Raw genomic sequence first — 72,089 nt, forward strand, 5'->3', positions numbered from 1 at the left:
GGTTTTTAAAAATTGAATATTGTCAAAAAACGAATTTTGAAATTTAGCATATCTGTAAATACAGACTTTGAAACTTTTCATTTCCTATTCTGTTTTCGGACATTAAAATGTATCTTTTACTTATTACATTTCAAAATTTAAATTATATGTAACGATTTGATAATATGACGATAATTGGATATGATGCTATAACATTTGATAATATGACAGAACATGATAATTCGTTTATACTAGCATGTTTTCTTGTTTTATTAATTCAGATACGATAAACACTTTTTTCACTGACAATTTTTTGCTGCGGGCCCAGGTAAACATTTCCGAGAATTAAACGAGGACTGGAGGAGTTCTGTCCCAGTTTTGATGGAGAGACGGATTCGAGGGTCTCCAACCCTTCTTCACCTAACATGAACGTAAGGAGAGGAGTTTTGGTTCGACTGTATTTCAAATCTCTTGTGTCGCAAAGACACAACAAGCTCACAAACATCCATGCCTTCTTTAAGATTTAAACCAGGACCGAGGTTGTTTACCACCATGCGGAGAGTATGGTGTCATTACTTCGTTGACACTTAGACAGAGATGTCATAAACACGAACGTTTTTGGAAAATATTCTGCCTAATCAGAAAATGCATAATTTTAAAAAAATTACAGCATATCTTTCCGAACTTAGATTTATAAACATAATTACTAACTTAATTTATGAGAATTTTAACAACGGAGAAATATCTCTACCAAATGAAATATTGGTGAGAAACACTGGCTGTCCACAAAGTACTCTTACTTCTTCCGAGCACTAACTTCAAGTATTATTTGATCGAACTTATGGTCATGCAAAGCAGAGTGTACTATGCGTCTGAAAGCGTAATTTGAATGAACTTCATCTTGAATGTAGATTCGACCAGAAGTCTTATTCTACAACTCAGTTAATATCGGAAACAATAGTGTCGGAGACAGTAGTACAGGAAAACAACAGTACAAAAAGATAATAGCATAGTGAAAAGTATTAAAAATAATAGTGTACGAAAATATGAGTAGAAAACACTCTCCAGATCTAATTGAAAATTAATATAATTTTGTAATGGTACGTGGCGTAACTTTATTAAATTTAAACGTAAATAAAATTATAAAATATTATATTAACTGTCAAGAATTGCAAGATATCTTAGTTCAAAAAACACTAATTCGAATCACACATAACATCAAAATACATGAACACTACAAATCAGGTTTCTAAACTGCCAAGTTTATTCAAGTCTAACACACATTCAACTGGCGGATGCCAGATCCAAGAACAAGAAGTATATATACATCATGAAAAATTTACACCCTCTTTGGCGATTAAAATATATTTCCACATAAAATTTATTACACACTGGGCCCGGCTGAACTGTAGTTCAGAACAATCAAGATTATCAGTGTTACATGAACATTTTCAAGAATTATTTTCAAGAATCATCATGCATTTCAATACAAATTCAAGTTTTGTAATAAAGAAATGTCACATAAATATCAAGAACATGTAAAACTTACCATATGTTTCAAGAATATCAAGTAAATTTTCAAGTAAATTTCATCAAGAATTATTGTCATAACATTCCTGTGCAACCATCAGGATTTAAATCGAGAATTTATATAACTCAAGATAATATTAAACAAATGACTTCAAAATCGAGATTATCATGATTCAACTGAAATACTGTAATTATTACAAGAAACCTGTCTTTTTTTTCAGAATTAAATTAAAATTTTAAATACACTTATACATTTTTACAACCTTAAAATTTTCTAATATATACATTTCTTTAAATATTAAATATACAGTACTTTAAACAGCAATTAAATAAAATAGATACAACGTTAGTAGCATAACGATTACATTTTCAATAAGAAATATACTATCATACAATATTAATACTCTTAGCACTCTAAATTTATAGAGAGGTAATGGTGCTATGACTTGTCGCATCGGTCAGGAATTATAACGCTGACACAGTGCACAGTTTCTTATAACACGTTTCACATTTTGTCTGGATCTAATTATCCAGTACTTTTCACGAAGGAACATGAGAGTACTAGCTACACCCGTATGAAGAACTCGTTCATGTGCATCATGTACTAGAAGATCTGTAAAATGAGTTTTTGAAGGAATAATTATAGGATGCTTTTCATGAAAACTTAAAGTTGATTTTTGTAGTCTTCCTCTTACTAACAAAACTCTTTCCCCACTTAGAAAAGGATTTAGTTCATAAATGTTTGAGCTTTTTGAAATCAACTGTCCCGACTTTAAACTATTAATTTCATCTGAAAAATGTTCATATTGAACTTCTTTTATCAAATATAATTCTGCGGCAAAAAGTTCTTCCGCTATCAAGGGTCCGGTTTTCTTGTCAGTTTTATTTTTCAGATTGTGAATAAACCTAAATATCCATGCAGTTACTCTAATAACTCTAATTAATTTACTATAATTTTCAAGATTCAACAGAGAATTAGATTTTTCTGCAATAGAAGGTAGTATTGTCGTATCATTTATACACTTTTTCCGCTCTAATTCAGCATCAGAAAACTCCGTTGTCAGATAAATTTACTAGGCCAAGCACTCACTGATTCAACTAACCAGTCTGGCCCAGACTGCCATAATCATGAAGACAACAAATATTCGGCTGAACATCCTCGAGATAAAATGTCAGTTGGATTGGACTTCCCATTACAGTGTCTCCAGTTATTTAGGCAAGTTAATGATTGTATTTCAGATACTCGATTTTTTACAAACATTTTCCATCGTTCAGGAGCACTATGAATCTAGTGAACCACTATCATACTGTCAGTCCACAGATAAACATTTTCTTCATGAATTGAAAACAGCTCTTTTAAATGTTTAGTAAGTCTTGCTGATGTTAATGCTCCTATCAACTCTAACCTTGGAAGTGTGAGTTTTTGTTTTATTGGCGCAATTCTAGATTTTGTCTTAATAAATGCTACCTGTTCTTCTTCAACTGACCTAAAATATGCAACTGAACCATACGCTTTAATAGATGCATCACAAAATAAATGAAGTTCGATATCCGATTTGATTCAATTTGCCGGGGAAATATTCTCGAGAAATTTCAAATTTCTTTAACTTTTCAATTTCACCGCTCCACTCGGACCACAACTGCTTACATTCAGTTGTAACTTCATCGTCAAATTCTAAACCCAACTGCCAAAGGTTTTGCATTATCAATTTTGCACGTAATATAAATGGCGCCAAGAAACCTACTGGATCGAAAAATAGTAGCAGTCACCTTTAATATATTTCTTTTTGTGGTTTTTCTACAACTATTTAATGTTTCGCACAAGTTGTCTATGTTCAAGGAAATTACATCTTTACTCGTACACCAGTTAAGCCCTAATACTTTTAAAGAACTATTTAGTTCATTTTCTGATTTAATTATTCCACAATCATCCCAAAGTTTCTTTAGTTTCTCGGAATTTTTATTAAACTGACGCAAATTCATTCCGGCATCTTTAAGCACGCAATAGGCTCCAGTACTTAACTTAAAAGCCTGTTCCACAGAATCTGCACCATAAAAAACATCATCTACGTAGATCGAACAGTTCAACATCTCAAACATATCTGGATTTTCTAACTCTATTTTCTTTATATGCTTTTTTATAGTGCACGCCAGAATGAAAGGGCTACATGATACACCGAAAGGAACGCGAGTCATTCTATAATGTTTCAAATTGTAATTATTATCAAAGTATAAAAACCGTAATACATCTCTATCAATTTCAGAGATTCCAATCTGGAGAAAGGCCTTTTCAATGTCTGCTGAGAACGCATGTTTGTATTATCTGAACCGCAATATCAAGTCCAAAACAGAAGGATTCAAATTTGGGCCAGGCATCAAACAATTGTTTAGAGATACCCCATTACACTTCGAAGATGCGTCAAACACGATACGGACTTTAGTTTTTGATACATTTTTTCTTAAAACTGGAGAATGTGGCACGTAATACATTTTCCTACTATCACAACTTTCAATTTCGCACTCTTCAATTATTTCATTTTTTAACTGTTCGTTTATTATGCTATCATAATTCGCCCTAAGCCATTCATCACTTTTTAGTTTATTAACCAAAGATACTAGGCTTCCCTTGGCATTTTCTAAATTATTACCCAAGTTTCCATGATGTGATTTCCATAACAAACGAGCTACATATCTACCATTAGTAAAATGCAATTCTTTTTCAAATTTCTCAATGACTGATTTATCGTCAGGATTCTCGTTCTCCTCTAATCCCAAATGGTCCAGAGTCCAAAACCTTCGCAAACAGTCATTAACTGAATTATTATCTTCCTTCAAGCAATGAGAAGCACCAGTTGTAAAAATACAGGTACTATACTGATCACCATCTAAAGATCCAACTAAGGACCAACCAAATATAGAAGACAGCGCAAATAATTTATTAGTTACTCTTTTCTTTTCACCTGTTTGCACTTCCCAACATGAATCAGATCCTAACAATATTTTTATTTCAGCTACTTCACCATTATCGGCTAATTTTAGATTTTCTGATTTTAATATTTCTAAAATGTTTTTGGAGGGAATTTTTATGATCGTTCCAGAAATTGTATCTGTAACAAGAGCTTCAATAGTGCTAAAGCTAAAATTATCTAATTATCTATTAGATAATTAGATAATTAATCAATAGTTCAAAAGCTAAAATTATCTAATTATCTATTACAGTTAATGTTGATGATTGCGTTGTTCCTTAATCTTCGAATTGGATCCGGCTTATTATTTTTTTCAGACTGTAAGAGCAATTTTATAAAAGTAAGCTTGAACTTTCGATTATGTCAAATAGAATTTCCGATGCTGGAGCTCCCAAAGGATCTACAAAACGAAAGTATGTTTTGATGTCCATCAAACAAAAAGTGGAATTGCTACAAAAAATGGATAAAGGCATATCCTTTGTTTATCTAACCGTTCCGAAATCTGTTTATCAATTTCACGCTGCTCTGCGCGGGGGGGGGACGTCGCGACGAGCGATGAACTGGAAGTTGATCTGTCAGCACTATCGTTATCTTCAGGGCAGATGTTTTTATTTTAGTCGGCTTATAATTCCTTACTAAATGTTGTATTTCATCTCGATCTACTCGGTCTTTGATATGATTTAAATCAAATTCCTCCTCATTATAAATATCACGAATACAAATCAAATAGTTTTCTGGTTGCAATTTTCTAATTTCGACTATGCCTAATGTATGCTTTACGCATGCGCGCGTTGAAAGAAATGTTTAATAAAGTAAACAAATAAATATTAAGCTTCTTTTTTTGTAAATTTTGATACCCTTTAGATCATTATTGCTCATTATTTTATAAATTACTGTTTCATATTTTTAATTTTATGATTTCTGCATGCGATCGTACCAGATTTAAACTGATGATCTATAATGCGGAAAAATCGATAATCCGGAATCGCCAAAGTCCCGACGAGTCCGGATTAAAGACTTTTGACTGTATACATCTTTATCAGCAGTTTCAGAAACAGTCTCAGAGTTAAACGACAGGGATGCAACTACATTCTGCTTAGAATCTGATACTGTAACTACTTTCTGTTTAACATCTGAAACTGCTTCTACTTTAGGAAGAATATTTTTACAAAATAGCTTATTATGATTTAAACCATTACACAACTCACAAGGTTGAAGTTTCATTTTACATCTGGAAGCTACATGACCTCTCTTAAAATATCTGTAACAACGTCCATGGTATTTTAATATCGCTCTATTTTGCTCATTAGTTTTCTCACATTTTCCTACATCATGTGTATTTTGATTACAATAGAAACAATACGGCTTAGTCACTGTAGCTAACGCCGAAGCAGTAGGAACGCTTGCCCCTTTTAAGTAACTATTTTTATTCTGCTTAACACCGTAATTTGTGTCTCTTTTCTTTGAGTTTATTATTAAATTAGAAGCTTCCCGACTCTCAACTTCCAATCTAATGAATTCGAGAAGTTCTGTTAGGCTATATTGCTATTTAGAGTTTCTTTTTCTATTAAACTCCAGATTCATATCGTCTGGTAAAAGTTTTAAAATAACAGGTCCTAAAAGGGTTCCGTAAGCTTCCGACACAATACCCAATGCATTTAAGCTTCTTATATTGATTTCACAGGAATCGTATAGTGTTCTTAGTGCTTTCACATTGGACGAACTTCTAACCGGTTCAAGATTCAAGAGTTTATTCATGTGCGAAGATATTACCAAATCTGTTCGTCCAAATCTTTCTTTAATTAAACTTATAGAAGTGTCATAATTTTCATTAGATAGTGCAAACCCGAATACTGCACTTAAAGCAGGTCCTGCGAGTAAGGATTTAAGATAGGTAAACTTCTCGACCTTTGTTAACTCATTATTATTACCAATAGCATTTTCGAAGGAATTATAAAATTCCAAAAATAAACTAGGATCACCATAATATTTAGGAATTGAAATTTTAGGTAATCGAATGTTAGTTTTGTTTTCGACCTTTACGGCAGCAGTATGGTTACCAGACGATTCACTTTCAATGCTCACTATCTGAGAATTTAAATTAAGTGTCTTTTTAGCCCTAAAAATACATAAAGTTATTTTTTCATCATACACTAACACAGTATTACATTCTTTCTCAATTTCAGACTCATCCCCTTTAAAACAATCCAATATTTTTTCATTAATTTCTTTCAACGCAGACTGTTTAGAAGTAAATAAAATCACATTTTCTTCTACCATATTCTTATCCAAAACGTCTTTTTTAATTTCAGGTTCTGCAACATTTATTATTTTAGAAATAGCTTGTCTCAGGACTTTTCTAGCAGATTTCAATTTAATAATATCGTCTGCCATAATAACAACAAAAGTAATTTTATTCTCTTACCTGGTGTAGGCTTCAAAGGTATAATACAAATTTAGGAACTCACTTTCCTGGTGAAGCACTTTCAAAAGTATTCTGAACGTTAATCCTGCCACGTTCAGTGCAAAGGAATAATTTTTCAATAACACGAAAAACACCGCATTCTGAATAAAAAATAAATTGTTCGTGCGCAACTGTTGGGCGCCAAAAATATAAAATATTATATTAACTGTCAACAATTGCAAGATATCTTAGTTCAAAAAACACTAATTCGAATCGCACATAACATCAAAATACATGAACACTACAAATCAGGTTTCTAAACTGCCAAGTTTATTGAAGTCTAACACACATTCAACTGGCGGATGCCAGATCCAAAAACAAGAAGTATATATACATCATGAAAGATTTACGCCCTCTTTGGCGATTAAAATATATTTCTACATAAAATTTCTTACAAAAATAATGTTTCAAAGATATTGTAAATGTGATTCGGTTTCTTGTTTCCTTATTAAAACATGTACTTCAGATTTCATGAAGCTAGTACGATTCTTAAATTTAGTTCAACCATTAATTTACATATATTTTTTGCAAAAAAACTTTCTGTCTTATAATACAAATAAAACATCTGATGTGTACACCACGACTTTCTTCTACGGAGTATTAAAATATACCCATTTTTTTCTTGCATTTCGTTTAAACTTATTGGATTGAATTAAATCTACTTCGCCGACAGCACATAAACTACAATAGAATAAATGCATTCTTTAAAATTCACTCTATTTGTTTACCATAGCGACACTCTGGCGCTAGGTTCACTTAACAGTATTATATTTCGTTCATATTATAACTCACAATGCACAAAATTGATATCATTTAAAGAATTATCTAATCGTTGCCATATGTTCTATTCAAATATTATAATAAATCTAGAATGATGTATAAAAGAAATAGAAAACAAAACAAAAAAGAAACAGATTTTCACAGACGATTGAGTATATCTCATTCAATTAATTCAGTTCTCACTTCGCGAGAAGGCAAAAATACATAAAAACTCAAAATATCTATATTAAAAATTACGAAGTAAATTTTAAACACTTATTTCCTCGAAAAAATTCTAGAAAAGATTAAGCATGATTTAATTGGCAATAATAAAAGGCGTTATCTTTGTTGTTGCGAAGCTAAGTTTCTCTAGATTGGCAACAAATCCACTAGTCTGCTGTTTCAAATGTAAACAATCAATGGCTGCCATAAAAAAAAAGGTTTAGCGGCACTTAAACAACTTTAAAGTTAGTGATAATTCTAAAAATATTGCATACAGATTTACTAAAGGCATAAAACCCTTAACCGGAAGATAAAAACAACATAATTCAATCATTTTAAAGCAAAAAATATACAATTTACAAACATATAAGAGTAAAGAAACTGAGATCACTGAGCCGGGTAACAGAGTGGATATATATATAAATATATTTATGTACGTTTGGCGCGGCCGATTGCAACCAAAATACGAGGCGCTCATCTACATGCTATAGTAGTTCTATATACAAAATTTCAACGTTCTGATGCTACTCTTTTTTGAGTTATGCGAGATACGTGAACTTACGTGAACTTTTCGCGATTACAATACTTACTTTTTATTTCGTACAAGGAAGTAAAAATATGTACAAGTCAATCAGTGTGCATAGTTTTTTTTGTGCTTAATTCTTAACTTCTATGCTTGTTAGATCATTTTATGAATTATGAATTACGTAACACAATTCACATCATACAAAATATCTCAAAAACAAAGGGAAACATTGCTCCATCTGAAACACTAAACATGATTAAATTTTTTGCATATACGTACATTTATAGTAAGATATAATTTTTTTGAAAATTTCGAATTACAAATGTTTGTGGAAGCGATATATGTTATTACTATTTTCGATGCAGTTATTTTTATTTAAACAGCAAATCTTCACTGTAACTTCCACGTAAAATTTCGACTATTATACTGAGAGAAAAGTTGAAATAACCATTAATTATAAATAGGTAAATTATATAGGTCGTTAAAGTTCATTTATATATAATTAGTTATATTAATTAGTTAGACAGCAGATTGGCTATTTGAACATGACAAAGCTACAAGGGCTATCTCCCTAAAAAAGGGGATGTCTTCGCGGAAGGCTTTCGGAAGGAAAATTCGATAGTTGGATTTCCCTTTGAATAACATGAATGCGTTTCGTATTCATGTTATTCATGGGAAATCCAACCACGAAATCAGCTCGCTCGTCTGGAATCGACCCCCAAACCATATCAAACAACCAGTATTCAGCGGCCACAGCAGTACACTCGGCCACTGGTGAGGTAACAACAGCAGAAATGCAGAAAATTTCTGCATTGATCTAAGATTACCGAGAGTTTTAAATATTAACCAACCAGCCATTTTAATTGTTAAATATGAGACATTTCACGAAAATCCTGATCATCTGACCGAAATCAATTATTAGTCATCGTATGTAAATTAATAAAACCGATCCTTAAAATTTTCCACCTACATTTGAAGAATGAAGTTTGACATTACAGTTGTTTTAGTTTTAATACCTTCGCATTTTTGCGTTTTTAGAATAACAGATACCCCTTTTTATAATTTAATTACTCTTAAAGAAAAAACATATTTAAGGAAAAGAATCATTAGGTCAGAAAAATGACATTATAATTAGTACAACATGAAACTTATATTACAGAAAATAAAGATGAAAAAGTTCCGGATTACTAAAATGTGTATTTATATTAATATTAATTTCTTCGAATGTAAGACATCGTCGATTGTAAAAAAACATCCTTCATTTCCAGTCCCGTCAACAACTGAAAAGAGTGATTTTAAGCAGATAAAATCAAATGCTCAGATATATTAATAAATATTTTTATGATGGATTTTTATTAACAACAAAAGTTTCTTTCTTAATTAATAATTTGAAAAAATTATTATGCTGGAATGATTAGTAATTTGCAAAAATCGACGATTCAGAGATACACCGATTCCAAGGTAAAATCCGTATCTAGCGATAATCGTGGAAAAGAAATGTGCCTTTTAAATTCGTAGAAATACGTATCAATAATGCTAATATTAAGCAATTGAAATGTTTATTTTAGCGAACACGCTATTTTTGTGCTAATTTAAAAAAATTTTTCCTTCCACTATCATCATAATGCAAAATAGGTTGAGTGCAAATAGCGTAGTTTAGAGGAGTGTTGTGGCAACCAGCCATTTTAATTGTTTGCCTTAAGATGGCCACGAAGCCGGTCTGCATATTTGGTCAATGAATTTTTGTTTTTGTTCGCGCGTGTGATAAGATGCCCCATTTTTTGAATTTATTTGATAAGTTTGAGTTTCTAGTTGACAGTTTTAATTGCATGAGTTCCTGAAATCCCGCAAGCAATGATAGTTAATAATTGTTTAGTTTTACTATAAGTTGCAATTTTATTAAAATTTACATTTAAAGTTTGGTCTGCTCATTGAAGGTTGGTCAGATATTTTACGTCATAAAAAACTAAAGTTCGTCAGAGAAAAGAAGTGTTAAGCAATGCAAATAAATATCTAATTATGTTTAACCACACATAGCAACTGCACATAAAGCTGGTTCTACATGACGCGGTTTTTTTTAGTCCTAAGAGCATGCTATATTTGCTATGACTCGTTATACTTTTGTTACATTTGAATCGCTGAAGTTATCTTCAGCAACGAATTAACTTGTTATGTTCAGCTTAAAATAGGTAATAATTGAACGATTTGAATCGTCGAATAGTTTGTATTGAACAACTTGAATTTTTCTAGCGAACGACTGAATATCTCCCAACTACTAAAGTGGGAGGCAGTTTTTATTTGATATTTTATACAATTATAATTTCTAACAAATTTGCTTGAACCTAGAGCAAATATTAGCAGTGTTGCAGTGCCTAGGTTTCATCCGATAACTAATAGAATAAACAGGCTTCCTAGAATATGCAGTACTATAGAACATTAATTATGCTCTGACCTGGAACTGAACTCAAGTCTACCAGCTGAAGATGTATTGATTGTTGTGGGACAAGAGCACACGATAACAATGGTATTTAATTCATTAACATTCCAAATTGTATACTATATAATAATGCGACTATCATCAAGAAAGATGTGCATAATGCGACTGTCATCAAGAAAGATGTCTCGTGATTGCAACTCTATTGGAAAGTAGTTAACGAGGTTTTCTGATAAGCCAGATTCGCACGTTGCTCGTAAATCTTCTAGTTTACTCTCCATGCAACCTGTTAGAATTCTAATATTTCAGGCACCTAAATTTAGTTCTTTTTAGAATTCTTATCTTCAGAATGGTTTCCAGAAAGAGGTTTTATCTACTGATATTTACAAAGAGCCTTGTCTACCGATCGATTATATCAATTACATTACAATTAATGAGATGTGCTAGCACATTTGAGACAGACATCATACCAAGCGTTTTCCACAGAAAGCTCTGAAAGAAATTTTCCAGCTCTAAAAGCAATATTTAGCTCGTCCAGTTTTGCAAGTTTTGAGTAGAAAATAGCACTGTTTGTAATAACATTGGATGAAGTAGTAACACATACTTCCAAACAGCTAATCTGGCAGACGAAACCGATAGGCTTCCCTTGAGAGTCACCTTGGTGAAACCTCCATATAGAATACAAATTACGTAAAAGAAATCATTTACCAATAAGGTGACTAAGCTTCATGAAGCGTCCAGAAAATTTTCTCTCTCGAAAGAGAACATTCTAGCAAGTGGTAAGAATGTGGTATTTGCATGAGATGAAATGTACGCAAACTAAACGTATCATTATTATGCTCATTCTTTAACTGCCTTTTGAGGAAACAATGTCTTGATAGGCTTGCTTGTTTTAAACATATTCATCGTTTCTTATCTTCCAGCGCACGATCTTTCAAAAGAAGAAGACAGAAAGTTTAAATTGCAATACAAAGCTACTAATGAAAACTATAAATCATTCAAAGCGACTAAGACGAACTTCAAGCCGTTCTCTGAAAATGAAATATAAATTAAATTTTCAGTTATAATTAAATTGTCAAACAATAAAGAGGATAATATATAGTTAAACCCTTTTTTTATTATATGTTCTTCATTACACTGTTATATAAATACTAGGATATTACAATATAATGTTTAGATAAAACCTTGAAGTATTTATTGTGGTTGCTTATTTTATCAAACAGCGTTCCGTTTTAAAAAACCTCAAACTTCAAAATTTTACCGTTATTAATTTAAATTTTTGGTCAGTTGAAAGCATACAATTTATACAGTTAACAGGTACTCGAATTCGTAGAAAAATTTATTTATTGTATTCAAAGAAATTATTTCGCCTGATCATATTTTTCAGACCACTAGTGCTCTAGAATATAGTTCTATAACTTTGATAGCCATAAAACAGCATATATTATAATAATTACCTTCATTAGTAACAGGCCCACCAGCGGCCGAGCGGTAAAATCGCTGAATATTTTTAGTTCGGTCCAAGGTTCGAATCCCGCGAACAGGCTGGCTGCATAGGCGTTTTCATGGTTTTCTCCATGTGTAATATGTATACAAGTCAGTTTCCCTTAAAAGGTACTCCACGAGCGCATCTCTTCTCTTAGGCAGACAGCCCTAGTGTGCTTTGCCGTATTCTCAATAAACCAAACCAATCATTAGAAAAAACTTGATATATTTCATTTTATTCCGTTCAAATTAAATACTGACAGTTTAAAAGGTGAAAGCTTTAGGAAAAATATATTTGCATATAATAGTTATAAGGTATTTCTCCTACTTTCCTAGCGTGGTATAGTAGTTCTGCACGCTGGTCCGGTATTCCAGAGGTGCGTGGTTCGATTCCCGGCGAATGCTGTTGCTAATTTTTCATCTGTCCGGCTTTTCCAATTAACCTAATGTCTCTACATAGTTAAAACACCTTTGTATTTAATATTACAGTGCTTTGATATTATCGGTTTAATGTTCTTTATTCGCGCTTATACGATATTTGTTGGAAAATGTGCAACTTGGATTTTGAGACAGCATTTTTAATCCAGAAGTTAATTGTCGCACATGTTTTTAATATTTTTAAAGCAATTTTTAAGCTTTAAGGAAATGATTGATATGTGTTATTAAGATATGTCTAGTGCGTATGCTACTTAACTCATTTCAAGTAATATTATTGCTTAATTTTATGAAGTTGTAGTTTAATGCAAGTTTTGAGTTTCCATTGAAAATTTATCTCATCATTATTTTGGATAGTAATAAAACATTTCTTAGCCCAAACGTAGTCTTTTTAAGCGTTCACGCTGTATTGTTTTAATCTTATACTAATAATTATTATTTAGTATTTTATCATAGAAACTAAAACCGTATTTTCATATTTATTATGCCTATTATTAAACCCAAACTCAGAGATAGAAAATAATTTTTGTTATTGAAGTTCATTTCGACAATTTGTTGTCGGTGAAATTCAACAGAATGTACGTAAAAAAAAAAAATTAAAACTTTATGATTTACATTATGGAAAATTAAAACATTTATGATACTCCTTTTTAGAATTTTCTTTCCCAATTTCATGAGGGCCCACAAGCGGCCGAGCGGTAAAGACGGTGAACACTGGTAGTTCGGTCTGAGGTTCGAATCGCGCGAACGGGCTGGCTGCATGGGCGTTTTCGTGGTTTTCCCCATGTGTAACTTGTATACGAGCCAGTTTTCCTTAGAAGGTCCTCCATGAAGGCATCCCTCCCTTTAGCCAGATAGCCCTCGTGTGCTTTGCCATTATTGAATAATCCAATCTAATTCATCCCAATTTCATGATGTAAAATTTATACAATCCAAGCAGTGTTAGTCTTTCACGGAAAAGGATGTAAATAAATTTTATAGTATAAGAGCAAACGGTTTTAAACTTAACAAGATAATGAAATTTTTTGTTGTAATAAATGTAGATTATTTTACGAATTCTAACATTAGAAAGTATTGCTATCGAGTATATATGGTAAGTGAAATTGGAAATGTGATTTAATAATGGAGCATAATTCTATACATGCTGATAAAGAAATTCATTATCTGATTGTCAAAATATAAAGTAAAATAATCCGAAAGCAAAATAACAACTAATACCTCACAATACTCGCTGTAAGATGCTAAAATGCTCGTAGTTTAGAAAAATGACCTTTATTATTTTCCATAAAAATAAATGAACAAAAATAGTAAAGATATACAAATTTTCAATTCAGAAAGGTGTATGACACCAGTAATTATAATAAAGAGATAACCAGCCGAAATGCGGAACATTCATGTTCCTACATTTTTGTAAAAACAAAAAGCATTAAATTTTGTTTCGCATATTTTGCTTTTCAGTGCTTAGCAGCGTTACTGTCTTATTTTTTCTTCTTGTTATTGATAAAGAAGTTTGTCGAGATTTCGCCATTTTTTTAAATTTATGTCATATTTGAGGATTTTAACTTTGTTTTCCTTATTGCTCGTTCTCGATCATTTTTATTCATTTAATCTACACGAACCGAGAAAAATTTCGCTTAATTTCACTTCGCTTCGAGTCTGTTTTCGGTAAAGTTTCATTAGACACAAAATCAATCACCTGAGACTTGAGATGTGAAAATTAATTCTGTAATGTTCCAACCTAGAATTTACAGCTAAATGTGTGGAACCTTGAGAACTGGTCAGCAAATAATCGCTTTAGTTCAGTAGACAGATACGTAAACTTAAGAAAGGTTAATTACCCTTTATTACTCAAAATAAAGTTCACAGATGGCCCTTTCTCAAGACGTACATAAAAGCCTCCACTTGGGATTGAACTCAAGAATACTAAGAAATGAAACTTAACTAATGCTTAACTAAAACGATATAGCCGAAGCTATCAAATTCTACAGGAGTTGACCCCTTAAACACTTACTAAACAACGAAGCTATCAAGGGCTTGAATTACGGCCGAGCGTAATAATAGCTAGAGAGAGTGTAGCCAAAAGGCGAACGCTCGCTAGTCAGAATCTCTGGCTCTCTAGCGAAGTGAGTGGAACGAATTTAAATACTGTTCTTCCTTCATTTGCATTTAACTGCGATTCTGAAAACATATTCTGACAGGAAATTCGTAAGCTAAAATTAGAAGCGACAGGAAAGAAGCTTTAACTAAAACGTTAACTGTTAGAAACTTAGGATAAACCTAAGGAATCTCTGGCTCTCTAGCGAAGTGAGTGGAACGAATTTAAATACTGTTCTTCCTTCATTTGCATTTAACTGCGATTCTGAAAACATATTCTGACAGGAAATTCGTAACCTAAAATTAGAAGCGACAGGAAAGAAGCTTTAACTAAAACGTTAACTGTTAGAAACTTAGGATAAACCTTACAATTCAAATAAAACAAAGAGCAATCCGGCAGAATATCGTCTGACAAAACAGTTATGTTCTTATTACAGGATACTTACAGTTAGGAGTGGTGGTAACATGAAAATGCATGGCAAGTGCATAGAACGACAGAAATGCAAATTATTGTAAAAGAACCTTGTGGTTTGAAGAGCATAGCATGAAAAACCTTGTGGGTATTGTAGGACCATCGAATGTTAAAGCAATAGCATTCATAGCAATCAAAAAATTAATTATCTCTAGAATTATATCTGGATTCTTAAAATTAATTAAATGGATTTTTAAAATAAAACCATTGCGAAAAAATCCCGTATTTTAAAATAACACCAAGGCAAGAAAGCTGAAATGTTCTTCAACATAGAGGTGCTGATATACTTATAAGAATTTATATATTTTGTAATCAGGTACCAGTTCTTTCGTTATTGAAATGCACTTGTTAATTTAATGCTTTAATTTGCTTACCTGACTAATTTATCAGAGATACAGAGGAAAAACTACCTCTTTATAGAAAAGTATATTGCCCGCGATATAGTGCAGATTATTCAATGGATTTTACTTTGCATATTCGTTCCTCTTAACGCAGAAACAGGCTGGTTTGCTGTGCCGTCACTGTTATGCAAATTAAGTTGATATTTTCGTTTTACAACGCTATTACGTAATGCTCGTTTTGCATAATGATGACCATAATTAAAACAAAACAGAGTAATGTTGCAAGTTGTGTATCTTAGATTTAGATACAAGTATTGCAACAACTATTACGCTTATAAAATATTACATTAACAAATGAGGTGCTATACAGATACTTACCTATACTTAAAATACGTAACTAATGTTTTCCTTATGTGTTTATTTTCTTAGCTCCTAATACATACAGAGTGCATGCTTTGCATCTTAATTAAATGTCTCATTGCTTTCCTAGGAGTATAAATTATGAAAATACTTTGGAAACATTTTATTTCAAAGATTTCTAGAACATTTCAGGAGAAAGAAGACGGGTACGCTTTAGTATATTTCTGATTTATGAATTTAGTCATAAACATATAAACAGGAGTAGTCAACTCTTTAGGAATGCCAGTGATAAATAAGAAGACCGCAAAATTTTAATTTCATTTATGCCTATAAATCTACTCGGCAAAAAATTTATAAATGCAGAGTATTGGCATTTCAAAAGACATACACGCACAGGAACAAACTAACAGTAACTAATATGCCATTCATATGCACTGCTGGCCGTCCAAAATACATCACCAGAAAGAATTCTGTAAGTTTGGAATTCGCACCATGCGTAGGTAGGACTACGGTAGGACAAGCAAATAGTTAGTAGTATAGTGTATATGCAAATCATGTAAGCTAGTAATGCACCTAGAAGCTCTATAAAAAAGGAGAACAATAAGGGGTTTTAAGTGCTGAAATTGAGTGTTTTTGCTGTATGTTTGCGTGGATATCTTCCATATGCTTCGTCTAGAAAAACAGTTATTCGAGAAAGCTTCCAAATTTGGTGGAGAAGAACATGGTGCGGATTATGATAACGAAATATCAATGGTATAATGAACAAAATCAGGCCACAGTGATGTGATTACGATATCAATGGATTACGAGACTGACGCGCTACCTACTAGGCTACCGAGGCACACGAAATCAATGGATTCAGAAGAGACGGACTGACAACAGGAATGGTTGCAACAGCTTCGCCACATCACCAAACAAGAGAACAGGCATGTTGTGTAAATAGCAATGACGGAGGTACAGCAATATCATGCACCCTAGCGCAAAAATGACGGTCTGTTGCGGAACAATATGTGTCAACACATACAATTAGAAGCAACGTTGCTTGCAGAGGGGATAAACCTTTGCTAGGAATCTGTTGCTGAGCTTACTGCTGAATCTATATCGCAGGTATATGCGGTTGCAGCATTGGTGCGCTGAAAGCCAAAATGGTAGTGTAGCAATATTTCCAGTGTAGCAAATATTTCTAGAACCCATTAAAGTTTTTTTATCCGATTTAAAAGTTCTAAGATTTGAATCAGTTATGAAAATTTTATTAGCAAATAACATCATTGGGTTGATAATACATATAAATTTCTCGAACTAAATAAGCGTTTAAATACATTAATGGTTATATTCTAGCTTTACATTTTGAAACATTCTCTTTCCCTGAACGCATTTTAATTTTTAAAACATTTACTTTGAAACCATATAGTAAAATATTGTAATGAATATTTTGAATTAACTATCTTATTAATTTAAACAGCAACATAAAACATCTTTCTAGCTTAAATATCTTCAGATTCAGAAATATAACATAAGTTTTTACACTATAAATATTTTACATTTATCATTCGATCAGCCTATAAATCCAGGATGTCTTCAAATGAGTGTTTCACAAGTACTTTTTAAATTCTAATTTTATAAAGTACATCTCTAATTTTAACGCTTGTTTTCAAAACGCTTGTTTGGCTTGCTACCAAAACTGTAAGATTTCAGGTTTAAGATATTTTTAAAAGTTTCATTGCCTAACGTCGTTAAAAAGTAATTCTATATATAGATGTAAAAACAATGCAAAGCAAAATATATTTTATACATTACGGTAAACGAAGATGAGAGTGAGAGGAAGAAATATTCAGGTAAAACTCAATTTGTTGTGAAGCCAACATCTGCCTAATATTTTCTAATTTTAGATTTGCACTGTCAGACCAACTTTCGTGCGGCGTTCAACTACAGCAAGGAAACATGTTTTTATAACCACTTTTTTGTTTCTAACTTTGCCCTCTTTCCGTTATTTTAATATCCTTTTTTCTTAAAAATTAAGTTACCGCAGAATATGAAAAACAAGAAAAGGAGGTGGTTTTAATGGTAGATGCACGCAAGATGAAAGTTTTTTCTTTCGTTTTTCTTCCTTGAACGCATCGAAGATTTGACAATTTCTTCTTGCCATGCAATGTTTTGAGCAAGAGCTGCGTTTGATGATTAATCGACGACGTTCAAAACATCTGGAAGGGGTTTATGCGAGCTAAAGAGCTTTTATGGTAACCGGAGAATATTTTGTTTGATTTCGTAAGATTGTTGGTTACATGATATTGATGAAAAACGCGAACTTTATTTTAAAGCAGTCGGATTAAAAGCAATCCAATTTCTGAATATTTATTATTTATTCCCGCGATAAATTGCAAATAGCGCATAAAAATTTGTAAAATCAAAAGTATTGTTTAATATTTATTTTATTTTTACTTTTAAAAAAACAATAGAGATTATTCCATATTATCCGGTATTGTTATTGATTTTCAAAGTCTTCTATTTTTTTTCCAATGGCCGGCTCTAGCCGTTAATAGGCATTGGCGACTACTACGGCGACGGTCTCTTTATTATGGAGGCACCAAATTGAAAGCCGCGGTTGCTTTCTATGAAGGGACGAACCAATTACATCCCTTTCTTCTCCGGAATTCGAACCCGGGCCCTGCGGTACGGCAGTCAGATTCACTAACCACTTTCCCGTCTGGGCGGTTTGCTACAATTTTTAAAGGCTGAAAATGAAATATGAAGTATTTTAAAAATTACTCTTAAAAAATAAATGACGTCTGACTACTTTTATGGGGTTTTGCGATCGTTACGTGGCAACTTAAATTTGACTTTTAATATAGTGTTAAGGAGTACTGTGCAGACGAAGAAAAAGTTTTCAAAATCAAATTCAAATTCTAATTCAGATTTCAAAAATCGATGCATAAGTAATGTAAATAGTTTCCGAAAAAACTGTTACGTACATTACTTAAATCACCGTTCCAAATCATTTTTAATTTGATTTCATAATTAAATAAATCATTTTTAATTAGATTCAATTTTACAATTTAATTAGTGTTATTATTATTATAAGGTATATGTTATAACCAATTCTTATGAATTGAACTTCTTCTTTCCGTAGTCCTCACAAGAAAGCAAATTCATTGTTTGAATAGTTATGCTGGATATGAAATTATGTTTGGATATGAATGTGCAGATTAAAGCTTCCGGCAGGCTGGCTTTCTTGCCAGTATCGCCAGTTCTGCTTATTTCTGGCTTCAGCATCTTCCTACCTGACACTGCTATTTATTCGCCTTTAACTATCGTTAGATAACTTAAGTAGTTTATTTTGGGTTTTAGTCTCAGACTACGTTACCTTGGAAGGTGTATATTATGTTTGCTAATATTTATGTTAAGTTGTTGGCCTTTCTGTCATCTCTTGCTTCTCTCGCGTTTCCTCGACAAGATGTAAATGAGCTAGGGTGAGCGAGAGTGCATTTAACCTGAAGAAGCGAAAAGGTTAGTTAAAGCGGGTTTAGCTATCGAGTGCGTACGTTGTTATTTCTACCAGTTGTTTGAATTCTGAATATTGGCTTCTCATTCTTGCCGCTGAAGTTTAATATCACGCCAGTGTAGCTTTTCGAGCCAACCTGTGTCTTGAGCTACTAGCTTATCTTTAAATTTAGTTTAGTTTGCCGATACCTTTAGATTTATCGTCACAAGTGGATGGTGGATTTGTAAGCACAAAGACTGTGCCGTCTGTAAATAACTGAGTTCAATAAAAGGGTCTTTTACACTTTTCACCTCTTGTATTCATTTTTAGTCTTAGCGATAAGTCGCTGTCTAGTTGCAGTTTATACTATCCAAGAAAACTAGATCTTATATTTGAATTTATTTTATATTAACTATCTTTGAATAGATAATACTTTTTTCCAGAAAATATGTTAAAACAATCCTCGCATGCTAAATTTAAATATAAAAAACACATAATATCATTTGTAAATATGTCATAGAGTGTATGTACGTATTCATTTTATTAAAAATAATCAGTGATCTTTTAAATGCCTATGAGGTACGTTATCATATTTAATAAGTAATGAAAGAGCTGATGTAGCTTTATCACTTCATTGAATGAAACATGAGCAATATTCAGTAACAAGCAAGTTTCCTTTCTCCGGATTATCCACTATACCACAATAGTAAACCATATATGGTGATAATGCTAATAATTGCTAGTACGATAAAATATAACCTACATGAATTATATGTATGCTAAATTACATCGGTTAGGTTATAACGTATTTTCTCCCTCCTTTCCGTATGCTTTTGTGGTATAATTGTAAGCATACTCGACGGCGTATTTGAGAGGTCCACGGTTTGGAAAATTAAAAATAACAAGTCTTGAGAAATGATTTCTGAGACTTAGCAGTTTGCCAAGGGGGGTGCATAATAAATGTCCTCGTACCGCAACGTTATATAGCATGTTGCAAAACTGGCAATATTTAAGCTTTCTAACGCCAACAGACAATCTTCTTTCTTTCTACCCAAAGCTTACTGATATCCTATTCCTTACTAATAGCCACCTCACCTAAGAATTATTACTTAAAGCATTTGATAAGCATCAGCTGAAATACAGGCAAATTCCTTTATTGGTAGTTCTTGTGTTTCATTTTTTATACAATATTTACACCACTTGTCTTCTAAGTCTTCGGAAATCGTTCTTTTGCTACAAGCTATCATTCAGGTACCTCTTTTGCCGTCGTAATTGGTGGTGGGTGTGTCAGCCGTCGTACATTTTCCTATATTAGAGAAGTAAAGTAATATGTTTCATCCCCATAGCCGAGCTATAAAAAGAATCGTAGTCTTCTCCGAACAATTTTATGACCATTAAGGTGAAGGCAAAAGATCGAAATAGCCCATTCTTAAGGATCGAAGAATATGGAAGTGAACCATGATTTTTTTTCGACATTTTATTTGAAGGAATTACTTTGAGAAAAGGTAGTTAGATAATGACCTTTTTATAAATTTTTCTGGCATCAATTTTCAACGTCTGTGACATTTACTGAAAATGAATGTTTAAGACCCAACTGCGTTTAACTTCACTTATTCCATGTAGCTAACATTAAATATTTAAAGCTTTCAAATTTGTCAACTGAGGGAAATATGCGGCTCTAACAAAGAGTATAATGATGAGTAAAGAATGAATAGGTTCATACGTGTAAATTATAGCTCTCTCACTTTACAAAAATAACATAATATAAAACAAAAATGACCTACTTAATTAAAAAAAATTGTTCTTTCTTAAAAAAATAACTCTTTACATTTTTGAAACCTTAAAATAAATACTTTTTAACATAAAATTAAACATAATTTCTAAAGATTCTAAGCAACTAGCATGATAGGGATTCATTTTATATCCATATCGGATTCATGCAATCAGTAAGAATTTGGCATCAGAGAAATAATGCCCACAAGCAGAGAAATTACAGTTTTGAGAAAACTTAACTTTAAAAATTATTACATTGAAATCTTTTAAATCTACATTATTTTCTCAGTAAACAAACATAAAAATATATTTTATAAGTATGTATAATTCTATGTTTAATTAGCATTAAATACTTAATCCTCATAATTTTAAGACAATGAAAAGTGAGGAGTCGAAAATATCACATGCTTCTAAATTTAATTATAGTTTAATGATAATAATTAGGCCTTTTATATAGATGTAGTGTTTCCACAATTAAACAAAATTTCTTGAAGTTTTAGTTAGCTAGTTTACGGAAATCATGCATGCAAGTAGTAAAACGGCATTTTTATAAAATCTGAATTGAAAAACGAAATTACCTTGGTATCTTCTAACTACGCTATTCTCATTAGATTAATAAATATATAAATAGATATGCTAATATGTTAATCTTTTAAATGATGCATATTTTTCATTTACGCGTTTTTATCTCTGTTCTCAGCCACATTTCAAATGGAAAGCTATATAAATTACACTTACGGAAAACAAATCCAAACACCAAGAATTACTGTAGACTAATGAAATTTCGACAATACATTTGTTTAGGTAATATATCTAATTAATTTAATTTTCAATATCACAGGTTAATGCAAGCGTAAGAAGAGCCATTTCAAATGTGAAATACTGGTACATTAATAACCGGTGTAACCGCCAAAAGTTTGAATGCAAGCATGCAAACGTGCATCCATTGTGTCGTACAGGTGCCAGATGTCAGTTTGTGGGATGAAGTTCCTTGCCTGTTGCACTAGGTCGGTCAATACAGAGGCAGTTAATGCTGATTGTGGATGATGCTGGAATTTTCGTCCAGTGATGTCATATACGTGCTTGAATGGAGAACAATCTGGTGATCTAACAGGCAAAAGCAACTTGTTGTCACTCTGTAGAGCATGTTGGGTTGCAACAGAGAGAGGGTTATCCTGTTGGAAAACACTTTGAATGCTGTTCATGAATGGTAGCAGAACAAGTTGAATCACATGACTCACGTACTAATTTGCAGACAGAGTGCGTGGAATAACCACGAGACTGCTCCTGCTGTCATACGAAATTGCTGCTCAGACCATAACTCTAGGTGTAGGTCCAGTGTGTCTAAGCCGCTGACAGGTTGGTTGCAGACGCTCACATGGCATCCTTCTAACCAACACACGTAACAAGGCAGAACCGTCTTTCATCAGAAAACATAACAGATATCCACTTCGTCTTCCAACGAACTCTAGCTTGACTATACTGACGTCTCAAATGGCAAACGAAATCCCATTTATCTTTCACTCCAAACGAGTGCGAGGTAGATGGGCTTTCGTAAAATCTCCAGAAATACTGATTTCCATCCTTCTTCCACTCCAGTTGTTATTGGTGCACGTTACAGGGCGTCTGACTCGAAGCTGTCCTTAAGATAACCGATTGGTAAGAGTTTATTGTATAACTGGGATGTCAAATGCAGCTCGAAATTCTGCCGCAGACGCAGTACGATGCACCACAGCCATAGGCGGAATACGGCGGTCTAACCTCTCAGTTGTGCCTCATAGCCGTCCGGAACCCGGTCTTCTTGAGCCAGTACCTTTCCATGACTACTGCTGCCAACAATCATGCATAGTGAATATATTTTTGACAAGTCCTTCTGCAATATAGCCGGAAGAAAATCCACCTTCTCGTAGCCCTATTACATGACCTCGTTGAAACTCACTGAACTGTTAATAATAGCTTCTTCGTCTTCTTAAAGGCATTCTTGACTAGCATCAACTCACTACGTCAGATCTTAACGATAAATAACGCTCACAAATTTTACAAAGCGTATTTAAAGCAAACCTGATTTGCATGTTCATAGTGGCGCTCCTAGCGCCACACTTATACGCCTAGAGCTCCGTTTTAAATATTATGGATTTAATTATTTCTACTATAATTTAATAATTTTTTCTGCTTTTATAATATAACCATATAAAAAATTCTCATTTAACGAATATTTTATCTCCAACTAAAAATTATCAAAGACTTCCAAATTTCCCTAATTTAGAATTTAAAAGAAAGAAGCTCTAAACGAGTAGGCTAGTTTATACATAAGAATTACCGCATTCTCTTATACCAGCTCTTATGTTGTAAGTGACTAATATATGCGCCTAGCAAACTGGAAGACCAGACGTTCGGGTCTTGACGCGGATGCATTGAATTTTCCCATTTTTTGTACAAAAACGACTCTACGATTAATCATGTTTTATAACGCATTTCTCCCGTTTTCTAAGCGTGCCTTCGTGGTGTAGTGGTCTGCATGCTGGACGCGTATTCCAGAGGTCCGTGGTTGGATGCGCGGCGAAGGCGTTGCTCATTTTTCATCTTCCCTGCTTCCAAAAAAATACTAATGTCTCTACAGTGGCGCCCGACTAAAAGGGTGTTGGACGATGATTCTCCACACCCAGGATTTGGCGGTTGGGTCCACTAAAAACCCCAGTCGCCCTTTAAAAGGGGAACTATATAAGGTATTTCTCCCGCGTTCTTAGCATGCCTTCGTGGTGTGGTGGTCTGCACACTAAACGTGTATTCCAGAGGTCCGAGGTTCAATTCCCGGCGAAGGCATTGCTCATTTATCACTTCTCCTACTTCCAAATAATACCTAATGTCTCTACAGTTGAAATAATAGGAGAAATTTTCACATGCAAATAGAAACTACTTTCTTTTCAAATACAAGGATAGGAAAACATTTTCCTTTCCACCAAACATTATTTGTTTAAGCTAGAGCTTCGGATTATTGGAATAATTTGAACAACAGGAAGATATTAATAAGACTAATACATAGTATATCGGCGTGAGAGATCTCAAAGCCGATAATAGTTACATTTAATTAGAGCTAGCAGAATCTAACCACGCTGCGCGCATGTTCCAAACACTCTCTCTCAAGATCCAAAAACCTTAGCTTGAATGCACAACCAAACTAATTTGCATTCTGGTGAGTAATACGGAAAGGAAAATAATGTTAAAGTAAAGAACCAAATCATAGTAACTGGTTAGTTTAAAATAAGAATTTTACAAATTAAACTCAATATTCTGGATATGACAGATTTTGGGAGAAATTTAGGGAACAAGTTGACATGAAGCATATCAAGTTAATGTTGGATTTTTGTTACAGTTTAGAAAGAAATGCTGTCAAAGGATGGAAGTTTAGAAAGACGGACATAAAATTTCATATTCCATCCAGTTTCTAAATTATACTTAATGTTAATTTATCCTAAGTATTGCGACTATCAAAAGTAATCAAAAAATTAAAATCTAACATTTGGCGTTCTTCTAAGTATAGGGCCGACGTAGTGTAGTTTTCCAGTTTGAAGAAACTAGAGACATCAAACTGGATCAAATAAACAGACATATTCTTCACTACAAAATAACTCTAAGCCTCTAATATTTCGTTGTTCTGCAAGATTCAAAGCAAAATTTTATGCGCTATTGCTAGCATAAGTCCCAGTAGGGAATCCATGCGAACGGAACCCTAAACGGCGATCCAATGTTGGAGAAATGCAGGCGGGGCGGGGGAAATAAATAAAATGTGGATCAGGCCTCGTGAATAAATCAACTCTTGCCTGTCAGGAGTAGAATGTTTCCTCTGAGAGAACTGAAGTTCTCTAAACAACTAGGATTGAAAGCGGCAAAACTGGTGATGCATGCAGCATATATTCTAGACCTGAAAGAAAACTGATATGCTCTCTGACCAATCAGGTAAGTGAAACTCATGAGTGTGCAAGACTTTTATTTGCACTTACTTATATACAGTATTCAAATCGTTTACCTCGGCCGCTTACAAAATACAAAAGCTCAGAATCTTTAACTTCTCCTCTAAACATATCTGTTAAAGGTGGAAAACACGCAGATTTTAGCAGAAAGAGCACAACATTATTATAACGTAATAAATGATAATTCCATGTTGACAGTGAGGATGTAAGAGAACTAATCCCATTCGAAATGCTTTTCCTGAGCGAGAAACTGAAAAAAAAAATTTTAATATAAAAGGAATGAAATAAAATCTGAAAGCTCTCAGATTTTATATTACGCCAAAACTGGCTTTTTAATTTACAGACACATACACACTTCGAGAGCACACATTGGGCTAAATGTATTCAAAAGCAGTATATCTTTAAAATTTTCGATAGACAACCTCATGCGCTGGAAAAAAAAAACTGTTTTATCGTTTTGAAACTCGTTTTGAAACTGTTGAATTTTTTAATCAAAAATTTGTTCAAGTTTTACAAAATATGAAATAGACAATAAAATAAATTCCAGATTCCAAATTCGTACTTTCAGGTGTCCATGTTCCGATGGAGGTATATATTATATAAAATTTGATGACTCTACCGCTTTTTTTTCACGATGCGAGGAACATACAAACGTTCATATAGATTCTTCATTATTTAATTTCTCTAAACATATACAGGGCGATAATATTTGGTGGCAACAATTTGACAAGTGATTCGACGCAGAATGTTCTTTTGAGACTAGTAGCCCATCTGGGCTAACGCCCATTTGGGCTAATAAGGGATATATTTTTAATGCTTTCTAAAATATTCCTGAAGAAATGTGGTTTAGGAAATATTTAAAACAAAAGACAATATTAATACACGATTTCCGTTCTTAAACGATATTTCATTAAATAAAACAAACGTTATGAATTCTCATCGCTATGCTTTGCTTATAAAACAGTTCTCGTTTACGCACTTAAATGACTTCTTAATATTGACGTAAGTGCAAAATATCGTAATGACTCCTAGACTATTTGCATGCTTATTTCAGTATTTCGCAATTCAGCGAAGTTTAGCGCCAGTTTCGAATAATTATTTCCAAATAATTAACTGTAATTTAATCTAAATTCGAATATAATTAAAAGAGTTTCAACTGAATTCTAGTAAAGCTCCTTACTAGAAGACACGGTATCTTAAAGTCACTTCGCTAAATCAAAGTAAAACATAATCTTGCAATATACAAAATCTTTAGACATACATAAATATTAAGTAGAATTGCACTTACTGTAGAAAACTCTTAAGCTTTCAAATTGAGTTGTCAAGCTAAATTTGATTTTAGCCTGGCTTAGCTCGATTAATGGAACTAATCTGATTTATACGACATCAGATTCAGATTTCGATTCATATGTATTGAATATTCATGTGACTAATATTTTTCTGCATTTAATTTTAAAGTCAAATTACTCAAAGCTCTTGTGTTGAGGTGTACTAAGTCAGAAAATGGAGAAATGAGGAGACTGTGTAATTCGTAATTGAATTACCCTGAATTTGAATCTCAAACTCTTCTGTTGCTTTCTCATTAAATATCTTATTCATGCCTCATTTAAAACTTTATACGCACATTATGAAGCTATATGTAAATATTTATGACAGAATTAAACTTCAGAATTTGAAATATTAACGACCTCATTTAATTCTTATCTTTGTGACGAAAGCAGCAGGTTATATTTCCGCAACAAAAAGTAAGGTTTTGTCTACACGTAATGCGAGTAAAATCATCAACTCAGGAGGTCATTTAAATACAGAAATGGACTTGAAAACAGCCAAAATAAACGTTTGAACGATGAACAAACACTGAACAATGAAAATTTTTGTACAGTGAACAGATCTTTATAGATGAGCTTTATTACATATTACACACAACGAAACGGCCACTAGAAAAATTTTAGTTGATTTCATCACTTTATAAAGAATAAGGCGGAGAGAAGTACGAATACTGTGTCTTACGTATTTAATACTACTTCTATCATCGTGTCACATAGTCAGCATTCCGAGCTAGAGATACCTAAAATGTTGATAAACGTTTACGAAGAAAACCTTCCAGTTAGTCTACTTTATGTTCACATAGGCTATAAGAAACCAGACCCGACAGCAGAAGCGACTGCAAATATAATATATAAGAGTGCGGAGCAACATATATCGCGGTTTTATTGTGAACGAACAACTCCATAAAGGTGGACTGTTCTGTTTGCTCTAGGTCAATAAGCTATATCTTAAGGCTTTTATATTGGTATCGTACAAGAACTGGACCATAGGCAACCGGGATAAAGTACATTTTTCTAACTGAACGGATTTAATTTCATTAGTTTAGACTTCAAATAATATCTCAAGAAATGCGAAAACAATATCACTCTGCAAATATCACTGAAATACATCGATATGTTTACCATACTCGCCCGAGAAGGCAAAATGATGAATTGACTTATTGGAAGCCGATACTCTAAGCAATAAAATATAATGTAATGAGATATTGCAAGCTGGTGTATTAACAATGTTCCGCACGGTACGGATTCGTAATGGATTGAATGCACCATAACACCTTGATGAAATTTATTTTTTGAAAACAAAAATTCACAGGTCTGGAATTTTTCAAACAAAAGTATTCGTACAGCAGCTCTCGTAATCTGTGCAGCACAATCAATAATTAGCAGCTCAGACTAAACACAACGCAATTCTGGAAGCCTCAAATGCGTAAGCTCGCACGGTGGTCTCTCAGTTCTCTCAAAACTCTGAGCTAAACTCTGAACTCATCTCTGAACTGAACTGAAAATTTATGCTCTCTCCGGTCTTATATTTAATTTATATTATATATTCTGAAAATTTATGCTGTTAGTATTTATTTAACAGCATAAATTTATTATAAGTTATTAACAGCATAAATAAGTTATTTAACAGCATAAATTTTTTTTTTAGTTATTAACAGCATAAATAAGTTATTTAACAGCATAATACTGTTAAGTTATTTTATAATTTTTAATTTTTAATTTATCTGAAAATTTATGCTCTTTATTATATATTATTTACTATAGATTAGTATTTATTATACATTCTGAAAATTTAAGCTTTTTCCGGTCACTCCGTTCGTCCAGAAATTTCTAGTACTTTCGATTTCTCGAAATTGATGGATGACGTAAATAGTTACAATTACGCAGTTACAGTTACATATAGATAGGATCAATTACAGTTACACAGACAGCACCAAAATGTCGCCAATGGGTCGTCAAGCGTGACGACTTTTTGCGATTTTCCCCCAATTTAGTAGCACAAATTAGTCTCCAAAACCCTCGGTAGCTTGGCCCTATCTTGCCAGTTTGGGGAGACAGTTATTTACCGTAATGATAAGTGGACTTACCTTTGTAACTTGATTTTTCAGACGAAGCTTCGCATCCTGAGGCTTTTAATGTTACATTATACATGAGACGCTACAGTTTACATGTATTTCTTTAAAACTATTCACAGATATACAAAATTCGTAACAATAATAAAGTTTCGGAGTGCATTTGGCCCCAGGTTTATTTCTTATGGATGATAACATGGCATCCAGTCGCACTGCAGTTATTAATATGCTGTAATAAAGTAGGGGCAATTTTCAATTTTATTGACTTGACCGTTTCCATAGCCTAAATTACAATAAATACATCTAAAAATTTCCCGGCAGTTGTCTAATGACATATGGGCACTCTTTAACGACTGTTCAGCCTGAATGAGTAGCTGTCAGAAGAGTAAGTAAGAATATTACATAACAGTGTTGACAATTTTACTCGATATGCAGGCCATATATGCATCTCCGCTTCAAGTTATCATGTCTGGTTACTGCAGATCATCGCTTCCTTTTATTTAATGTCTGAAAATGATTTGTCCGTAATCAGTTTTGTACTTGTTATTGTCACTATGCTGTTTTATTCCCGGTTCAAAATTAATTAGGTTAATCAATTTTGAACTAGTTACAGCAACATGAGTGAGTCCATCAAACAAGCAAGGCAAAACAATTAAAAAAATTTCTATTCGTTATGCTTTCTCATCAGTGTAGTTACAATGAGATCTGTATGTAGAAATGCATAAATACGCATCAAACAGACTGTGTTACAAATCTTTTACTATGATGCATGTGTTTGAAATACCTCTTTAAAAGAACTAGCCTTCTAAAAATATTAACTCAGTTAAAAATTCCGAAATGTTAACATACATTGGTTTAAAATTATGCAAATTATTACAAAATTATCTTTTTCTCTAATGCATGACCTAATACTTTAAGTTTTATTGTTAATATTTCTACTGCTGCAGACGCTCGCACATTAAGCTTTCTGTATTTTTAACAAACTTAACTAAACACAACATTATTATTATAACGAAAGAATTAAAAATATACAGTTATGGTATTTGACGGGTTATATCAAAAGTGGATAATAATAAAATCTTTACATTACGCTCTTCTTTATGTAAAATTAAATTCGCAAATCATTTTGATTTTAAAATGCTAGTCAATCGCATTTTATAATGCACTGTATTAGACAGAAAAAACCGGTAGGTTGTCAGTAGCAGGAGATATGTGAAACTGTGGAGGATGTTCTGCTGATATATTTGCTGAAAACTACACAGCCTTTCTAGATCTCTACTCATATTTCTATTTTTTACTGTCTGTTAATTTCTGACTTCATATGACATTTCTGGCTTTGACATCTTAATATCAGAAGGAAATTTTTGTTTTCCCCTGACTTGGAAATATGAACAGATATGAAGTTTCAGACAAAGGCTTTGTCGGAAAAAAAGAAATATATTGATTAAACTCCGAACTTGTTTATCTAAATTAAAAACTGAAAAGTGTAATTAGACAGCTTATTTTTTATCTGAAGCGATATTTAACTCCATAGCTTGGTCCAAGACTGCATACAAATGTATCCTTAGTGCATTAAATTTTAATACTTTAGGGAGATATGTTTTTATCATAAAAAAGAACTGAGCTATTTCAAATATTAAAATAGTATTATGATTTATTTTGCAATTCAAAAATATTACATCGAGAAAAAAGTTCCATCGAAGTTGAATTGCTAAATTTTCTTTATTAAAAATAAGAATGAGATCAGATTAGCAACTGAAAGTTATTATAATATTTGTTAGAAGAAACTGAAAGAATTGGGAAATAACCATGTTTCTTAAATAAAATTTCTGTATTCATCATAATTTTTTTAAATTTTCAGTTTGTGTCTTTTAGTTTTTAGCCCAAAGCGACGTTAGCCCAGAAGGTCTTTTTGTTTCGAAACAACATTTTGCGTCGAGTCACTATAAACAGCTGTATCACTTTTTAAATTGTTGCTATCAAATATTATCACCCTGTATTATATTTAAAGAAATTAAATAATGGAGAATCTGCATGATTGCATGTATATTTTTCACATTATGAAAATGCAATGATACCTAGAGACATCAAATTTTGAGTAACGTAATTTTCCATAGAATATGGCCATGTGGAAACCCTAATTTGAATTTGAAATTTGTTTTATTATCGATTGCAGATGTGTGGCACCTGGAAGCCCGAACCTTGAATTTCGAATCTGTATTATTATTTATTACATATTTATTTCAATTTAACGAATTTTTGATAATGTCCAACGAATTGAATGCAAACAGTGGCAACACAGCACGGAATAAAATACGTTTATTTTCAACGCGCAGGGGACTGTTTCTTCGAAATTCTGAAGATATACTGTTTTCAAATATTTTAGCTCAAAAGAGCGTTAGCCCAAATGACCTAGAAATGTATGATTGTATAAATGAAAAAAAAAGCCCCTTTGGGCATATTATAACTCTGAAAGCTTTCAGATTTTTTTATTAAAATTTAAAGGCATTGTACTAGTAACTATACACTTGCACATCAGCATTTTTGATTTTAAGAATGATTACTTAACATAAAACAGCTATTTTCATACTTGTTCTATTGCATTAAAACAAAAGATTAGTTTTTATGGATTATGTAAGCATGTTGATAATCCCACCATAAGTTCTGTGATATTCTGTGTGTGTAAAAGTTACATGCATGTTGTAAGAAATGATATATAATTATATTTCTTGTACTAAATGCGAAATATTTTAGTAGAATGTTTTTGCAGATATTGCGTTGTGCCTATTTCATGTCTGTAGCTAAATATCTTCCAGCTCGAAATATTTTTAAAGTTCTGAAGAACATATTAACAGCTGATTTCATCATTGTCTTATATATTAAAACTTTTTTTTTTAAATTTTGAAGCCGCAAAATATTACGACTTAATATATAGTTAATTATGTTAATTTATAATAGTTTCGTTTCATTTAACTTATACGCACGCACAAAATAAATACTTTGCGTGAAAAATTTTACTTTAATTCCAAGAGTCAAATCATTTTCCGGTGAAATTCTATTATTAAATGCATTTTCTAATTCCGATCATAATCTGATAATATTTCATGCTTAATGCTTTCTGAGTTTTGAATTTCAGGCAATCAACAATTTCACCAGGTAATATTATCAAAGGAGACTAAAATTTAGTTATGCAATAAATCTCGACTCTCAGATGTATTTCGTGAAATAATTGGAAATTCTTGGTAAACTTTCAGGAATTACGAAATAATTGCTTTTCCATTTAGCAATTTAATATATTCAGCAGTTTCCAAGAATGAGTAAGTAGGTTTAGATCGAAAGTCTAGATTTCTTTCAGTTAATTTTTGTCTTCCAAAGTGGGGATAACGACAAAACCCTTACTTTAATTGGAAAATTGTTTTATTATCTATTTAAGCGTTTATTCAAATAACTTAATCATTTTCAAAACTATTCATTGCAAAATAATTAACGAAACACAATTTGAAATCTGAGATTTAAACTCCATTCAAAGTGAATCAGGTCAAAATGAAGAAGAATCAGGAAGTCTTGTACACTTATTTTTCCATATTTTCTTTCCCAACGATATCGTTTTTATTGTCTTTCTTATATATACTCTAAGCACTCAAATTTACATGAAAAATTGCCTTCGAATTCATCACATCTCTTTAAGACGTCCAGTGGTTCGAAAAGGCAAACTTTCTCACGTTTAGGAATTGTACGAAAGCTTAAAACACAGTGCATTTCTTTTAGTTGGCTAAAAATATTTAAGGTTAATATTACATTACGAAATTAATATTAAATTATGGAAAAATTCACGAATATTGCATTACGAGAAGAAACGCTGGATACGAGCCAATTTTCCTTTATAAGGTACTCCATGGAGGCATTCCTTCCCTTAGGCAGATAGCTCTCGCGGACTCTGCAATAATTAGAAATGAAATAATCGAAACTAAGAGAAGATATGACTAATATTTGCACGGCATTTGCTTATATAAAATATATAGTGCAACCTATGCTTAACTACATTAAAATATTAAAATTGCAATCAGGAATCTTTTGTGTAAATGAGGAATAAATTAATTTCTTGCATATACAGTACTGCAAACAGGAGCACGAAAAGATTTATGAGCTCTTTGAATGATGTATCGTTTATTGTTTCAATGCACTTTAATAAGAATATCTTACATTTCTTAAATTACGAATATTACATTAATGTTTCGGATGAGCAAACATATGTCTTAGAGCAGTAATTAGCGAATTTAATTTTTTACATTTATAACAATTTTAAAAAATGTACAAAACTTAATACAATATTAACATAACATTTTATAGTAGTTATAATGTGATACAGTATACTACTTATAATATATTGGTATTATATATGAAATCACTTACATTAATTAGATAACAATGCACAAAACGACTATCTATCTCCATTATTTATCAGATCATGCGTATTAATTTCGCACTATACAAATTATGTACTTTAATATATCGGCACGGCATCATTAAAATTTGTGCTTATTGCAGCGCTATGAGAATTACGAAGAAAAATATTAATAGAGTACTACAGATAAAATGCTTGCGTTTATTTTAATTACGTAACGAAAATTTCTTCAGAAAAAAGTATGGGAAAAATAGAAATGAATACTAATAAGTTTATGTGACTGATATACTGCCATTTAATGGAATTATGATAAACAGAAATGGTTGTCTACAGTTGAAAGAAAAGAACTGCATTAAATATATAGGCTTTCTTTCTGTAAACACGTTATGTTTTCTAATTAATCCAATTTATTTGGTGAAGAAAGTTTTCTTTAATTTTCTTAATGAAGAAAGCTTTTGACAATGCTTTATATTTCTTATTCCTGGTTTTTGCCATTTGAATTCTTATATTGGTTTCTTTTCCTTTTGAAAAGTTGTTAGTTTAACTAGATGGTTTTTGTTGAACGAAAGCATGGGGAATTATTTGAGTGACATCTTTAATAAGTTAATATAATAAGGAATGAGAAAGTGAGAGAATCAAGAGCAAAATATAACAAAATATGTTTTTCAAGAACTTAAAGAAGAATTCATCTAAATGTTTAGGCACATTACCACAAGGTATTTCAACCGAATCAGTAAAGTTTCTTATTACTTTTCTCTCTATGTATTGAGATGAAATTCCTCTCTCCACACTATTGAAAAAAAGAAAAAACTAAGTTCTTCTTAATAAAAACCCAAAATTGTTAACGTTAATAAATTTTATTTAGACTTTTGAAAGCGCATACATATAGCAATTTTTAGAATTCTTAGAACATTCTTACTTTGCCATTCCGGCAATGCATAACACTTTCACTGTCTGCAAAAGTAATTTTAATTTTAAATTTTAATTTTAATTTTGAAAATTTTTATTAGGAAGCTTACATAACTTAAAGTTACTATTTTTGATTATTTTTTAGACTTAGCTGTCTTTTAAAATTGAAATTAAAACGAAAATAATCGCATTTTTATCTAATTATCCGAATCTATTGTAACGGAAATTATTGCACTATGCTCAAGAAGGCATTTCGTTGGAGAAATTATAGATGAAAAACAAATTAATATTTAAGAATTTGATTCTCTTTCTCTCATCTTAATTAAAATCAATTCATGTATTTAAAATTTTTAGCTTAATTTGATCATAAACAGTGGTAGAACATAAAGCGGGGAGAAAGTTTCGCAGTTTTGAAACATTATTAAACATTTAGTTGAGAAATTTTTCTTTTGGGATTTGCTAACGAAGGTAATAGAAATATGAACAATTAATAGAAATATTTAAGTTAATACTTCTTGTTCGCTTGTCATTAAAACAACGGAAGATTTCATGAAAATTGTCTCTTGACATATTTTCTTAGAAAAATTTACTAAATGTTAATAATTCCTCATAACGTTAAATAATAACAGAAATCTACCCTCTTGAGAATGAAAGTTGATACTGGACGTTAGAAAAAAGTCAGATTTTGAATATGTCATTAGCTGAAAAGTTGGCACATTTATAGTATAAGTATGAGAATTTACTAAAACAACTTTTTTAATTATATCATTATTATCTTAATAATTATTATCTTAATAATGATATATGTTTTCAAATGGATAACTATAGTAGAGCATCTTAATAATGATATAGGTTTTCAAATGGATAACTATAGTAGATTTACCAGAGGCACATTAAAAATATATGCTAATATATTCTCCCAATAATTGCTAATATTATTTTCGGTGCATCTGCAAATGTTTAATAAATTCATGCAAATTGATAATTCGTTTAACTTTCCCATTTTGCTCTATTTAAATATAGTGTAAGATATAGTTTAATTTTATAACAGATATTATTTTAATTTCAAAGCCCTTTCGTATTAATTCTTGTTTCCACATACAACTCCTACCAGAATTAGTTTTTAGAATTTCGTTGAATTCAAATGAGTTAGACGAAGTATTTAAGGAAGGTTCAGTTAACTTCGATAGAAAGTGCTAGGAATCCTTAGTAGCACGTGTTTGCCTTCGGGCTAAGTCACTCTTGAATCTGTAACACTCGGCCGTATATTACGTGCCTTTTGATATTCGCCAGCTAGTTTAAGTTAAGGGCCAACTACGTTAGATACTTGTGTTTATCTTCGGCTAAGTCTCCTTTAGTTAATTCTACCTTAGGTTTTTATTTATTATTATGAGTTAAAGCCCGAGTAGAGGCTTCCTGTAAGCCTGAGAAGGGGCCTACTGTTATTCTTATTTGAATAAAATAAAGGGTATTTATCCCTTCTCGAGTCTACATCTTAGTTGTTTTGAACTCAGCGATCAGTCGCTACACAGTTCACTAGGTTCTTCGACGTTCACCTTAGACAAAAAGAGTGAGGAACCCTACAATAGCATTCTGTTATACAAACAATTTATTCGAATAATGATGTTCATAACTCCGTATTGGCGAGAATCATAACTCCAAATTTAATTTTCCTAGCGCGGCTTATGTTCACTTAACAACGTCTTTACAAACAGTTAGACAAAATCCCGCATAGCTTCACGTTATATTCCCTACAAAATTATTATATGCAAACAAATTTCAGTTTTAACCATAATTCAAGATTTAAATATTATTCTTCATTCATTAAATATCATTCGAATAATCGATTTCCTTTTATCTATTAATATAAAGTACCTAAAATATTCTTTAACATATTTTGTTTATATTCTTAATTAATTTCGTTCCTTTCTTACGATGACTACCTTTCAAATAAAGGGAAACTATTAACAGACTACAGCAGGGCTCGGCTACGTATGACCCGAGGGTCAGCGAGTGACCAAGTGACACCCTCGAGTTCCGAAAATTAACCATAATATATATAAATAAATTATAAAACAAAAATATGATACTAACACTTATCATATTTTATATATTTATTTTATATATTATATTTATATCATATATTTCAAGAATATATAGGAAAGAACGAAAATAAATCACAATAATAACTACATTTTTGTTTGATTACAAAGTTGCAGCACCGAACATGCATTTTGTAACTTAATTTCAAGATCTTAAGTTTGGTGATGCCGATCCAAAACCCATAATTCCAGCCTTTGCCATTTTATCAGCATTCGATTTCAACTTGTAAATGTGAGCAAATATTTTCAAACTTCAAATTTATTTTAAGAACAACAGCACCTTAAGTGCCCAAAATTCAGATGTTTGAACTTGTCTTAAGATGACTAACTATGTGGGTTCCTGTTATATAGTCTTACGCTCTACTCCGCAAGTTTCATGTTTATCGATAAAAACATTTTTAATACATTTATAACATTCACTAACATTTTAAATAACTAATACACTAACATTATAAAATCATTTTTAATTACATACACTAACCGATGGTTTTAGAGTCAATGTGACATTTACACTTGAAGAATTGACGTAAACAGTTCTTTACTAATACATAGTACTTGCTGCTTTTCTGACTACGTCCATACCACGGTAAAGTGCGCAAAAGCAAATAACTTCACGTCCTCCAATTCTGCATCTTAATAGCGATGTCATAACTTTAAACTAGCGCTACTTTTGAATTTATCATCTAGGAAATAGAAATTTTAATGAAAGTTTATACCTACCTTAATAATACTGCTCAGTTATGATGAGAACCTGGCAGATGAGCTCGCTAACCGCAACCGAGATTTTCGTTAGCCCCAAACATATTTGCATTAATGCACTCATGCATCCATCCCCATTCAGTAAGACGGTAACTTTTCTCTTAAGTCATCACGCTAGCTAAGCCACTTTCACCCATTAAGAGTTTAACCGAGCGTTAGGTTGAAACCCAAGTGACTTCTTCAATTTCCAAATTTGGCATTGCAGCTCTATTTTTAGTATTGCCCTTTTGTGTTATGTATTGAGTCGTAACTTTCCGAGCTAGAACTCTGTTCTATCTATCGATCAAAGGGTGGACTGATATTTGATGATTACTCCGCTCTTCGTGCTGTTGCTGGAATCAGACACGTAATGGCTCAAGTTCCGTTCTCAGTGGGAGAAAATGGCGGAAGTCTTGCATGAAAGACTTTTCGATTTATTTCTGTATCGCTGTATTTTTATATTTTTATCGATGCCATTCAATCCGTCGAAACATTTATCATCTTTCATATGTTTTTGTATTTTTCATGGTTTTCCATCGATGCTCTCTCATTAATGAGAAAACAGAAACCAAGAGTGATACTTCGTAATATTTTGATTCTTACTGGATTGTCGGAAAAGAGGTAGAGGAAGCTAATGAGCACAAAATTTCGGGCATATTTTGAAATTCGTTTGCGTTCCTTTATAAATAATTATTAATATTTCCCTTCGTTATTCAATTCATTAATTTTGAAATGCTATGAGAGCAGTTAAATATAATCATAAAACAAAATTATAACTATGCAATAACAAAAGAGAAGAATCGTTTTTATTGTAACTTAAATATGACTTTTAAACGTTAACACGTGCACTACGTACAACGCGTTTATCTAGAGAAGATCGCAATTTACATTACATGAATCTCGTGGCACTTTCTATTTTGCATTTCGAGAATTAAATGACATGTTGAAAATATCCTACAAAATGTCATACTAGAAGTGCCATTACCGTAAATGATTTTTCTCCTTCCTTACCGCGTACCTTCATGGTGCAATTGGAAGTACATCTGGCTAGCATCGGAAGACCCGAAGTTGGAATTCCAAAGAGGGTTTTGTTGATATTTCTTGTTTCCTGCTGCGATAAATACTTTATCACTCTACAAATGTCACCCAAATTAAAATACGATAAACGACTATTCATCGCCACCTAGATTTGGCCACAGGGTCCCCGTCTCCTCAGTTGCCCTTTAAACTTCAGAAGAATGCAAAGGATTTTCTTCTTTTTTACCGCAAATCTTTGTAGCGTAATTGGAAGTATGTCAGACTAGCACCGTGAGGTCCGATTTTAAAATCAGATGAGGGTATTGCTGATTGTTTCCTTCTCGGATAAATACCTAACCTTTCTACAATGCTACAAATGTCAATTTGGTAACTAAATATTCTTACTGGTAACTGTTTTACATGTTTAGTTATTTAAAAATCGGTATTTCAGTTTTTACTTTCGTCGGATGTTTATTTTCATTCATTTAAACAAATTAACGAGCGTCAACATACAATGTTTTCATAAGCTTAGTCGTTTAGAAAACTTGTTGAGAATGTGGAGAATTTTTATTACTATTGGCATTGTTGCTATGGCTGCTGTTGCTTGTATGGCTATCCACAGAATGCCGTATTTAAACACTTAGCCAACCGGTGTCGTAACACTGTTTCATATTTGGTTAATATCGCACCAAGCAGTGTGTTAAAAAAATTTTATCAACTTTGTACTATTAAAATTTTTTGATCATTAAATAGATAAGTGAAAGTTCACTTACCTTCTAAATAGGGCTGCCCTGAACTGCCTGCTTTTCCTTCTTCTCGGTATCTGTCTCTATGATGAACTTCGATTTACTGCGCAACACAGCTATAAACTTTTTAAGAAATTTTAATTCATATGAAAGATATCTACAAAATATTTACAAGTTATAATGATTACAAGCATAATTTATACGGAGACGGTCTATCGTTATACATCTGTTAGACGCGTCAGCCGTTCAACTGACTACTTTTAGTCTCTTTCGCCAGAGGGCGTTCGTGGAAGTAAAGTTCTAGTAAGCAAACGCGACACTCCCACCTTGAGGTCCAGTATCAGCAGAGGATGGACCTCAACTGACCTGTAGTTCAAGTCTTTTGAGGTTTCGTCATACGTCGAGTTCTGTACCTCACTAGCATATCCGACTCAGGTGTAAAGTTGAGTTCAAGAGGTATGAGGTTCTTAGTAGGTCTTATAATCTCCCCTTGTGCAGTTTTCAGTTTCACTAATCTAATGTGTCCGTCGTGGGATGGAAACATTTCCACGGTTCTAGCTAAGGGCCAGTTTATCCTTTTTTCGTTGTTGGACACAATTACAAGATCACCAACTTTCACAGAAGATGGTTCGCGGATGAATTTTGAGCTTTGTTTTAGTTGCCCTAAATATTCTGATCGAAATCTTTTTCGTAAATCTTTTCTCAATTTAGCTCTGTAAAGGTATCTTTTATTGATGGATTTAGAATCCAAAAGATCTAATTCAGGAACTCCAGTCTCTGTAATTTCTGTTAGAAACATTGCTGGGGTGAGAGCTCTTAAATCCTTTACGTCTTCTGACAAATACGTGAGAGGACGGTTGTTCATAATGCTCTCGCAGTCACAAATGATTGTCAACAGTTCTTCGTAGTTCAGAGAAGATTTTCCTAGTACCTTTCGAAGAATTCTCTTTAGTACTCCAATTAATCTTTCCCACCACCCTCCCCACCATGGCGAGGAAGGGGGAATAAATTTCCATTCAATTTTCTTAACTGTTGCATTTTCTAAGATAGAATTCCAATCTATGGTCTTAAACAAATTATTTGATCCAACAAAATTGGTTCCATTGTCGGAGTATACAGTGACAGGTCTACCCCTTCGAGCGATGAATCGCCTGAACGCGTGCAGGAAACTTTCGGTTGATAGAGATGAGACTAGCTCTAAGTGAACTGCTCTATATATTGCGAAAGTAAAAATGACGATCCATGTTTTTTGGCCTCCTTTTAAAATTAAGGGACCCGTCAGATCAACACCAATAATCTCAAAAATTAAAGCATCTCTTATTCTGTCTTCAGGTAGTGGCGCTTGAGGAATCTTATATGAATCAGAGTCGAACCTTCGACATCGTACACAGTTTTGGATAACCTTGCGTACGGTCTTCCTACTCTTTATGATCCAATATTTTTCACGCAAAGCGCACATAACGAATTGTACTCCAGCGTGACTTAGCCTTTCATGTTCAGATTTGATCAGTTTTAATACTAATGGATGTTCTGAGGGAAGTAAAACTGGGTAACGAAAGTCAGCATCATCGTCTCTCTGAAAGATACGTGTCTTCACTTTTATAAGACCATTGGAGTCCATGATAGGTTCTAGAGCAGGTATTCTTTGATCTTTCAATCCTTCGAAAGATTCTCGTTGGATGAGTCGGAAAACCACTGTTTCAGCTCCTTTTAGTTCTTCGACTGAAATTCTCCCATGAGTTCTTTCAGATGGTGGTGTTGTAGCATTTTTAATGAATCTAAAGATCCAAGATACGACCTTTATGATCTTTTCGAATTTTGAAATATTGTCAAAAAGTTTAAATTTATCTGTATTCGTGTTATTGCTGGCTGAAACCACAGTTCGTTTTCTTTCTACATTTACTATATCGAAGTCAGGATGTTCTCCATCTGCAATAGGCCACTCTTCTGGAGGTCGATAAATCCAATCTGGTCCTTTCCACCATTCGGATTTCCTCAATTCTTTTGCAGAGCAACCGCGAGATGGCAAATCCGAAGGATTAAACTTTCCGGGAATGTGATGCCAGTGATCTGGGTTACTCAATTTTTGAATCTCATTTACTCGATTGGCTACAAAAGTGGACCAATTTTCTTTCTGTTTTATCCAAAAGAGAGCATTTGTGGAATCCGTCCAGTAAAAAACTGGTACCTCTTTTAATTTCAAGTCTTCTCTTATTGTATGAGAGAGCCTGGCTCCAATAGTGCAAGCGAGTATCTCTAGTCGAGGTATGGTGAGTGCTTTTAGCGGAGCAACTCTTGTTTTAGATTGTATCAATTGACAAGTGACTCCACTCTCACCGCTGTGTCTAAGGAAAATGCAGGTCGCATACGCGTCCTTGCTTGCGTCTGAAAATACATGCAGAGTGGTACTTTCGTCTATTTTGGGAAGCAATCTAGGAATTTTGATGTCTTTCAAATATTTTAACTGAGATGACCATGTGAAAAATTTCCTTGCTAGATCATTCGGCAGATTAGTATCCCAGTTAATTTTCTGTTTCCAGCACTCTTGCAGAATCAGTTTAGGCATGAGAGTAACTGGACTAGTAAACCCAATTGGGTCAAAGATTTTACTCAATTCGGAAAGAACAGATCTTTTGCTCAATACAGGGTTTTCTTGATATTTTACGTGACAAGACAAAGTATCGTCAAACAAGTCCCATTTCAATCCCAATACTGACACAACATCTTCATAATCTTTATCAGAAAGGTTTAGAATTGAAGTTTCATTTTTAAGTCTATTATGTTTCCAACCTCTTAGGTCAAATTTTGCAGTAGCCATTATTTCTCTAGATCCTTTGATAAATGAGTTTAATTCTTCAATTGATTCCACGCTCGCTACGCAGTTATCCACATACATGGCTTTCTTTAGCTTTGAAGCTATTTCCTGATGATGTTTTGGTACATTTTCCAAATGGTAGTTAATCGTGGCAGCGAGTAAAAAGGGGCTGGCGTTTACGCCGAATACAACCCTTCGGTGCCGATATATAGTCAGTTTTTCAGGCTGTCCTTTCTCCCACCATAGGAAGCGGAGAAAATCTCGATCCGCTGGATTCACACCTATCTGAAGAAATGCTCTTTTTATATCCGATATTACTCCATACTTCCGCTCTCGAAATTTTATCAAAATTTTGGGGATCAATTCAAGATAATTAGGACCCTTTTCCAGACAGTCGTTCAGAGATACCGAATTTTTCTCCTTTGCAGATGCGTCGAACACTGGTCGAATTTTGGTAGTCGAATTTTCCCGAAACACGGGTCTATGTGGCAGATAATGCCCTTTGATCTTTTCTGCCTCCGAAATATCGATAGGTTCAATTATTCCCTCTTCTACCCAATCCTTTAAAACAGTTTCGTAGGCTTCTAAGGAATTCTTTGTCTGAAGGGTTTTCACGCAAGACTTCAGACGCTTTTCTGCAAGGATTCTATTATCTGGCAACTCAGGATGAATTTGAAGCCATGGAAGTGATACCTGATACCTTTCAGCGTCATCTCTTTCTAAAGTACGGATAAAATAATTTTCTGTAGCCTTTTGTATTTCTTGTTTTGTTTGCGAAAGAGCTGGTTCAGTTATTCCGATAGAATCAAGAGACCACAAGTCACAAATTTTTCTGTCACTAATGTGTAGTGATAAAAGAACTTCAGTAAAATTTTTTCCCTTTACCTTCGTTCTCCCTAATATTGTCCAACCAAGGTGTGTATTCATCGCTACTAAACTCTCCGTTACGTGTATTATTTCCCCTGTAAAGAGTTTTCCGGCATAATCTGCTCCTACAAGCATGTGTATTTCGTTAGGGTGTTTTTCAAATAAACAAGAATTCTCATTAATTACATCACTGGGAAAAATTTTGTAACCTCTTAGTTTCTTTAAGCATTCCCTATCCTCCAATTTTGGAATATGTGAGCATATGGTTTTTTGGCTCAAAACCTCCATTTCGCATGTGAATCCTGTTTCTGGATTATTTAACTTAATCAGATACTTGTTGTGATTTTCCCTTTTTTCTATTCCTCCAAAAAGCCCATGAGTCACACTTTCCGACCTAAAGATTTTAGTTTTAATTTCTCCGCAAGAAATGTGCTGATATATGATCTGCTACTTCCGGTATCCAGAATTATTCGTATAAAATTGCTTTCACCATCTCCGTAAACATTGGCAATTAAAGTTTGCAAGATTACACTTTCATAGGATGTTGTAAAGAGAGAAGTAGAGAGCGCAATGCATGTAAGTAGAAACGAAATGTCGTTTGATTAGGCAACATGATTTCTGTGAAGGTAGTCCACCTAACAATAGGACAGTTGTAAATATGTAAATATAACGAATAATAAATAGCATTAGAAAACTGAACCATCGGATGTTTTGTGCTAGCTCTACGGGCCGCCATGGATAAATGCAGGTTCGTCACAATGGTGCATCTTACGGAAATGTTTGGATTTGTTAAAGTGAACTTCACGAGGAAGAAGTGTCCAGACCATGCCCTAGGTAAGAGCATGATTATTATTAAATTTTGAACGTGTTTGATTTGAATTTTGATAATTTGCAGTCTTAGGTACATTTGTGTATTAACGCGAAATAATGGCAGAACTAGATAGATTAAAACGAAAGAGAACCGCATTGAGAACGGTAGTATCTAAACTATTAAAGAAAGTCGAGGATAGCTTAGCAAAGAAAGATACAGTTGAATTATGCGAAGTGCATGAATTATTAATAGAAAGGAAAAGTAATTTGAAAGAATTAGACGAGGCAATTCATTCCGTAATTGAGATAGATTCTCTAGAAGCGGATGTAGTTAGTTCTGAGGAATATCAGGAAAAATGTTCTCGAGCTATTAAACGAATTAATCGAATGTTGGAAGAGGATAAAATAAATATTAAAGATCCTGAACAAAACTTGGTTAGACTGCAAAATGTACAAAGTACGGTAAAACTTCCAAAACTAGTTTTAGAGAAATATTCAGGTGATCCTGAAAAATTTATGGAGTTTTGGAACAGTTACGAAAGCACTATAGACAAAAACGAAAGTCTTAGTAAGATAGAAAAATTCGCATACTTGAAAACGTTACTTACAGGTGCCGCGAGTAATGTAGTATCTTCATTAGAATTAAATGCAAAAAATTACGATGAGAGTATAAAATCTTTAAAGGATAGATTCGGGAAAAAAGAAATAATAATTAGTCAATTCATGAACAAACTGTTAAATTTAGAACCAGTAAGGAATTCAAATAATATTAAAGCTTTACGTAGGTTATATGATGAAATCGAAATTGCAGTTCGGAATTTGGAAGCTCAAGGAGTTACGAAAGGTTCATTTGATCAGTTATTAATACCTGTTTTGTTAAAAGCTATTCCAGAAGAGTTCGTTCTGGAATTTAATCGAAGGAAAAACCCAAATGAAGAAATTAATGTTTCAGACTTGTTGGACTTCATAAAGCGGGAAATTGAATGTCGTGAAGCGTCGAGTTTATTGACGCGAGATAAAAGAAATACCTTGCCTCCACATTTCGAACATGCTAAGTCTGATTATAAAAAAAATCACAGAAATGTACCTACGGCTGCCAGTTTCAATGCTGTTGATAATCGTGCATGCATCTTCTGCGAAAAGTCCCATAATTCATTTTCTTGTGATAAAAGCATTAAAGAAAAATTGTGTAAGTTACGTACTGAAAATAGATGCTTTATTTGTTTTCGAAAATATCACATTTGGAAATCGTGCAGAAATAAAACTAACTGCTTAAAATGCGGGTTTAAGTCGCATCATGAGTCACTTTGTACGAGTAGTTCAAATCGTAACAAAGCGCGAACGGCTTCAAATCAAAACATAAAAGAATTGTGCGAAAGCTCGCGAGACAATTCAGTAGATGAAACACAGAACTCCCCGAAAGAACACACGCTTTCTGTTGTTCCATGTGATGAATCATTGAATAAAAATGCTTTATTGCAAACCTGTTCAGTGTTAGCTAATTATGAGGGAAAGTCAGAGTTAACTAATTTAATTTTCGATTGTGGTGCTACACGAAGTTTTGTTCATATTAGTGTAGTTAAGAAATTAAACTTAAAATTTGTTGGAGAAGAAACATTGTCTATTTATTCTTTCGGAATGAAATACGCAGTACCTAAAACATATAAGGTTGTCGAATTCTGTGTTTCGGATGCGAAGCAAAAGAACAAAATAAAAATCAGCTGTCTCGTCACTGACGCCATAACGGCTGCGCATATGACCACGCCGTCAAAACAAACACTAAAAATGATGTATGAGTGCGGATTGCGAATCGCTTGTTTATGTAAAAGAAGCGTTGGAATTCTAATAGGTGTGGATTATTACTGGAAGATGGTAAGGGGGGAAAAGATTCAATTAGGAAAGGAAACTTATGCGATTTCTACTATGTTTGGATGGGTCCCAGTTGGCCTTCAAGATAAAGAGAGCGAAATAGTATCTCAAAACACGGCAATAGTAAACCTTTCTTCTTGCGTAACTGATTCATTGAGATCGTTATGGACTTTAGATTTGATGGGCCTTACCGATGACTCAGCGATTCCTAACGAGGTGAGAGAAATGATTCAAAGCTTTGAAAAGGAAATACGGGTAGAAGGTAATAGATACTATGTCAGTTTATTATGGAAATCGGAAGCAGGGCAATTAGAAAATAAATTCGGAGTAGCATTAAGACGATTTGAAAGTCTTAAAAATAGACTTATTAGAAATCCTGAGATTTATCAGCAGTATAAATCCGTAATTGAAGAGCAAATGAAGGAGGGTATAGTTGAGAAGTGTTAACAGGAAATAACGGAGGCATCGTATTTTATGCCGCACAGGGAAATAATAAAACCTAAGGAAACCACAAGTTGTAGGATTGTTTACGACGCGAGCTCTTCTAGAACTAAAGGTGTAAAGTCCTTAAATGATTTTTTAGACATTGGACCTAGTTTGATCCCCGTGTTTTTGGACATAATTTTAAAATTTCGGAAATATGAAATTGCTTTCAGCGGAGATTTAGCTAAGGCCTTCTTAATGATAGGAATCTTAGAAAAGGATAGGGAATATTTAAAATTTCTTTGGTTCGGGAATAGTGAGGAAAAATATAAAGTTTTAAGGTTTAAACGTCTTCCATTCGGACTTTGCTGTAGTCCAGCAATTTTAGCGATGACGATAAAATTCCACATTAAAAAATATAAAAGCACAAATCCAGAAAGTTATGAAATGTTAGATTCCTCGTTATATGTAGACGATTTATACTACGGTGCAGACACTATTGAAGATGCATGTCGATTATCCTCAGACGCGGTTAAGATTTTTAAAGACGCTGAGATGAATTTGAGAAAATTAAGGTCAAATTCCGAGGAACTTAATTCCTGGTGGATTGGAAAAGGTTATAACATAGAACCAGCTAAAGAGTCAAAATTTTTGGGCATGATCTGGAACTCTGAAGCAGATAAGATCAAGTTGAATTGCGAATTTTTAGGAAATTTATCCCATGACAGTGCTGAGGCCACAAAAAGGACTATTCTCCAAATGGTGGCCAAAGTTTACGATCCAATTGGTGTGTTTCAACCCTTTGTGATGAAAATGAAAATTCTGTTACAAAACATTTGGACATTAGGCGTGGACTGGGATGATACCCTTCCATTAGAAATAGTTAAGGACTGGAGTCGCTGGCAAGCTGAATTACAGGTGTTGGAGGATTTTTCTCTTCCGAGAAAATATTTTGGTAGTAGTGAAAAATCTAAGGTTAGTCTTCATGTATTTGCTGACGCTAGCCCTAAAGCGTACGGCGCAGTAGCATACTTTAGATACCTTGATTCAGAAAACATTATTTGCACCAGTTTCATTACTGCAAAGGGTCGCGTAGCTCCACTCAAGACTATGACTTTACCTCGTTTGGAGTTGATGGCTGCTTTAGTAGCCGCCAAATTGTCTATGTATTTGACAAAGCTGTTTCCTGAACTGTGTCATCAAAAGTTTCTTTGGAGTGATAGCCAAATAACTATCTACTGGATAAAGGGATGTGCAAGAAATTGGAAACCCTTTGTATCAAATCGAGTTTCTGATATTCAGTCACTCACGGATCCTGAATGCTGGTTTCACTGCAGTGGGAGTGAAAACCCTGCTGACCTTTTATCTCGAGGAGAAAATGCCTTTAATCTTGTGAGAAGTTCCCTTTGGTTACAGGGACCTAGCTGGCTGTCTCACCCTGAAAGTGTTTGGCCAGTAAATCAACAGACCAACATCGACGAGGAGAGCGTTCAGAACGAAGCAAGGGTGCAAACATCTCTTCATGTTTCTGTTCAAGACGTAGAATCTTCGGCATTACTACAGTTAACGCGATTTAGCAGGCTGCTGAAGGTGTATCGAATTACGGCTTATGTTATGCGGTTTACCAACAATATAAAACGAAATTCAGTGAAAGTCAAAGGTCCATTAAGCTCTGTTGAGATTTCACGAGCTGAGCTCTATTGGGTAAAAGTTGCACAGCGAAAATACTTTGCGAAAGAGATTCTAGATCTATCAAGTGGAAAATGCTTAGAAAAGACATCGTCGATTTATTCACTTAACCCAGAATTGGATACCCATGGTCTTCTGCGTTTAAAGGGCAGACTTCAATTCTCAGACTTTGCTTTCGAAGAAAAACACCCATGGCTATTACCTTATAAAGATAGATACAGTGAACTAGTAATTTTTGAGTCTCATAACAAATTGTTTCATGCTGGAGTCGAAGCTACCTTAGCCGATATTAGAGAAAAGTTTTGGATCATAAAAGGACGCCAATTCGTCAAGTCCACGTTAAGTAAGTGCTTTTTGTGTAAACGATACAAGGTGCGGGCCGGTACACAGGAAACCGCTCCTTTACCACCTAATCGTGTTCTTCAATCATCTCTATTTTCTGTAACAGGGCTGGATTATGCTGGTACCTTTTTTACAAAAGACAGCAAGAATAAACATTATCTGCTTTTGTTTACATGTGCTACAACTCGAGCTTTACATCTAGAACTTGTCCCTTCTATGAGCGTGGAGAATTTCATGCTTGCGTTTCGCAGGTTTATTTCTCGTCGTGGATTGTGCTCAACGATATATTCAGACAATGCCAAGACATTCAAATGTGCTGATCTAGAGTTGCGAAAAATTTGGAAGTGTATTCAACATCCATCTGTACAAAATTTGTTTTCTTCCCACGGTATAACATGGAAGTTTATTGTGGAAAAAGGTGCATGGTGGGGAGGGTTCTGGGAAAGGCATTTTAGAACGATCAAAACTTGTTTAAGGAAAATAGTTGGACGTTCTAGTCTCTCTTTGAATGAGCTAGAAACAGTCTTCGTAGAAATCGAAGCCATAATTAATTCAAGACCCATAACGTATGTCTACAATGACCCTTCAGAACCCTCACCGCTAACTCCTGCTCATTTTTTAATTGGTAAACGTTTACTTTCTTTTCCAGTTACAAGAGTGTGCAGAGAAGACTTGATTGGGTCTAGACATTCCTTGATCCAAAGGTATAAACATCAACAAACCTTGTTAAACCACTTTTGGAATAGGTGGAGGAAGGATTACTTGCTTTCTTTAAGATCTGTGAATTTATGTCCACCTACTAAAGTGTCTGGTCACTTTAATGTTAATGACGTAGTTCTTGTACATGACGACCGTTTACCTAGGAATTTGTGGACACTAGGTAAGATAATAGAAACTTATCCTGGCAGAGATGGTCAGGTTCGCTCGTGTCTCATTAAAACTCAAACAGGTAATCTAAAGAGACCAGTACAATTGCTGTACAACCTTGAAGTGCATAATTAGTAGTAAAGAGTTACAGTGTAATAATCTAATTTGTTGTTTGCACATATATCATCTTCTGAGTATCTTTATTGATTGTTGTTAAATGTAGTTTAGTTTATATAATTCTTGCGAATTTTGATTTAGTATAATGTTTCTTATTTAGTAATTACTTTATAAGTTGATTTAACGTGTTTAAATATTACTTAATTGTTATTTGTAATTTGATGTAGTTTATAGAGTATTCAAATGTTGTGTTTGATTTAGAAATACTGGTTTATTTTGTATTCGGTTTGTGTGAACTTAAAGAGTTCACAGGTAAGGAGTGTTGTAAAGAGAGAAGTAGAGGGCGCTGCTTGGCAGTAGCGCAATGCATGTAAGTAGAAACGAAATGTCGTTTGATTAGGCAACATGATTTCTGTGAAGGTAGTCCACCTAACAATAGGACAGTTGTAAATATGTAAATATAACGAATAATAAATAGCATTAGAAAATTGAACCATCGGATGTTTTGTGCTAGCTCTACGGGCCGCCATGGATAAATGCAGGTTCGTCACATAGGATGAATTATTCGTTAAGGCCTTATTTTCAATTTGTTCTTCCTTAACTTCTCCGTTTTCGTTTTTAAAACACATTATAGTGGCATGTCGTTGTTTACATAATTCACACCTTATTCTAGAAGTGCAAATAAAACTAAGATGCCGTGGGTGTAAACAGCGATAACAGATCCCTTTCGCTTTGCATTTCTCCCTTTTTTTCTCAGTAGACCATAAAGATGCTTGTTTACACGTTATAGACTCGTGATCAGAAGAGTCGCAGAAAACACATGGTGTTTGTCCCCCCCGCAAACTTGCGTTCGTTAACTCCGAAGCTGTGTGTTTCGCAATAGGTCTGGGTTCACTCAGTTTGTTATGCTTTTGCGGCGCCGCTTTTGGCTGGACCGTCTGGAATGTACGTTCCCGTGCAACTAACTGTTCAGAAAGAAATTCCACTAGGTGATTCAAATCGTAATTTGATTTCCGAACTGTTTTATTATACTCCAAAACCAAATCTGGGGGCAATGTTTTAAGCAAAATAGGTGTTAATAAAGCTCCATATGCTTCTGAGGTCATATTTAATGATTCAAGACATCGAATATGTTTCTGTATATAATTGAATAACTTACGGAAATTTTGAATGTCATTACAATCTTTTAGAGGTCTTATTTTCAGTAATTTATCTATATGGGCGTTGATCAGTACATCTTTATTTCCAAATCTTTCTGTGAGGAGTTTAACTGAAGTTTCGTAATTTTCTTCGGTTAAATCGAAACCGTCAATGGTGTTATAAGCAGTGCCTCCCAAAAAGGATTTCAAATAATTAAATTTCCTTATAGCGTCAAGCGTTTTATTTTGGTGTATGGCTGATGAAAAAGTGTTCCAAAATGTCAGCCATTCGCAGCTCTCGCCATAAAACTTCGGAATCGTAAGTTTAGGAAGCTTCACATTATGACTTTCGATTTTAACGTTTTCTATAATACTTTCACTTAACTGTTCAGTGCTTCGTAACACATTAAATTTTTGTTGTTCTATATTAATTTCTTTCAATTTTTTGTTAGCTTTGTATTTAAATGTAGTTATTCTTTCACGATATTCGTCAACACCGTTTAATTCCTGGTCTAGATCCTTTATGTTTATTAATTTTTCTATATCGGCATCTATTTGTTTTAACTCGTTCGATTTTTCATTTAAGAGTTCTAAAGAAATTTCTAGTTCCTCTGCATTCACTTCTGTTTTTGGTAATTCAGTTTCGATTCGGCCAATTAATTTTGTAACGGCAGCCCTTATGTGGCCGCGTTTCCTTTTCAATGTATCGATGAATTCCGTCATTATTTAATATTCAACAATTCAACAAGTATCAGCAATTCACTAATTATTTATGCTTATGTATTATCTATATAACTGATATCAATTTAGACAGTTTCAATAGTTAGGAAAACAGCAGTTACTGGCAGTCCCTGTTCGGGCGCCATGTTAAAAAAATTTTATCAACTTTGTACTATTAAAATTTTTTGATCATTAAATAGATAAGTGAAAGTTCACTTACCTTCTAAATAGGGCTGCCCTGAACTGCCTGCTTTTCCTTCTTCTCGGTATCTGTCTCTATGATGAACTTCGATTTACTGCGCAACACAGCTATAAACTTTTTAAGAAATTTTAATTCATATGAAAGATATCTACAAAATATTTACAAGTTATAATGATTACAAGCATAATTTATACGGAGACGGTCTATCGTTATACATCTGTTAGACGCGTCAGCCGTTCAACTGACTACTTTTAGTCTCTTTCGCCAGAGGGCGTTCGTGGAAGTAAAGTTCTAGTAAGCAAACGCGACACAGTGCATGATTCTACAAGAATGTAGCACAAAGTGCAAGAAAAGAAAAATCGCTTATTATACTTAACAATCGAGTTATGTTGGAATGTCAGCGTCAAAAACTCACGCACAAAATTAAAATCATCCCAAAACTGAAGACACGCCATTATGCAGAATGTCCTCTTTAATTATCCCAATAAATTAAAATAGCTAGTTATTTTACAGATGAAACATAAGAAAATTTAATTTTCCCTGCAAACACCTTTTACCTTCTCAAAAATTTGCCGAATTAGCCATTTATAACACCATACTTGTTCGTATGCAATCTGCTGTTGACTTCAGATGCTGAGGAAAAAACTAGAGATTTCTTCAATACATGTTTCGTAACATTTATTTACAGAACACGCTTCAAATATCACGAATATCACACAGGCTTTGCAAAAATCTGTTGTACGCTATTTTTACGATAGATTTTTCTTTCATTTACGTTTCTATATTACTTTTATTTGCACGGACTGTGTATTTATCAAGTAATTCACCTTTACTATATGTTCAGTTTATTTTAACATATTTGGTATCAGTATCAGTATCAGTATCAGTATTTGGTATAGTGGGTTGGCGTTATTTGGTATCAGTATCAGTATCAGTATCAGTATTTGGTATAGTGGGTTGGCGTTATTTGGTATCATTTGACCTATTATTTTATGCACCAGAAAACTTAAAAAAAAAACTTCTAATCAAAGTTAGCGATTAACTGCATCTTGATTTTATGTTTCTCAGCTTACAAAATTTTATTTGATTGTTTTACTTTCATATTTGTTGCCTAAAACCCCATAGACCTGAGTCTAGAAGTTGTATGCTATACGGGAAGCTCACAGTTCTAGACTTTTAATGTAATATATGTGGCACAAAACTTGAAATCATAATTGTAGTTATAATAGTAGATGAACACGTCACACATAGTGGAAAAGAAAAGAATGTATCATTACTTTAAAACAGATAAGAATTTTTCGAAGATTTTAAGTTAAAAATGTTAATTATTAATTGACTTTTACTTTTATTTCACTTCTAAGGAAGCACTCACTATTTGCGGCATAGCAAATTAAAAGTCAAAGCAGCTATTACCATCCAAAGATCAATGTGCAAACAACTTGGAATTTGATAATATAATAAAGCGAAATGCTTTATTAGAAATACATGAGGAAGGCTGAAAGAAGAAAGTCATCCAAAATATAATAAGCGCTTTTGTGCTAAAATGTACATCATATTTAAAATGTTTTTATTCTTTATTTTTTCAGTTTGTACTGGCGCCTTTGTTTGGTTAATATAGTTTCACGAATACATATTCAGCTCAAGGCTGAACCCTAATTTTATTTGATTATTACATTTTTGAAAGAAAAGGGGAAAGTTTTCGAAGAACAAGAATTGAAAATGTTTTAAAAATTTCTTATAAGCTTATAAAAGTACCTCAGGTAAGATATTCTTAAATAAATAAATTCTGAAGAAAGCCTTATTGAAATTTTAGAACGAACTCTATAAAAAAATTATATAGTTAACAACGTTTTATGCACTTTTTTTAACTGACTCCTTTTTGATGCAGGAAAACTGGAAAACCATTTTATAAATAAATTTCAAGATATTCGCGACTTCCATTCATTCAAAATGCCCAGTCTCTAAAATTTAGTCAAAATAACACGTTATCTGTTATTTATATTTCTTTATACTTCTTTCAGTTTTATTTTGTGGGTGAGTGGTCACGTATCTCTCCAAAAATATGTATTTACGGAAGAATATGTGACCATCCATCCATAAAATAGGATCTGCATAAGATATATACTGCCCGTGACCTTGTAATGAAAATTGCTGGAACACTTGAAAAATATAAAAGAGAACCATTCTTCACTTTCCCTTTTAGTTTCTGCGTTTCTACAGTTGCGCTTAAATTATCTAGTAAAAGCAATGAAAGTCCCAAATTCAGAAACGAGGGTTGGCTATTTGAGGTAAAAATACCACTGGCTTCAGTTCATTCAAAAATATTTTATTCAGATACATTTTATTTCCTAAGACATAATTGTGTAAGTTTAAGTACATGAGTTGGAGACCCTTTTATAAATACAAATACATTCACGATATTACATGACATAGTTCTCCATTGCATAATTTATATCGAGTAATAATTTTATTTAATTTCACTGTAGAATATAAAAAGTCATTTCTGTTTTACTGCATAATTCTTTAAATTTCAAATTGTATGCATTCACAACTGGCATATTCGACTTCGGAAATCAAGTGTTCTACACTTAATGCGATTTTATACGTTTTTTTATGCTTTTTACCGCCGCCCAACCGACATCGTGGTTACCGTCGCTGACTTCTGCGCTGAAGGGCCCGGGTTCGAATCCCGGAGAAGGTATGGATGTCTATAAATGTATAGCATTCGTTCGGCATGCGGGCACTTTAAATATGCGGCGAGCCGAAAGTTCTCTCGAGAGGCTGGAGGTAGGGAAAAAAGTGAAGTGCTGTCTGATGAATAAATTAAGAATGTTTTACTACAGTTATTTAATCTACACTCTTCACGGACACTAATATGAGATAAAACTATAGCTTTAAATAGCTATTGACGAAAATAAAATGAAAAACCAAAATGATAAAATGCATTGTTGGGGGGAGCTCTCCATCAAAATTGGGGGCGGAGTTGAGCTAAATCAGCTCCTTGTCACCTGTAAGGTGCTCAAGGTTGTTGCCAAAGACAAAAATATCTTTCGTTCCTTTCCACGAGGTATTTCAGGCTGACTATAGGTCAGACAAGTGAGCATTAATCAACAACAACAATGCTTTTTACCATTTTGGTTTTTAATTTATTTTCGTCATTAAATATTTATAGCTATAGTTTTATCTCATATCAGAAGAGTATATTTTAAATAACTCTAGTAAAATATTATTAATTTATTCATCAGGCAGCATTTAACGTTTTTTTCCTATTGAGAGTTAAAAAAGAATTACTTGTAGTTAACTAGTAGTTTTGTTTCGGGTGAATAGCCATTAAGGTCAACTGATTACCTATGAAAAACTAAGAATTGGTTTTTAGAAAGAAATTTAATTTTCTATTAATTTTCAACATTGAGACACATCAAGAAGTACCGTTTTAAATCGACATATTTAAAGCAGCAAAATTTTATTAACATAACGTAGGCAGTTTTAAAATGTTACATTTTTTACGTATCTTTCAAGGAAACTCAGTACTCCCTAGGAAACATTATGTTTGCCAAGATCAGTAACTCTTTCCTGCCTTCTTGCAGTTCTGATGTAGCACTTAGCGTTTTTACTTTATCATTCAAATTGGTCTTCATTAGCTGTCTTTTAAAATTTATTTCAGCAGATCTAACACACATTAACTTCACTGTAATGGCATAGGGAAATTAATCAAGAATATCTAAAATTTAAAAAAAGGAAAAACTTTACTATAAGTGTTTCATTTTTCGTATAAGTTGCACCATTTCGTAAGTTTAACTTGCTCTGCTTGTTTTATAAATTTCAACGTTGGACGAATGAATAGTTCGAGTTTTTGTCTCGATGTACTCACATTTATTTTCCCTCCGAACTATACAACTGGTTTCATTTACGTTGTTGTTATTATTCGATTGTTTATAATAAAATAATCAAATAAATTGCTTATTACTACAGAATTAAATAAGAAGGTACGCGACTCTAAATTTTGTTGTAGAAGTATTATAACAAACCGTTCCGAGATATTCTGAGGTAACTTGTATTAATGCTACAAAAAAAAAAGGATATTCCCTAGTACCAATGTCATCGAAAAAAATTTCTAATACCAATTTTAGCAAATCAGCGTAATTTTGAAAAACTAGTATAAAATGAAATAAAATATTTTTAATTAACATTTTTATTAAAATAGAGATTCAGTTGAAAAAATATGGTAATGTGAAGGAATAATAAAGGGTCCTGAGAAATAATTGTAATTAAGATTTTATTTTCGCTTAGTTGCCGAGTAAGTAAACCAACAGAATATTCCATTAGTTACCAATCTCCTCTAGAGAGTCTTCCACGAAGACATTCTCTTTGAACAGACTGTCTTTACTTATTTTGCCTTAATTAATCAAACAAACTAAACCGAAATTTAATGACTACTTAAAATTATTTAATTTTAATCTACGACAGAAAAAATTTATATGGCGTTATTAATCCGTAACGCAATAATACGTCGACGTGCCATAAGATATCAAATGATAAATTTAGCTGAACAAACTGTTATTAATTTTTTGAGCCTTTCCTGAATTCTCTTATTTCCCCTTACGTTTCCTGGCCAAGATGCAAAGTATAGGTGAATGAGAGTATTTAAAATGTTGAATCGAAAAGATTAGACAGAGCGTGATTTTGTTTGCTATTTTGTCCTCCAGCTGTTAATCGTAGTAGCGGCTACGCATTCTGAGCGTCTAGTTAGTAGATCACGGGTTTAGGTTTCTGAATCAGCCTGTTAGGTTAAATTGAATTGTGTAATCAAGCATTAAATATTTATATTTAAATTTATTTTTAAATTGCTTTTAATTTCTCACCGCATGGGGACGGTGTTTTTGTGTAAGTAAGTAAGTCCCTGCCTTCTGTTATACAGGTTGTGATAAATAAAGGGTCTTTTACACCCTTTACCTGTTGACGCCTGTGCATACGAAGTCTCCAGTCTACGAACTTTACGTAAATCTAGCTACTATTTCATGCTTGCTAAACAGGTTAGATCTCATAAAATCATCGCACTGGGCGCATAATGTTAGAATCTTGAAGCATACAAATTAAAAAATATTTCTGTACTTTATCTGCATCAAATTGAATGTGAAAGTAAGAGATGGTAAATAAATTTTCGCAGTCAAAAACTGTACTTCTATATTGTTTGTTGGCTTCATGAGATAGAGGAAATATGCAGCTTCTGTTTGTCCAAGGATTGGAGAACCGAATGGTAGAAGACTGACTTACCTACTTCGTCTGCTAATTTTAGCTGGGCGAAAGGAATGGCTTTTACGCCTTGGGTGGCTCTACCAGGAATAAATGGACTCTGGACGTACTTCATCCATTCCGCCCAGCTCTCCCAATACGATGAGGCAATCAGGACTTGGGAGGGGTAGAAGAGTAGAAAACGTCTGAACATTCTTAAATACGTAGCAGTTAGGGACTGAAAAACTAATGATCTTACCTCAGAACCACGTATTTGGAATTTATCTGGCCCATTGTTGAGTTCGGATTTCCAGTTTACTGTTGTGCTTATAGTACCAAACTGAAGAAATTAGAACAAGTCCATTTAAGCGCTTCCCGTATCATCAATTGTCTGTGGAGTAGCTTCAGAAATTGCTCTTTTTGAGGCCGAGCTGCAACTTCTTCAATTTAGAAGATAGGCTGGCCTTGTCAAATACCATAACAAACTTTCAAGTTTGAGCCAACACAATAAAATATCAACATACTTTAATAAATGGAAAAGAAAGATTAAAGGAAAACACTCTTGTCAATTAAATTGCGTCTCAGCACTTACCTAATCGTGATGTTGAATCTAAGTCTCTATAATATTGCTTGAATCCCCCGGAAGGACTCTCAGGAGTCCACTTCCACTTTAATCTTTCTGTTAACAAGAAAGATTTTTTTCATAGACCACCTTAAATAATTGTCCTTGAAAATCAAAAACAACATACCAAAAATTCAATTAAGATCTTCATGAATGGTAGCAAAATTGCTGAAAATGCAAGCAGCGGAGTTTATACTGATTTTCCTCAAGAAAATTTGAATTTTTGCCAGCGTAACCCGGATTTCTATTCGGTTTTTCGGTTCCATTTACGACAATGGAATAAAGGGAAAATGGCACAGGATAGCATTTACTCCCTTCTCCTCCGGCCTTATTTTTTTTGAGCTATTCTCCATGAAAATGTCACAAAATATGGAGGACAGGTTAGCGCCGCTCACCCATCACTGGTATCTGGATAGCAGGCTGGGAATGGCTCTAAATCTTACATGTGACAAGGGTTCGCGGTCTGCGCTTTCACGATTAGCAAGTGGCCCCATCGTGCCTTTCTTTTTGTGGAGGTAGAAAAGTTTTCGACATGTGCCACGAACATCAAGCTTCGGCCGAATACATCTTGGAGTGTTTAGGTCTCTGAAAAGAGAACAGACTTTACAATTCCCTTCTTGTTCTCGATTTTTTATGGATAAGAAACAATGATCAACCTGTAGATTAACTGTTACTAACAAACTTGATAGGCATTGCTGTAGTTCAGTTTGATTTAAAAATACTTTTAAGTTCACTGCGCTGCATCATAATGGTGACTCATCGGTGGGCTCCAAATGACTTTCAAGTGCGATGTCGCGGTGACAAATACATTTGATGGCCACCGATGTTCCCCTTTAATTTAACTTTAATGTCTGTTCAAGTTTTCTCCATTGCTCACACCCGTGACCTACATTTTTATTCCAGTGTCTGTTAAGAAGAACGGCAGAAAAATCCATGCACTTCGCACGTGAGCAGCGATCAGCATAAGCTGTTTAATTAATGATCCACGTGCCTCATACACAGCCACTTCTAAGCGTACTGCCTCCACGAAACATAAAGCGTTTATCTTTTTTGAGCATAATTAGTTTTCAGAGAGTTTCCATTCTATGAAACGTAAGATATTTCATTTATATCTCGTTATACATGATTAACAAGCTCAGTGATTTAAAAGCAACAGAAGCATATCTTAAAACTTTAAAGCTTTATTTTATTGTTAATACCATATCTTATTTAAATAAATTAAAATACATTACTGTAATTAAAGGAAACAATTACACCATATATTACGTGCTTGATACAGAGTCGTATGGGTTTTCTATAATATGGTACCTTTTGAATTAAATGAATATTGCGTAGTCATTATACAATTTTTTCTTTGGGGTTTGACATACATCATTCTTATTCCCAGACATTTTTTAGGTTAGGTGTGGTGAACTGTTGTCACAGAAATTAAACATAGTAGATGACAATTTATTGTCCTGTTGTTAGCAAATAAACAACGTGACCTGGAATTCTTCCAAATTGTGCTAAGTTTCTAAAAACAGACTAGCAGATATTTTTAACACTATGGTTTTTTTTCCATGCTGCAATGAGCTGGAGATGAAATACTCTAATCTAAAATCTCTAAGCCTTAGACCGTTCTTTGTGGCCTTTGCTAGCAAGATTACTCAAATTTTCGGGAATTCAGAACTTTACTTCTGAGGCTGAAATGATTTCGGTTTCCTTTTCTGTAATTCGATGAAAGATAACTTCTCGCGTAAATAGGATGGCAAAAGAGATTTGCGTGTTTCCATTTTAAATGCTTCTACTAAATTTAAATAAAGAGCAAAAAAAAAAACCTTTTTGGAACTACCTATACAAATGTTGTGCACACATTATGTACTCCGTACACTGAAGTTAACAGTAGCATAATTTAGCTAATAGTGTTCGGAAGAATTAACTACAAAAAGTAATTCAGAAGTAAAAATATTAATTTTGTTATCATTCGCATTATTTTCATTGAACTTTAATTTATTTAACTGAATGTTTAAGTATTATTAATCTAAAACATTCTTGGAAACGTTATCTAAATCCTAAACTAATCTACGAAATCTAAAACATTATACTACTGTCATTGTAAAACTGCTTAAAATCGAAGAGATTATTCACACAGTTCATGTAGAATAACCCAATCTTTCATTTGTCATAAAATGTACATTGACCAGAGAAAACCAATTTCCAGTATTAATTTAGAACACAGAACTGATAAAATTAGAATTCATGCAAAAATTACCACTGAAGAAAACGCTTAAGACTCAAAACTACAGAAGAAATGCTGTGGAGTTACCGTTTTGTTTATGTTTTTTTCAAAAACATTAGAAATAATATCAAAAGTGAAGCATTATAGCATATCTGAAAGAAAAATAATGTCTGGGAACTTTTATACTTCAGAAAGTCTCAGTGTAGAGTTTGTAATTTTACTTTATATCGCCAGTTCAAGACAATAAATAATAAAACAGATAGAAAATAAATAAATTGATTAATAATGCAGTACTGCATTTTCAGTGCGAAAGCTCTCATGGATCCCACTAACTACTAGGTCTCTGAGAATGAAAAGTAAGATAAAATATCTGTGTGAGTTTGTAGTATATCAAATGGATTGAAAAGGCTTCTGTTTAATTCATTTGCACAAAATAATTTTGTTCACGTGGTATTTTGGGTACCTGATTTGCTAATGATAATCACCATGCGTAATTAAGGTTATATAACTGTTGAATTTAATCCAACAACATAGGAAGCATATAAAATAACAACATTCAGGACATTAACTACGTATAAGCTGCACAAACTATAGCTTAGGGCTCCCACTTTCTTAGGGGCCCCCAAAAGATAAAATATAGTATGAATATTATTAAAATATATTATAACAGACTTATAAAGGGACTCATATCTCAAATAGCTTTGGTATCTCAAAAGTCTAAATCTGGCTCTGACTACATAGAAGCACAGAGTTACCCAATCCATTACCATAATTTAGAGAAAGGAGACAATGAACCCGAAGTTCGTAAAAATATCGTCATCTCAGGTAAGGCTAAATTCCACATAAAATCATCCCAATTAGGAAATGTGGAGCTCTAAAGGTCAGCATGTGATACACGAACTCATTCAAAATTTCCCTAAACCCAATATCTGGAGCGGCTTAACGAATGCAAGAGATTTTAGCTCTGTTCTCGCTGACGAAGCTTATATTAACTTCAGTGTGTACTTGGAAATTTTTGCATCCTCAATTTGAGAAATAGTAAATGCTGAGTTGTAAATATCGTTTAAACAAGATGGAACACCGCTCTATTTCGCGATCCCTGTGCAAGATGAGTTATAGTATCATCTATTTCGAAAATAATAGAAATAGACTTATCCCATGATCCACAAGTATTGATTTTACTTCACTAAGATTTCTTCCTCTGGGCGTTTTCAGAAATGAGATTTTTAGAAATAGAATTGTTGATTTCAAGTAAAGAGGCACCAGAAGCAATTGTTTCAAATGTTATACAAATTTTCTTGCCTATTATTTGAATGTTACTTGTTTTAGCTTTTGTGCAGTTAGCCTGATTACAAAGATTTTAGGATACATCATTTTCATGACTGTTTCTTTTTCAGAGCTAAGTTATTTCTGATTTATGCTGACCTCGACATGCTGCAATAGGTGATGCATTCCATACTAAAAGATAGGTAGAAGTTCCTTCCTTGCGATGAATAAGTATATTTATCGTAGAAACATTTTTAAAGTAAATTAAACATCTCTAAAGTAACATCAGATAACATGATGTGAGTAAATACGCAAGGAATCCGCACACCTTTTGTTACATTATAACTGCTCGATACTTCCATTGATTGCATAAAAGTTCTATTCTTTATGTATTCCAATGTATAAGAAACCCTATCAATATGTATAAAAAGATCGCTCACTATGTATCTCATTTAAATACAAAAAAATGTAACTCCTATAGAATAAAGTCTTAATATCATCCTTTCCCTGGAATAGACTACTTGGTAAATATTGCAGTCGTAAACTGCACTCAAGCATCTTTTGATCTTATCTCAATTTGGATACATACAGATATCTCAAAAGGCGATTAGAGGATATATAAGTATATCTTGCTTTCATAATAAAGTAGTTATTCCTTAGACGCTCAAATTAAGGAAGCATAATTAAGTTTTCTTAAACCATTTTTTAAATTACAAAAATGCTTATTTTTCTATGCACGCAGTTTCTGTACCCAGTTTAAGCTCAGTGTTGAAAATCTATTAACCCTTCAGCACACGCGCATCACTGCGCTACGTTAGTGCACGCGCGGGACAAATTTTACCCCAGTGTCTGTTTTTCGGAGTTTACCCCCAACGTATAAATAAATGCATTTTCTTTGTTTTAAATGAATGTATAAATGACTAATAGCATTGTGAATTCTGTTAAACCTTTTTTCCAGTTTTAATTCGAGATAATCTTACTTTAAGTTATACAAACATTTCCATACTGGTTATCTAAAGTAAGCCATAAAAATCGAAATTTATGCAAAATTACTAGCTTATTTAAGATACATATATGATTTCTTATATTAGAAAAATAAGTTTTCATATGTACATATTTTTTAAACATAAGTGTTTATTATGAAGAGTGGTTTGGTAAAGTACTAGAGGAATATAAAAAAGCTACATTCTTACTAGCTTTTTTGCTTAAAACTCAATATAATGTCATACAATTATTTATGTCAAAGAATAGATTCTAAATACGAATATTAAAAAGTATAAATAACACATATGTTTTCCACCCCCCCCCCCCCACCTGAGTTCATTTATTCAAATAACATGGTTTTGAACAATCCTCACGTAGTGCGACAACATATTTTTACAAACTATTTCTTAGGGTGAAGGTCTGCTGCAACTTCTGTTCCTGTCAAGCTTTTTACTCCAGTTTTGAGTTGTTTCAAGAGAGACAGAATTGCAGCCCTTTTTTTTTAGGACATGTTCTTTTACAAGCTCTAATGCTAAATTTTTTAGAAAAGCTCTTCGGTTCATATTCACTTGGTCATTATTTGATCGATGAATAATGAAAGCATTCATACCTGCTATGTTCAATAGTCCGAAAAATACCGTTAGAGGCCAGCGGCGGCGTTTGCTTGAAACAGACCATGTTCCACATAACGCATCAACAGTATAAACATCACCTTTTGTAGAGTTGCAGAAAGTTATCATTTCGAGCTTGAGCTGCTCTTTAGACAATGGATCGGTTTGATTATCCTTATGCATGAATGATAGACCGATTTACTCTTTTTTGGAACATATGAAGAAGAGTTCATTCTTTACCTCTAAATCCAAAACGCAAAGAGTACAGAAGTCTGTTTTATTTGGCAGAAATTCTTCTGGAATTTCACGCTTATATTTTCGAAGTGCCCCAAAACATGTCAATTTCTGCTTTTTCAATAATTCATTGGCCAAAGGAATGCTCATGTACCAATTGCCCATAGTTATATTTCTTTCAGTGCCCCTTATACGTCGGTGCAATAAGTTTTTGTACAACATCCAATGCCACATTTGATTGTCTATACAGCCCGACAGGCTGCTGACCTGCATAAATTTCTAGGTTGTATGCGTAAAATGTATGAGAATCGCATAAAACAAAAGCTTTTATTCCATATCTTGGGAGCTTACTTTTTATATATTGTCTGAATTGACACCTTTCTCGAAAGAGTTCTAATTTTTCGTCTATAGTACAATATTCAGATAAAGAATATATTTTTCGTATGTTTTTGATAAATATTTCAAAAACATTTCTAATAAGTGCAAGTCTAGCCGTCATCTTTAGCTCTGCTTTTAAATTTATGTCATCAAACCTAATACATCTCAACAGGAAGTGGAATCGGTTGATAGACGTTGTTATTTGAAAAACAGTTATTTCGCTTCCGTCAGCTGACCACAAATCTTTTCTTTGAGAATTGCTACTCTCAGCACTCCAGCGTAATATAATAGGAAAAATAACGTCTTCAATTCAGCTACGTTTGTCTCTTGCGCACAAAGTTTTCTAGAGAATTTGTTTCTTATTGATGAAATGCAAATGTTTGTTGATTTCACCAAATCTTCCATTATTTCTTCATCAAAAATTTACAATAAACACTCAGTTGGATTTTTCAAATTTGTAAAACTTTTCTTGACATCAGGTAAATGTGTTACTATATTGTGCGGCCGTGTTCGAACATTTTTCGAGGGTAATTTTTCAAACATAAAAATCATCTGATCTCAAAGAAGATATGCTCCCTAAATCATGTGAATCATCAAATTACTGGTCATATTACTGGTCATTAAAATCATATTACTGGTCAAAATCAGTTTCGTGATCACTTTCAGAAATATTATAGCACTCAGAATCTGAATCTTCAATTCTGCTATCAGTTTCAACACTAGCAAGAAGAACCCACAGTCGTTAGTGTTCTCGCTCGTACGCACTCTCTAGAAGTGAAACATTAGCACACGCGCGGGGTAGCTACAATCCCATTACACATTTCTTCCCCGAAAACACAAAATCCCATGGACACGGGAAAAATTCCTCTGGACGACCCTTTCCTAACCTTGATCTTAAAAGGTACATGAAGTATTAGAAATGTCACGTAGTACCTTCCCTTATTTTCTAAGAAAAGACTATACATGGGGTGGATTTTACCCCAGCGCGTGTGCTGACGGGTTAAATACATAGGGTGTTTACATATTTTAGAACAAATTCGGAGCCATTTAATTAATGTTTAAAATGTAAAGGGTATTTTTTATATGTTCGATTTGAAGCCTCTTTTCTGGACCACAGGTTTGCGTCGTAATTTCCATGATAGAAGGGCTTTTCGTAAAATTACCAGGGATACTGATTTCCATCCCTCTTCCACTACTTTCCAATCGTTATGGGATTGCAGTTAGACAGAGCTTTTTTCAAGAGACCAAAGGCACAATGCCCCTGGTAAAACGTCAGGGGTCTTTGAAGGAATACGTTGAAAAGTTATATATGCAATACCAATACAATAATATCAGCCTTCATTTGCTCAATGAATGAAGTGGTACTTTTGTAAGCAAGACTTGTTAATCTGTCTCGATGAAGCTTTATTCTTTGAAAAATATTGGGATAAAAAGGGGTTTCTTCTCTAAAATATTGGACATAAAGCTTTCTCTTGATAGAACGTTGTGCTGCATTAAGCATTTTGTCGTCTCACTCTTATTATTTTTAATTTCTCATTGTAAGAAAATCCTACGATAATCATAAACCCCTTATTGAAACTTTCTTTTCCCTGACGGAACCAGGTTTACAAAATTTGTTCCCTTCGTTTTCGATAATAACTAAACCTTCTTTATTGCAGTCCTATAGGAAAACAGGTGCTTCATCAAGGGTCGCACTGTATTTCCACCTATTTCCATTTAAATAATTTCTACAAATTAGTCTGCGTACAATCTCATTATGAGCCACCTGCTTTGGCAAAAATGGTGAGTTGAAGTTTAGCATATTTAAGTTGTACATCTTGGCTTGTCATTTACTTTTATTGTTGCTACAGATTTATTTAAAGACTTTGCAATTTATTTTTACATCGACGGGCTTTCTCTTGTTACCAACGATTTAACTTTAGAAACAGTTATAAACAGTTAAACTATTTTCCGGATATTCATTTGGAATCTCCTTTCATGTAGAAAAAATGACTGTGGATTTTCCCTTGCTAATTAATAATGTTGCTCATTTTGCTCTTAAAAATATTTAATACAATGCATTTCATAAAGTTTGTGAATTATGGAATAGGATATTTTTGGAATTTTTGGAAAGCGCGAAAACATATCCTTCAATCCACAGGTACACGCGACATTTTGAAAGAAGAATAAATTTAAGTAGCATATATGTTTCTCATTTCATATAATCTTCTGTTGCCAAAAATTTTCATTCCGAAACATTTTCCATTTCTTATTTTTTATCGAAATTGTTTTAAAATGTGTAAACACGCTCTGTATTTACCTACAGGAAAAATAATAAATAAATAAAATAACAGAAAATAATAACTTGATATTCTTCAGTAACAACAACTGAGGTCTGGTATGGCATGAACAAAACTACCTCAAACTTAATTAAGGTAAAATGGAACAAATATTCCCTCCTTTGAAACGGCAACAACATTTATGCTTTCAGTTAGAAAAAAGTAGTTTCTAAAAATTCTAAAAATAGCTTTTAATAAGAAATAGTTTGTATTTTCGATATACGTTATACTCTTCGTATATTTACATACCAATTCGTAGATTCTCATGAACATAACTATTGACAATTTAAAATAAATGTACTTGGGTTTATTCTTAAGAAACTAGATCAGATGTTCATTGATATATTTACTTTTTTCGTTACTTATCCGTTTTGTCTGTTAATTCAGGAAACGTTTACTCTTAGATAAAAGTGGTTTCTTTAACGTTTCTCAGCTAGATTTATTTAAAGTAAATTTAAGAAAAGCACAGAAAAGATAGAATATTTTGCACGGAACTAAATTTTCATTAAAAGTGAAAAATAACTTGAAATAACAATCTTATTTTTCCTCGCATCTAGTTTCAGTTACTATATTACATTAAAACTGGAATACTAAACTTAGTATTAAAGTCAAAACTGACAGATTTAAGTAACAAATTTTCTCACTTTGAATCATAAATAAAATTACTTTCATACGCTGAAATATTTCTCTTTATCTATGTGCTTACATTCCGAACTAAATTGAAAAATATCCCGCATAGTTGGAAGTTGAAGAGAGAAAACTTTAGTTTGAAATCTATCTAATAACTTTAGTAATATTATTTAATATTTTCCAATATGTTTTACTTTTGGTGATTAAGCGTTCTGACAATGGTCTAATTGGTTTGTGAAAATTTCTATAAATTTGCGTAGCGATTCAGAAATTTTAATATAGATGGTTTGATTGCGAAATGCATGAGATTCATGAGAAAATGTAAGTTTCTAGAAAATTAATTTTTAGCCCAAATTAGTGTTAGTATAGAAGAGCTATTAATTTCGGAACGGCATTTTGCGTCAAATCACTATAAACGGCTGTGTCGCTTTTAAAAGTTTTGCCACTATATATTATTACATTTCTCGCATTGTGAAAAACCAACAGTACCTAGAGTGACGAAATTTTCAATAACATAGTCCTCCATCTTAACATGTTCACCCGGAAGCTCGAATTTGGAATTTGTTTTATTTTCTATTTGATATTTTCTAAAAATTTAACGAATTTTTGATTAAAGAAATCCACAATTTCAAAGCGAGAAGTGGCAACATTGTAGAGAAAAGATTTTTTTCTCTAGCGTGCGAGACTGTCTATCAGAAATTCCAAAGAAGTGATGTTTTTAAATACTTTTAGCCAAACATGTCGTTAGGACAAATGCTCTCGAAACGCGAATGTCTCTGTAAATTTAAAAATAAAACCTCCGTTTGGGCGTAATGTAAAATCGGAAAACTTTCAGAATTTTTTCATTTTTTTAAATTTTCTTCTCTCATATATGGTCAGCTCTGAACATTATAGTAGCGTACAGCAGAATGTAGCCACAAAATTTAGCACCTAGTAGTGTTTCGAAAAGACGCTATTATTGTTTTGTTATTATAAATATTAGAGTGAAAGTAGGAAATATACTTACAGTTATCTCAAGAAAGCCACAGAGCTATTACTATTTTTCCTCAGAATGCTGCAGTCTTTCATTCAGAATCATTTCAGAATTACGAAAAGAGAATTATTTGGCTCTTGCGACAAATTTCTTCTAATTAGTTGATACTTCAATCGATTAATTCTTTCAATGCTTTATAAAATTTGTGAGGAATTATAGTAACTAATAGTCAATCTTTTAATGATGGTTTAGTTTTGTTTTTGAGATAGATTAATACAATGCATTTTTACTACATTATTTTCTAAAATTATAAAATAACTTTATTGCAATTTCAAATGGAAAGAAGCTTTTTAAAAATTATTCAGAATAACTCACATTGACTAATCGTAATTGACTAAAGGATATGAGAATACCTAGGTTTATTATTTTGTAAAAACGATTTTACTTTAATTTAAGAAATATTTATTCAGTCTTTTCCTATCCTGTAAATTGTTAATTTTTGAAATATAATTATTTGAATTTTCTGAATTTATGCAACCATAATTAAGAGTCTTTAATATTATTTAAAAATATCTTGCAAATCTTAGAAATAACAAACTTAAATACACAAATTTATTTGCGAAATTTTTATTGGAAAACTAAACTGTAAACAACTGATATGTTTGTCAAGCGTAAAAAAACCAATATACTTTATTCTCAAAGAATGTACTCAAGCTGTGAATGAGATTTTCTTCTATAAATTCAGTAATTTAAAGTCTAATAACTTAAAATATTTAATAAAATAACCCAGAAACCAGCATATTAGCTCATGGACTATTTTTAAAAAATAAACAACTTTCTTAATATTTTCTTTTGCAAAATCAACTTCAGATGCTAACTTCAAACTCTTCAATCTGAAGTACTATATCAATCTTAATTCCTTTTTTTGTGGTCAGTAAAGTAACTAGTAAAGTTACAATTTAGGTTCATTACCGGAACGTTTATTTTCTTAGCCGGCAAAACAACCATAAAAAGGATAAGCACATCTTTCTCGCGTGCTTTAATATAATAACTGGCAATTATTACTGGTTTAAAAAACAAACAACATCAAACACAGAAAATTTTTATTTGTCCAAAGTAGATTCCTAGCAATTCCTCCTCAAAATTTTATCGCACTTAATATGTACTTATACATGCATGAAGAATTTAAACGAAAGGAACTCAAGCAGTTTATTAAGTTATCGAGGAATTATTCTCTTAATCTTGTGTTTAAATCTTTTCAAAGAATAACGAATTTTCCTACCTTGCAAACAAAACTTAAAAAAATAGTGTTTTTAGGAAAAGGGGAAGTTTAAATAATAAATAGAAGATGAATTATGGTAACACGCATATTGAATAATATTTTCATGAATCTGCTCTAAGGTATAATGCTTTTTATTGTATAAGGCGTCGATTTCTTAATTTTCTTCTTTATGTTGAAAGACGCGTACATTCTTTTGTAAACATAAAGCACTTGGGAAAATACTTTATTCTTTCAAATTACACGCACTCACACACACACATATATATATAACTTTTATTACCTCCGTCGCATGTTTTTTACCTCTTAAAATCCTCAAGGATCTTCGAATATACTACTATTGTATAAATGGGAAGAATGGTGAGAACTTATTTATTTTAAAAGTAACCATTTCGTTCTGAATTTTTACATGTTACTACATAACACAGTTGCTTTGAGAATTAGTAACCAGAAAGTTAAGGTTTCCACACATTGATTCCTTTGAATATCCATAGATTTCTTTAAAGTTTCATTGAAACCTTTAAAGTTGCCTTTCAACAGGTAATTTTATAATTCAGTCTGTTTTGTAAGATACGTTTTTATGATTTCACGCCTGGTTTCCACTTTGCGGGTACAGTTTAAAGGTTTCTGGAACATATTTTAATTCCATATTTAGTACATAGCTTTTATAACATCTCAAAACTATTCTGACCAAAAATCTAAGAATTTCGTGATTAAGTTCTTGTTCCATCTTGAGTTTATAAAATGCATTTCAATAACAAATATCTGATATTTGCATTTATTTTCTTTTAACATTAAAATATTAATTGGAGTTTTAGTTACGTTAAAAGACAATCCTCTGAAAAAGAAGTATGTCAAATTTCAAGTATGTGCCATGAAACAATTTTAAAATATGCGCTTATTAGTGAAAAATCGTCTTTTTGAGAAAATCAAATTTTAATGTGTTTCAAAAAGTACTTTTCTTGTTATAAAATATAGAAAGTACTTATTTCCTGAATGATATAATTAGTATAAAACATAATTAATATAGAATGAACTACATCTACCAAAGTATAACATGTTGACTGAAAATGATTCGAAACTTGTACATAACCAATGGTACAGATTAATTGCAAGATTTTTCTTGAAGAGGAGGACTTATCTATAGATAACTGTTTCATCTAACATTCGTTGTAATACATTAAAGTATATCATATATATAAATCATATAATAAATCATATATATAAATCATATAATGCTGCTTCCAAAAGGCAATTTTAACATATTTTAAATGTTATGCATACAGCTGCGAAAGACCAAATTTTAAAAAAATGAGTTTTAAGGTAAATGCTTTTAAAACATAATTTTATAGTAATGAAGTACATTGTATATTTATTTTTAATGACATATTGAAATACGTGCCTAAGACATATTTGTACAAATAATTTGTTTGTAGTATATACAAAGAGTGTTCACACATTTCTGTAACGATTTTGCAACGATATAAACAAACCATAGAATTTTATTTTCTAATATGTTCAATCTCATAGCCTATAAGGTTCTAACCTAGAATTTACAGCCAAATATGTGGAACCTTGACAACTGGTAAGCGAATAATAGCCGAAGCTATCAAAATTCAACAAGAGTTGGCCCCTTAAATGCTACAAGCGCCTGAAATACGACCGAGCGTAGTAATAGCTTAGAGAGAGTGTAGCCAAAAGGAAGAATCTCTGGCTCTCTAAAGAAGTCAGTGGAACTTCGACTTTAAGTACTGCTAAAAACACACTCTGGCAGGAAATTTGTAAGCTGAAATTAGAAGAAACAGTAAAGTAGATTTAACTAAAAAGATAACTGTTAACAACTTAGAATAAACCTCACAGCCTTTTCATTGAACTATCATATTACATCTTGATTTCTAAGATAAGTGTCCTTTTTTAAAAACATCAAGGTTGATTTTATTCTACTCCTCCTTCACAATTTTCCAGAATCCATCCAATGTTTGGGGATTCCGCATATAAAGAGCTTGCTTTAAAAGTCCAAATGCACAGTAATCCATAGGAGACACATCAGGGGACTTGGGTAGGATGCATTTAAAGGGAATATCTTCAATTTCAGTTTCATTTCTCATTTTTCAAAAATAAGAGCAATAGATTTAGAGGTATGGCTTGGAGCCTTATTCTGATGGAACTTAACACAGTGAAGACTGGATAAAGAGATGGAATTTTTTCTTTAAAAGTAGGTGTGAAAACATATTTCTGATAGTAATTCGAATTAAGTTTTTAATTTTTTTCTTCTTTCCTTATTTTAGGTTTTCGGTTATAGGGGAATTCAGTAATAACCATAAAACCTTTAGAAAACTTTCCTTGTTTGCTCTGAACCAAAGTATTAAGTCTTTCTCTCCGCTTTTTCGGTAGCAAATCGTTCTTTTTCTATTGCAATCAGATAAGTATATCCAAGCCTCATCAACTGTAACTATATATTTCCATTTATCACCTGCCAAATGATTTTCATCGAGCAATTTGCACATAGTCTTATGCTGAGAAACATGTTTCGGCTTTAGGCGATGAAAATTATTTTTTTATTAGCTTTAAATCATATTTTATAATTTTGTTCACAGCTCCCACAGAGATATTTAAAGATTTTTCAACAGCTCTTTGAGCGGCTGGGGTTTCCTTCAAAACATGAGATGCGCCTTTAGATTTAATAAGAGCTGCACGTAGCTTTGTGGGTATGCAATTTTTGCCTTTTTCCAAGTCAAATGTAAATTTAGACGTCTCTTTCCTTTCGTATTAATTATATCACTTATTTTATGCCTAAAAGTATTAAAACCATGCTTTCCAGATCTTTTTTTAATAATTGATTAAGAGCATTTTCCTTCGGACAACGCAGAAATATAGCCTTCGATCCATTGTTTATTTTTTAATAATTGATTAAGAGCATTTTCCTTCGGACAACGCAGAAATATAGCCTTCGATCCATTGTTTATTTTTTAATAATTGATTAAGATCATTTTCCTTCGGACAACGCAGAAATATAGCCTTCGATCCATTGTTTATTTTTCAGCGACATATTAAAGATTATATTTAACGCTACAGATGATAACTAAACCTCATTCCAATTTAATGCCAGTCACGTTTATATTTTAAAATTAAATTTAAATTCAATTATAAAAATTCAAAATCGTTAAAAAATGTGTGAACAGCTTCTGTAACCCTGAACACTCACTATATTGGAAGTCTTTTTGCAAGAACATTTTGAATACAGCAATTCAAAGTTTTAAGACAAAACAAGATGAAATAATTTTTGTTAATTTTGCATCATTATTTCAAACATTTCAACACAAATAATTTTCAGTTGTTTGAAATAATACATCCAAATTGGATAGTCTACAACCACTAAAATTAAGTTCTAAATTACCATCATAAAATAGCATCTCAATTTAGCTTTTTAAACGAGGACGATCCTTATTTGATCGTTGCACTGATTTCCATGGAACTTGCGCTTCTTGGGTTGGGTACTAGATGATATTTTATTTTTTTACATATTTTTTACAGTTTTCCATAATTATCAAGGTAAAAGCTCACAAAAACACTAAAGCACAACTGTAATATTATAATAAAATCGTCTTCCAAATAAGTCAAGAGAAATTAATTAAATCACAAAAGAGTAAAGAAGCGTACAAGCGCTAACTCAAAGCTTTCAAAACACACCTTAAATATAGATTATTAAAAATGTTTAAGAAATGAGAAAAAATTAAGAAACATTCAACATTGGTAGTAACTGAAATCATATGATAACATTTCGACAGCTCAGCGCATCCCTTTAAATCACTGAAATGACGCCTGGCATACTGCTTATATTTACTCATTTGGGGGGGGGACTAATGCAGCTATATTCATGAAAGTGACTGCTAAAGAAGCAGAAACATATTAGCTTCAAAATGAGCCAACATTTGGACAATCGATGCTTTTTGAGAATTTAAGGTTTATGAGACCCTTAATCTCTTTTTTCACTCCTTAGTGCAATTAGCTGGAACAACATATTTAGTCTTACAGCGTATATTTTATGGATTGCATTAATATAGAGGGCAGGAAAGAAAACACTTGTTTAAGTGCTAACAGCAACTTTAAGTACACCAAAGATCTGAAACATTTTAATAATGTTAACAATAAACCGCATTTCTTCGAAGAACATGTAATTCTTTGATAATTTAAAAATGTACATGTAGAATTTTGCAGTGGAAATAATTTTAACAGTGTTCCATTTTTGTCAACAATTAACGGCTTTTGTATTTCGATTTATTACTGTGTAGGACTCTCCACTGTGTATTTCTAAGTTACAGTTGAGAGTGAAGTATCTTAAGAACTAGTAAACGAATAATCGCTTGAGTTCGTGAGGTAGAAAACAACGTGAGAAGGGTAAAATAACCCTTTATTATTCCAAAACCGTTTAACAAAACTCCATCTTGGAGTTGTACAATAAAGCCGCCACTCGGGCTTCAGTTTAAGAGACTAAGAATTAAACTAATCTACACTAAAGAGATATAGCCGAAGCTATCAAGATTCTAACCGAGTTGCCCCCTTAACGCTAATTGACTGCGAAGCTATCAAGGGCCTAAAGTATGGCCGAGCGTAATAATAGCTTACGAAAGAGTAGCCTAAAAAGGCGGACGCGTGCTGACCAGAATATCTGGTATCTCTCTTATTAGGACAGTAGAACTTCGCGGTTAAATACCGTTCTTCCTCATCAGCATTCAGACGTGATTCTAAAACTACGTTCTGGCCGGAAGTGGTAAGTTGAAATTAAGAAGCGATAGAAAAGGAAGTTTAACTCAAAATTTAACTGTTAATAACATTAACACAATCCTTACAACTGAACTCAGAAATTAATATATTTAA

The sequence above is a fragment of the Stegodyphus dumicola genome, chromosome 9, assembly GCF_044657685.1.
Source record: "Stegodyphus dumicola isolate Sdum_Otavi_A_Nest chromosome 9, ASM4465768v1".
NCBI lineage: Eukaryota > Metazoa > Arthropoda > Arachnida > Araneae > Eresidae > Stegodyphus > Stegodyphus dumicola.